The 71,013-nt window shown below is 38.3% G+C and overlaps 7 protein-coding genes across 7 annotated transcripts; 4 read left to right on the top strand and 3 right to left on the bottom strand.

Annotated features, from left to right (window-relative positions):
* The first annotated feature begins 3,149 nt into the window (after window positions 1-3,149).
* miox (myo-inositol oxygenase) lies at window positions 3,150-14,042 on the top strand. Its single transcript, XM_066723922.1, has 10 exons — window positions 3,150-3,276; window positions 4,229-4,312; window positions 4,438-4,518; window positions 5,049-5,211; window positions 10,550-10,617; window positions 11,890-11,999; window positions 12,318-12,385; window positions 12,671-12,720; window positions 12,834-12,946; window positions 13,656-14,042. The coding sequence occupies exons 1-10, from the start codon at window positions 3,259-3,261 to the stop codon at window positions 13,762-13,764; spliced, it is 864 nt and encodes a 287-aa protein (XP_066580019.1). The 5' UTR covers window positions 3,150-3,258; the 3' UTR covers window positions 13,765-14,042.
* A 1,375-nt stretch (window positions 14,043-15,417) lies between these two features.
* Window positions 15,418-30,569, bottom strand: lmf2a (lipase maturation factor 2a). The gene is made up of 14 exons (XM_066723921.1): window positions 30,364-30,569; window positions 27,288-27,541; window positions 26,551-26,579; window positions 25,153-25,346; window positions 24,846-25,024; window positions 24,356-24,494; window positions 23,244-23,378; window positions 22,977-23,082; window positions 20,732-20,828; window positions 19,865-20,047; window positions 19,234-19,402; window positions 18,881-18,983; window positions 18,682-18,790; window positions 15,418-18,370 (listed from the first exon to the last, which is right to left on the bottom strand). Exons 1-14 carry the CDS (start codon window positions 30,455-30,457, stop codon window positions 18,023-18,025), a joined length of 2,139 nt encoding a protein of 712 aa, XP_066580018.1. The 5' UTR covers window positions 30,458-30,569; the 3' UTR covers window positions 15,418-18,022.
* Window positions 30,570-30,834: 265 nt separating this feature from the next.
* LOC136771911 (sulfotransferase 6B1) lies at window positions 30,835-33,380 on the bottom strand. The gene is made up of 6 exons (XM_066724477.1): window positions 33,161-33,380; window positions 32,715-32,923; window positions 32,456-32,582; window positions 32,010-32,104; window positions 31,686-31,872; window positions 30,835-31,412 (listed from the first exon to the last, which is right to left on the bottom strand). Exons 1-6 carry the CDS (start codon window positions 33,297-33,299, stop codon window positions 31,291-31,293), a joined length of 879 nt encoding a protein of 292 aa, XP_066580574.1. The 5' UTR covers window positions 33,300-33,380; the 3' UTR covers window positions 30,835-31,290.
* A 4,106-nt stretch (window positions 33,381-37,486) lies between these two features.
* Window positions 37,487-41,475, top strand: LOC136771433 (sulfotransferase 6B1-like). Its single transcript, XM_066723750.1, has 4 exons — window positions 37,487-37,553; window positions 40,649-40,743; window positions 40,881-41,067; window positions 41,316-41,475. Exons 1-4 carry the CDS (start codon window positions 37,487-37,489, stop codon window positions 41,435-41,437), a joined length of 471 nt encoding a protein of 156 aa, XP_066579847.1. The 3' UTR covers window positions 41,438-41,475.
* Window positions 41,476-44,152: 2,677 nt separating this feature from the next.
* Window positions 44,153-46,498, bottom strand: LOC136771394 (sulfotransferase 6B1). Its single transcript, XM_066723682.1, has 6 exons — window positions 46,322-46,498; window positions 45,878-46,086; window positions 45,619-45,745; window positions 45,173-45,267; window positions 44,849-45,035; window positions 44,153-44,569 (listed from the first exon to the last, which is right to left on the bottom strand). The coding sequence occupies exons 1-6, from the start codon at window positions 46,458-46,460 to the stop codon at window positions 44,448-44,450; spliced, it is 879 nt and encodes a 292-aa protein (XP_066579779.1). The 5' UTR covers window positions 46,461-46,498; the 3' UTR covers window positions 44,153-44,447.
* A 7,919-nt stretch (window positions 46,499-54,417) lies between these two features.
* LOC136771939 (sulfotransferase 6B1) lies at window positions 54,418-56,853 on the top strand. Its single transcript, XM_066724523.1, has 6 exons — window positions 54,418-54,667; window positions 54,878-55,086; window positions 55,219-55,345; window positions 55,697-55,791; window positions 55,929-56,115; window positions 56,442-56,853. The coding sequence occupies exons 1-6, from the start codon at window positions 54,529-54,531 to the stop codon at window positions 56,561-56,563; spliced, it is 879 nt and encodes a 292-aa protein (XP_066580620.1). The 5' UTR covers window positions 54,418-54,528; the 3' UTR covers window positions 56,564-56,853.
* Window positions 56,854-60,967: 4,114 nt separating this feature from the next.
* On the top strand, window positions 60,968-65,225 carry LOC136771935 (sulfotransferase 6B1-like). The gene is made up of 7 exons (XM_066724519.1): window positions 60,968-61,046; window positions 62,634-62,925; window positions 63,136-63,344; window positions 63,477-63,603; window positions 63,955-64,049; window positions 64,187-64,373; window positions 64,700-65,225. Exons 2-7 carry the CDS (start codon window positions 62,787-62,789, stop codon window positions 64,819-64,821), a joined length of 879 nt encoding a protein of 292 aa, XP_066580616.1. The 5' UTR covers window positions 60,968-61,046; window positions 62,634-62,786; the 3' UTR covers window positions 64,822-65,225.
* Window positions 65,226-71,013: the final 5,788 nt, after the last annotated feature.

The following is a 71,013-nucleotide window of genomic DNA, read 5'->3' on the forward strand; positions in this document are numbered from 1 at the left end:
CTGTGCATTCTCTAAACGAGAGCCATGCCCTACCCGGACCTAAATGTATGCCTTTTCTATGAAATAGTGCCCTTCCAGGTCACATCTCCCGTCCTGGAGGACTGTAGTCCAATAAATGTTTGCAAGCCTTTCTGAATCATGTGCACTTAATAACTGCAAGATGTTCTTAAATGGATCCAGATATGCCAATAATGGGATGAATCAGGGGATCAAAGGAGATGTTACAAAAAAAGATCTGTGCATCATCTGGGTACAAATAGTATGAGAAACTATGAGGGAACCAGGGCAACCCCCATGCTCATTTTATTTATGTGGGGGTCCATATTTTATATTCAGTTTCAGATACAGGTAAACCTTGCTTTGCACAAGAGATAGGTTCCAGAACAATTTGTGCTAAATGGGTTAATACATACATTTAATTAATGGGGAGAGGTTTCATAAATGAGAAAATGAACATGACAATGAGTTAAATAAGAATATAAATGTGCTTTTAATCAGAAAATTGGTTTGATGAATTAACAATAATACAAAAATATTCATTTCAAACTCCTCATAATATCTTAAATTCAGGTCCTACTGCAGTAGTGCTAATTCCTGACCCTAAGCACCCCAAAACTTAAACTATAACACCAAGCCTTGTGCTCTTTCACTTTATTTTAGATTCTCCCTCAGAACTTTCACTCTCGGCACGTTTTGGGCTTATTTAACGTTTTCTTGTATTTTTTTTTTAATTAAATTAAACTAAATGGATCGACTTGTCAGCACTTGATTCAAGAAGAGGGGGAGTCACATTGTAGAATTAAAATACATTTGTTTTAGATTACTGAACATAACCGAACATTTGTTTTTAAAGGACTACAGGTATTACCTGCTTTGCACAACCCCACTATGCACGGATTCGGTGTATCACGGATGTATGAAATGTATATATATATATATATATATATATATATATATATATAAATAAAATAATCATAATAAGTTAGCAAAACTGGAATGCAACACACACATTGCACAGATACATGGCATAACAGTTTTAAAACAAACTTTTAGACCACATTCATTTTGTGTGCAACTGTCGGCCTCAAGTGGCAAATTGTAGTACTACATATTAATATAGCTTAAAAATACATCGTTTTCAAAGACGTTTTGATTTGCAGTTTAGAGAATTATTTCAGTAAAATCAATGACATGTTTCAAAAATGTAAAACATGCATCACCGTTGTGTATAAAACTATATAAAGCACTTTTCCCTACACACAATTGCAATTAGTTAATCATTGTGATTTTGATTTTAATGAGTAGTACATTTAGCAAACATCTTGAGAAAAAACATGATTTTTGCAGTTTTCCAGAATGCCATATTTAATCAATACATGAAATGCACATGATCCCCAGCACTTCAATAATAAAAAATGACCCAATGTAGACCCAATCGAGACACTGAAGGCACAGAGAAATGAGCTTTGAAAATCCCAGGAATTAAGTGAAGGGGGAAAAGTCATCAGTGGAGCAGGGGGTAAAGTCTGTTTTATGCACCCTCGAAGCACAATGGTTAATGTTTCAGTAACTGCACACTGCAGGATGTCTTGACATGGAATTCGCTAGGGTGCTGTGTGTGCCTCAGCACTGATGTCATCGACACCAACATCACGAGGGGGCTCCCTGCTGACAAACATGAAAGGAGAGACTCTACACAGAATACAGACCTTTTCTAGACAGTATGTGTGTATTCATAATAGGGAATTTTGTCAGATTCTTTCACAGCTCTGTTGTTCCGGATCACCATAATGCAAGATATACTTCTTTTAGAAATCATGTACTTATTCATGCGCAATGTTTCTGTATTAACGCTGACAGGAACTGTGTCTGCATAGAGAACATGCTATGGGCAGCGTGATTGGGGTGTTCTCGAGTACATTAATGACTGTATAGAGAGAAGAATTGTGAACCTGGTCCTGTCTCTTAAACGGACAGGTTTAAAAAGTGAATTACAGCCAGTGGCAGCACCATTGAGGGACACCGCAGCAACACATTTCTGGCACCACCTTTGTTTGCAGCAAAGGAAGGCAACCAAAATGTGGCAACAGGGAACCCTACTCTTGTAATGCACCCAATGTATTTGTTTTCACATTTAACACATTGGGCTACCACAAGATCAAATTTGGTTTCTGTGGCATTGATAATTTACTGGGGTTGAACTCAAGTGAAATGTTAGTACAGGAAGACAAACATGCATGTTTGTGGTCTGCTACAAAGCAAATATATGGAAATGATAGGAAGGAATGGCGACAAAGGTAAATACTGATCTGAATTCAGAGAAAGTCCAGACAGAATGAACCAATAACTGTGAGGGGAGTAGACAAGGCAAAAAATACAGAACGTTCCTCCCATATTTTGATAGGGCTGAAAAACAAATAAATGGAATGATTGTTACCTGCTGTTTAAACAATACACAAACTATCTCAGAACAAAAGTTACCAAGTTGTTTGCCAAAATGGTAAGTCTGAAGGTATGGACAACACAATAACAATATCATAACAGATATATTAAACAATCACTGAAACAAAAAAAAAAAACAAGCAAATCAGTATATCTACTAGTCCAAACAAAACCTTTTCTAGACAGTATGTGTGTATTCATAATAGGGAATTTTGTCAGATTCTTTCACAGCTCTGTTGTTCCGGATCACCATAATGCAAGATATACTTCTTTTTGAAATCATGTACAGATATAACAGATATATTAAACAATCACTGAAACAAAAAAAAAAAAACAAGCAAATCAGTATATCTACTAGTCCAAACAAAATTATTCATGTTGACAATTAGATTATCATAATTTGTTAAGGCGTATAAATTCAGGAATCTCACATTATTCAATATCTTTCATGTTTTCTTTGGTTTTGGTCGAATGGAAAAAACTGAGTCATTGTGAATCTGGGGGGACAAAGTCGGGTATTAAGTTTGGGTTCCTGCTCAAAGTTAAAGCATGATTTTATTAAATGAAAGTGGTAAGCACTTTTATTGGAGCTCGGCCAAGTGAACCATGACAACTGATGAGGAACAGCTTTACTTACCTAACAGATGGAAGTTAAAAAATGACCATGTACTCACTGCCATAGGTGCAACATGTGCCAGAGAGATTATCCTTTAAACCTGTCAATTATATATCCTTGTATAGGCCTGGTGCAGCACAACTGATATATATGAACACTTTTTTATAATTATTTAGTCAACTTGGAGAAACTGCAGCAAAATGAGGGTCATCGATACCGTAAGCCATTTATTCTGAATTGTTTGTATAATAAAATGATAGGACAGGGATATAATAAGTTAAAATGCAAGATAGGTTTGGGTTGATTCATGTTTAGTATGCCAGAAAGATTACCAGGGCATTGATTTTCCCCATTATGCACATTTATAGTTGTGTAGAATGCAGAGGCACAGAGGAACAGATGTTGAATTTGTGTTAACCATTTCTTCCCCATTGACAGAAACTATGCTTTAATCTCCGAGTGTTTTGTTCTACTGGTAAACTACTGATGAAACTATCTTGTGGTTATGCTGTGTTCTCATTTAGTCAAATCACACTGCCTGTATGTTTGCAATACTAATGAATGTTAATTTATTGGATTACTCAATCAACGAATCACTTATCTATAAATCAAATCAATAAACGATCAAAATACTTGAATTTAACATTCACTTTTGAATAAATATACTAAAATAAAATTGAACTAAAGTATCGTTAAGAGTACTAGTGTCGCCTTGAAACTAAAATTAAATCTAAATGTACTTTTTGTCTGTACATGTTTGTATATATTATACCACTGATTGCAATTTGGGAATTGTACTTCAATATCTGTGTGTTAGCACAGACATCACTTCTCATTATGAAGTTTCATATTGAATTTGCGAATACAGAGGTACCAACCATGGGGACCAATGAGATTTAATTTCAGTATAGATTTTCAAAATTGTATAAACCGGTGTCGGTTTATGGAATTTCCTCCCAATTTGTATTAATTGGTGTCAGTTTTTCGTTTTCAAATATAAATCAGTTGCAGTTTTTAAATTTCAAGTCAAAACTATTATTTTATTTGGCATTTCAATTCAATCTGTCAGTCATTGACAAAAGGCATTATTTACTTTTACATTGCATTGTTTTTACATTGTACTATATTGTATACAACTGTTTTCTGTTTTATTTGTTATTACTATGATAGGGACCTGATCCTTCAAAGGTATATCGACCAGAACATGAGGCAAATAAAACAACGGAAGAGAAAACTGGGTTCAGGAATTTTGAGGTAGGCCTACAGCTCCCAATTCTCAGTGCAAGCTCAGTGCACTGAAGATAAGTTGTATACCTGAGCTAATTTGCAAAGTGTGCCATCACTGTTAATATAACTGTACATCTTCTTTTGCCCTTCAGAGTGGGGATCTTATTGAGCGGGTGTATAACACCTACAAACTGATGCACACCAACCAGACCATGGACTTTGTGAAGCAAAAGGTATGCATGCTTTGTTTAGTATTCATTGCACAACAAAGTGGATGACTTGGGTTTATGCTGCCAATCCAATTTGTAAGATAATTATAAGACATTTTACGGTGTGTTTCTTTGGCAAACGTGAAGTGAATACAGCTTTAGATAAGCAACAAAAATGTGTAGATACTTGGATGTAGTCGCTGTGACTGACCCCACCTGTACTTGGGCCATTGGGGCGTGTCTTCTCCACGATCAAAGCAGCGGTCACTCGTTTCACAATCGGCTCTGCTTACAGCAGGGAGTGCAGGAAGTAGCGCCCCTGCTGGAGTATGAGTCTATAGCAGGGGAGTGCAGGACTTGGCCTCCCTGCTCGTGTCTCATGGTCACACACACTTTAACACCAGAAAAATAAATAAACTAAACTACAAACAGTCCACCAAACAGTCAATAAACTAATCTAATTCGTTCATAAGCTGCCATGTTTTTTAAAGGGACCCAGTCCCTTTTTCTCACATTGCACACTTAAATACCAAGAAGATGCACCTTCCCTGTAGCATGCCGAGTGGGCCGGGTGCAGCCACACCAAGATGACTGTCATGGAAAGTCTGGATGCTCTGGACAAACTGGTGGATGAGTCTGACCCCGACGTTGACTTCCCCAACTCGTTCCATGCTTTCCAGACGGCGGAGGGGATTCGCAAGGCACACCCTGACAAAGGTGAGGGTGTGAAAAGAATAAAAATACTGCATAGCTTTAACCAAACTGGAAGATACTACATTTTGTGATCATGCATTGACAGAGTGTATTCAGTCTAACTGGTCCATGACTGTAATGTGACAGATTTAATACCAAGTGGGAGGACTGGTCATTGAGAAAGATGTGTGTGAAGTGTAAATTAAGTTCCTGTTTTGTGCAAATGGAAAGTCCTTTTTTACTGAATGTTGAAATGATGGCATCTCAGAGGGTGAAGTAATAATGAAATAACTGTCTGTCCAGAAGCTGAAATGATTATCTTCTTTGGGCGCCGAAAGGTAATGCTCACACAGAGCAGTTTACAATAAAGAGATAGCTTATCGAGAATCAAAAGACAAAGACTAATCATGCAATATGATGCATCTGAAGGTACACTCAATAAAAAGGGATGTTGCTAGAGGAATTCAAAGCATCTTTCCTAAAGGTCAGTACAGATTGGCAGCTTCCAGTTGACATTCATTAGTGAGAAGTGTAACATGCAAGCAGAATAGTGGGAAACACCGTATTGCACAGATCTGACCAAACGCCTACATTGATCTTTTTCATTAAAGCAGAACAGGCACCCATTTTGAGAAATTGCTCCAGACTTCAAACAACATTGGAACCCTCAGATGTCTGTCATTTCAACATTTAACAGCATTTACAAACAAAACTTTAAAACACATTTCTCTGCACTGTTAAAAGCAACCTATTTTCTATTTCATTTAAACATGTTGAGATCTGGAGGGAAGGGTTGTTTTGCACGGTTTAAACCAAAAAGCAGACACTGAGTTGGAGATCACTTGCTTAAAGTAATCTAGACCAACACGGTAGTTTTCTCTGAAATACTTCCGGTACCACATGCCAGGCCAGGGAGACAGGCAGAGATTAGAAAGCTTGGTGTAGGGAAGAGGGGTTAAGGTTTATGGAGCATTGGTCTTTCTTCTGGGATAGATGGGGCCTGTACAAACCGAACGGTCTACATCTAAACAGAAGGGGAGCTAATGCATTGGGAGAGCGTATGTGCAGTGAAATTGAGAATCATTTAAACTAGGAACCAGGGGGGCAGGGAGCTCTGACAATAGGATATGTTCCACTAAGGAAAGAAAACCAAGGGAAACTGCCAGTAGGAAAGTCCTGAAATGTTTGTACCTCAATGCCAGGAGTATAAGGAACAAGATGTTAGACTTGGAAGCCACAGTGCTGGTGTGTGACTATGATGTTGTAGGAGTGACAGAAACATGGCTTAAAGAAAATGATGGGGATGAATACAAGTTGGAAGGATACACACAGTTTAGGAGAGACAGGCAAAATCGAAGAGGCGGTGGGGTAGCATTATATGTGAAAAATGACACTGAGGCAGAAGAACTCAAATTAGATCCCAGTAACGGAACAGAATCTTTGTGGGTGAAACTTTTTAACAAGAGATCTGGAGGATTAGTGGTAGGAGTGTGTTACAGACCACCAAACTCAGATATTCAGAAATATGTTGCATTGTACAGTGTAATGAGGACTGCATGTAGCAAGGATGTGGCTGTTATAATGGGGGATTTCAATTCCCCAAACTTAGACTGGGAAAGCCCAGTGGGGACTACGGAAGCAGAAATGGAAATGGTTGAGATGGTAAATGACTGCTTTCTAACTCAATTGTCAGGGAACCAACCAGAGAGAGCACATGTATTGACTTGATCTTTTCAAATGACCAAGATAGAGTCAGAGGGACACTAGTTAGAGAACCAATGGCAAATTGTGATCACAATATAGTTAGCTTTGAGGCATTCTTTCAAAAAACAAGGTCCAAGTCTAAAACAATGGTCTTCAATTTTAGAAAAGCAAACCTTGAAGGTATGAGATGGCACTTAGAAGAGGTAGACTGGAGCACACTGGATACAGAGTTAGTTGAAAATGGATGAGTATATTTTAAGAATATACTACTTGAGGCTCAGGAGCAATTTGTACGAAAACTTAGCAAATTGAGGAACAAAAAACACTGGCCAAAATGGTTTAATAGAAAATATAAAGAGGAAGAAAATGTTGTATAGCGCATACAAAAGGGATGGTGATGAAACAAAATACATAGAATATGTTGAGCTGTAAAGAGATCTTAAGAAAGGGATCAGGAAAGCAAAGAGGGAAATAGAAAGAAACATAGCTCTTGGAGCTAAAACCAATGCAAAAAGCTTTTTTCAATACTACAACAGCAAGAGGTCAATAGAGGAGGAGGTGAAACAGATAAAGGGCAAAAATGGAGGTATCTTGGAAAACGAACAAGATGTGGCAAATATTCTAAATTTCACAGAGGTTTTTACAAAAGAAAAAACAGATGACATGCCACAGGTTGACAATCAGTCCAGTCAAACCCTAAGAGAGATCAGGATAAATGAGGAGGAGGTACTAAAGGGACTAGCAGAATTAAAAACAAACAAATCACCTGGGCCAGATGGGATATTTCCAACACTACTTAAAAAAATGAGGGAAATTATTTATAGGCTGCTAACTCGATTATTCCAAATGACACTTAGAACAGGGGATGTGCCAACTGACTGGAAGACAGCAAATGTCATACCAATCCACAAGAAAGGGGACAAAACTGAGCCAGGAAATTACAGACCAATCAGTCTCACCTGCATCACCTGTAAAATGTAGGAAAAAATTATTAGACACAAAATAGAGGAGCATCTCAATGAAAACCATATTCTTGGAGATAGTGAACATGGGTTTAGATGAGGCAGATCATGTCTTACTAATTTATTAAAAAATGTTGAACATGCAACTGCAGCTGTAGATCATGTGAAAGCATATGATATGATATACTTAGATTTCCAAAAAGCTTTTGATAAGGTTCCACACCAAAGACTGATCCTCAAATTGGAAGCTGTAGGCATTCAAGGTAATGTAAGTAGATGGATTGTGAACTGGTTGATGTATAGGAAACAGAGGGTGTCGATTAGAGGAGTCGCTTCTAACTGGAGTGAGGTTGTTAGTGGAGTTCCACAGGGATCAGTACTAGGGCCTTTGCTTTTTCTAATCTATATTAATGATCTGGACTCTGGGATAGTTAGCAAACTTGTCAAATTTGCAGATGATACTAAAATACAGTGAGGGAAAAAAGTATTTGATCCCCTGCTGATTTTGTACGTTTGCCCACTGACAAAGAAATGATCAGTCTATAATTTTAATGGTAGGTATATTTTAACAGTGAGAGACAGAATAACAGCAAAACAATCCAGAAAAACACATTTCAAAAAAGTTATAAATTGATTTGCATGTTAATGAGGGAAATAAGTATTTGATCCCCTATCAATCAGCAAGATTTCTGGCTCCCAGGTGTCTTTTATACAGGTAACGAGCTGAGATTAGGAGCACTCTCTTAAAGGGAGTGCTCCTTATCTCAGCTTGTTACCTGTATAAAAGACACCTGTCACAGAAGCAATCAATCAATCAAATACCAAACTCTCCACCATGGCCAAGACCAAAGAGCTGTCCAAGGATGTCAGGGACAAGATTGTTGACCTACACAAGGCTGGAATGGGCTACAAGACCATCGCCAAGCAGCTTGATGAGAAGATGACAACAGTTGGTACGATTATTCGCAAATGAAAGAAACAAAAAATAACTGTCAGTCTCCCTCGGTCTGGGGCTCCATGCAAGATCTCACCTCGTGGAGTTTCAATGATCATGAGAACGGTGAGGAATCAGCCCAGAACTACACGGGAGGATCTTGTTAATGATCTCAAGGCAGCTGGGACCATAGTCACCAAGATAACAATTGGTAACACACTACGCCGTGAAGGACTGAAATCCTGCAGCGCCCGCAAGGTCCCCCTGCTCAAGAAAGCACATGTACAGGCCCATCTGAAGTTTGCCAATGAACATCTGAATGATTCAGAGGAGAACTGGGTGAAAGTGTTGTGGTCAGATGAGACCAAAATCAAGCTCTTTGGCATCAACTCAACTCGCCGTGTTTGGAGGAGGAGGAATGACCCCAAGAACACCATCCCCACCGTCAAACATGGAGGTTGAAACATTATGCTTTGGGGGTGTTTTTCTGCTAAGGGGACAGGACAACTGCACCGCATCAAAGGGACGATGGACGTGGCCATGTACCGTCAAACCTTGGGTGAGAACCTCCTTCTCTCAGCCAGGGCATTGAAAATGGGTCGTGGATGGGTATTCCAGCATGACAATGACCCAAAACACACAGCCAAGGCAACAAAGGAGTGGCTCAAGAAGAAGCACATTAAGGTCCTGGAGTGGCCTAGCCAGTCTCCAGACCTTAATCCCATAGAAAATCTGTGGACGGAGCTGAAGGTTCGAGTTGCCAAACGTCAGCCTCGAAACCTTAATGACTTGGAGAGGATCTGCAAAGAGGAGTGGGACAAAATCTCTCCTGAGATGTGTGCAAACCTGGTGGCCAACTACAAGAAACGTCTGACCTCTGTGATTGCCAACAAGGGTTTTGCCACCAAGTACTAAGTCGAAGGGGTCAAATACTTATTTCCCTCATTAACATGCAAATCAATGTATAACTTTTTTGAAATGCGTTTTTCTGGATTTTGTTGTTGTTATTCTGTCTCTCACTGTTAAAATACACCTACCATTAAAATTATAGACTGATCATTTCTTTGTCAGTGGGCAAACGTACAAAATCAACAGGGGATCAAATACTTTTTTCCCCCACTGTAGGTGGCTCAGCAGATACAATCTTGGCAGCACAGGCTATTCAGAGGGACTTAGATGATATTCAGTTGTGGGCCGACACCTGGCAGATGAAATTCAATGTGGACAAGTGTAAGGTAATACATGCAGGTAACAAAAATGTCCACTATAATTACACTATGGGAGGTACAGATCTAGATGAAGTAACGCATGAGAAAGACCTAGGAGTCTATGTGGACTCCTAACTTTCTCCATCCAAGCAATGTGGGGAAGCAATAAAAAAAGGCAAACAGAATGCTAGGGTATATTGTCAAAAGTGTAGAATTGAGAACAAGGGCAGTAATGTTCAGACTGTACAATGCACTAGTTGGAGCTCATCTGGATACTGTGGACAGTTCTGGGCTCCACACTTCAAGAAAGATATCACTGCTCTAGAGGCAGTTCAGAGGAGAGCAACCAGACTTATTCCAAGTCTGAAGGGAATGTCCTACTGAGAGACTGAGGGACCTGAACCTTTTCACCCTGGAACAGAGGAGACTACGTGGGGACTTGATCCAAGTCTTCAAAATTATGAAAGGCATCGACCACATCAAACCAGAGGAGCTTATATTAACCCATATCATTGTATGTGATGTTGTGCTTAATGCCTGTGATTTTGCCACAGATTGGTTCCAACTGGTGGGCCTCATACATGACATTGGGAAGATCATGGCTCTTTGGGGACAGCCGCAGGTCAGTGGACAGTAGAGTTCATTAGCAACCTCATAATGGAAACTATATCCCAGAGATCATTTCAATCTCGTGGTCACCATTGAGGGTCTGGACAGGAGTCTTGTTGTGTAAAAAACAAACAAAAATCAACAGCTTAAAAAAAAACTAAAAAGATAAGCTACATGCATGCAATCATTTATTTGTTCTTTTTGGATATGTATGTTTTTATTCAGGTATCATTCATAGCTGCAAACAAATGGAATGGTCCTATAAATCAGTTTCAAACACAACCTGCTATATAATAGTGCTTAAAAAACACTTTAAAAATGAATCAATATAATGTCTTGTAGTCCTTGTGCTTTTATACATCTAAGAGGACATCTTAACTGTATATCAAGCAGGTAATATGTAATAGGAGTTGCTCCAGCTTGATTCAGGGGGGTATACTGTTTCTCATTTACTAAAACACAATTCCTGGAAGCATTGCACAATTCTCAAACAGCCAAACGACTCATTCCTTTCACACAGCTTTCACGCATTTCCAGCACGAAGCTTCCATTTCAAAATGTATTCAACATCTTGCAAAACCAAACAAGTGCACCAAATCCTGAAATACACTTATATTTTGTGTTTACTCAACAGGAATCACACATGATCTGGACATTTGCTTACTTTTGTAAACTTTGTGAAAGTTGTGATCTTTTCTTTGTTGAGGTTTGCCATTTGTAAGAACAGTTTTGAAAACTGTGCTGACAGTTTCTGGAATATTACATTAGCAGTTGTGAAAAACAAACTGTAAGTCACACAATCAGTAGATTAGGCTTTATATTGACGCAGGAGGAAAAAACTAAAAATATCACAAGCACCAACATCAGGGGATGTCACCATCCCCATAAGCAACTGATGAAGCCAGTGAGGAAGGATATTAGCTGTACTAATTGTTTAGTATCATGAAATCTAGTTAGTGCTGGTCAGCTTTTCTGGTGATCCCTCAGACACAGCAGGCCATTATATTCCTGACTCATACAGCTGAGACAATGCTGTGTTTGATTTCTGCACCTCACCATTATTTATGATTTATAGGACTCAGGGAGTAATATTGGGTGCATATGAAATTAACTTAAACAGTTGTCATGGTAGAAAGTCACCTCTAGTTTAATTCAAACAGTCCATTTACTTTCAGAACATTTAAAAAAATACTTGCTCCAATGCCAAATCAACTGTGGTAGCGACGATGTCAATAACTGTGCTCATGGGGGGGACCTTGTTGATACAGATTCTTGACTTTTCCAGTGGGCAGTTGTTGGCGACACCTTCCCAGTTGGCTGCCATTTCCAGAATTCGATTGTTTTCAAGGACTCTACCTTTGCGGAAAATCCAGATAACAACAACCCATCCTACAAGTACAGTAATATTTCAGGCTTTGTTACAATGCTTAACTTTAAAACATCACAATGTTTACAAATGGGAGGATGCTATTTTGTTTTGCTTGTTTTTTTGACTACATTTAATTGTGGACATTAAAGCCAACAAAGCCTGTGAATGTGTCTATAGAAACTGGACTACTAAACATAATGTTAAATTAATTCTCTTACAAAACTCCTCATGAAGTGACCTAACCTGCAAGGGATTTCGCCCAGCAAGTCACTTCAGATATTACCTGAAGTCATTTTATCATTGCATTTATTTAAATCATGATTTTTATCATAATTTGTTCCTAGCACCAAATATGGGATATACAAGCCTAACTGTGGACTGGACAACGTGTACATGTCTTGGGGTCATGACGGTGAGTGTCTCATGTGTTCCATTCATGTATCAATTTTGTTTCTTTGAGTATGTCTCTTAGTTATATCTCCAGAGAAAAAGAAAGGTCCATATTCACCAGAATAACAACAATATTTTGCATTTAAATGTCTTAAATATACTTATGAATGGTAAATATGAACATACTCTTTTGAAATTGAAATTTTAAGCACTTCAGTCTCCTCAAAAAGACTTTCAGGTTTCAAAGATTCTACTCAGACAGATTTCAGCAAATGCTTAACTGATGTGTCCTTCACTTTCCTTTCAGAATATATTTACAGGGTGATGAAATTCAACAACTGCTCTATTCCAGAGGAGGTACGTCTACAAAAACATTTTGATACAGCTTCGGGCTGAAAAATAGTACCCACATCACATAAAGCATGTGTAAAAATAACTCAAATGAAAGGTTTTCACATGTTTCTTTCAAGGGCTTGTACATGATTCGGTTCCACTCATTCTATCCCTGGCACACCCATGGAGACTACACATATCTCTGCAATGACAAGGATCTGAAGATGTTACCTTGGGTGAAAGAGTTCAAGTGGGTAAAATGCATACTAATGTAAATGCTCTACACGGATTTAACATTTAAAAACGCCGAAGAGATACATTGTGTTTAGTCTGCATCAAAACCCTGCTGCAAATTAATTAAGACAGGGAAGACAGCAGCTTTGTTGTCAACTTTCAATGTCTTGTATAGTACTGCAAGGAAACGGCTGGTTGGGTTTAAATGCAATCATAAATTCCCTGTTGTAGTGCACACATATCACTCGCATTCCTCATAAGATCACAACATATCACTCAGGTGGCATGTCTTTAAAAGCAGGTCAATCGCTATCACACATTTGAGTGCTGTAAAGTTCGGGAGGAGGACCGACCCCAATCTCGCATCACTCTTGTTCCTAAGCATGACCAGTCAGGTTCTCCCCCATGCACACACACAAGCATACATGTCATGTGACAAGCTTCCCTTCCCCTGCGTCAGAAGCTTTGCTAAATCTAGAGCCACAACCACGCTCACTTCTATACAAAATACTGCCCCGAGAAATAGCACCTCTCTCCAGTCTCCTGCCGAAAACAGCTTTAAAGGTCTCACTAGATTTCACCACTCAAGACCTCATTTATCTGTAATAATTGTGCACTACACCCCAGCACAACAACAACAACAACAACATGGTAAGAAGAAAGGTTATACAGCCAATCAATCATGTTTTTTCAGCTAAAATAATTTTTTCATGGTGTCTTCACAGCAAATTTGACCTCTATACGAAGAGTACAGACCTACCTGATGTTGAGAATCTGAAGCCATACTATCAGCGTCTCATTGACAAGTACTGCCCGGGGAAGCTGTACTGGTGAGAAGATGCATCCGTTCCAGGTGTCTGTATGCGTGTGCTGTAAAGGAGATCCACTTCAATCATGTTGTATAGTAATGCTTTTGTCTCAATCTTCTCGCTGGGAAAACAAAGTATGTTTTTTGTAATTGTTCCTACATACATGTTAAATATGTCAAAATAGGATTCTACAATATTGTATCCCAGGAGTAACCCTTAACATTAGTTTATTACAACTAAAATGCAATTATATTAAAGATTTGGGTTTTCATGTAATAAATACGCTTCTGTAGCTGTAGATCAGATCAGAGCTCTTGTAGTCTTTACAGATGTGTGCTATTCAAAAGGTCTGCTTTCCTGTTTGCCCTGTCACACAGCCGTTATCAAACATTGCAATAAAATGCAGATAACATACGACAGGATTGGAAGCTGCAAACTTCAAATACCCGATTCAAAACAAATTGAAGACTTTCAGGAACTGATTTGCTAAGATTAATAATATAATTCCCATTATCTTATTAAATTATAAGAATGAATTAAATGGATGCTTCAGACATGATCTGGATTGGAGTTTATTCAGTAATTAAAAAAAATGGCATGAAAATAACTTCCAAAATATAAATATTAGCTGTAGCAACATTCAACTTCTCCGTTAGCCCCCAGCTCCATTCAACAGCTCTACAATAACTCAGCTACAACTACTCTGTACACAGGGCTGCAGCACTACTTATATAGCTAGCCTGAGGAACCACCCCTGAACTAAATCCTGCACATATGTCCACAACAAGAAAATTCTAGCTTTCCTAAATGTAATGGAGGCAAATCCAAACCCACATGCTAAATATGTATGAGCTCTGGAAGCTTCCATTTTCAAAAGGAATAGAACCTAATGACAAGCTAGACTTGCAAAGTACACATATAAACCAGACTACATTACTTTCTGCTTTATACAATTTTGTGGAGAAATAAGAGTGCAAGAGCTGATTATATAATTTAAACACACAATTAGGGTTATTTTGTTTTTAAATCACTATGAACTCTAGGCTAAACAATCATGTTCAGTCTAATTGAGATGTGACTCATTCAAGGAGTATTTATAGCCAGCATACCTACCGTCTTGCAGGTAAGAAAAAGATTCCTTCTACACCTCCTTCCAAAAGCATCTTGCACTTCAAACAAATCTCAGTAATACTTTTATAAATTGGGAGGTTGGTTTTATCAACACAAATATCTACTCCAGTGCTCATGAGCAATATAACACATAATGTAGTTAAATGGTCAAGAACATTCACTTAAATATTTGTACGGCCGTTAACATTTTAGTATATACTAATTTTTATATCTTTGTGATCTGTTAATTAGATCACAAGAAATAAGCGGAAGAACAAAGAAATGTACTGTGAAAAAAGCCAAAGGAAAGTTAATTAAAAAAATAATAATCTTTAGGTAACTTGAAATGTAGGTTCTGGCTTTAAATTGAAAGTTAAAAAAATAAAGCTGAGCTATATTATCTATGTACTCTGACTGTTACGAGCACTATTACAAAACTAAGACCATATACATAAACATAGGCTTTTCCTATGAAACTATTCTTTTCACAAGTAGCAATCTCATGATTTATCAGGCCACCACTGATTATCATTTACTGTAGGACGACAAAAAAGGCACAAAATACACATTAAAAATTAATTCAAAAGTTTATTTTATTTTATTATAAATACAATAGAGTTTTAAAACATTTTACTCTTTGCTTCTTTTACTTCCCTGGGTCTTTTACATTCTTTCAAAGATGAATAAGGCAGAAAAAAGGCTGTCTGCATTACGGATAGTGCACAGGTTGATTTTAAAATGAATCAGCGTACTCTGGTGCTCTGGTGACTAGATTAATACAGAACCCGTCATTCTCTCCTACCAGCTGGACAATACCCTAAAACAACTGACATACATGTATATAAATAAGTTGAAAATATTCAACACAATATACATTAGATTTCTGATGCTAAAAACTAAAAATCATGATGACAGTCACTAACTTTACACTTAGTGGGCCTGCTGGACCACTTCCTGAGATCAAGGGTATTAAAATTCTCTGTGCACATTCAATAATTAAACAGCTTTGCAAAACAGAAGGGGTAAAAACATCTTAGTGTCCAACATCAGAACGGCATGGTTTCTTTATCAATTAGCAATATGGTGGAAGGATGTCTGCGATTGCAAGGATTATGTTCAGAGACAAAATCATGTAACATTACACAGAGACCTTTCAACACTTGAGATTGAATGCAATAAAGTAAGGCGTGGTGAGTCAATATAAACAAACATTTCATAGCCATTAGTGTGGGATTTTTACTTTTACCAAGCTATCTGTATTATCTTGAAGTCAGATAGTAAAGTTGATTTCAAATGTAATTTACATATTAGAGATACATTAATAACAGCTTCCAAATGTAATGTCTACAATATTGTGTTTAATATGAACGACAACCACACTTATTCAGCTTGTATGAAGAAAACATTTCCCCCCACCTTACTTAAATTATTTTTCTTTGGAGATTTTCCACCCGTAACTCAAGTTCATACATGAACATGATTTTATTTTAATATATTTTTTAAATACGATTCACTAGGTAAATCATTTCTTGAAAGGTAGTGATAATTTATCTTGACCTTACTGAGCACAAATCACTCAATCATTTAAAATCTACACCCAACTCATTTACACCATCAGTTTTTTTTTCACACAACTACACAAAGGCTTCATCTCAAAAAGGCAGTCCATGGCTAAAGATCTATGATTTTGTGCTCTTGTGTAGTGCAATGGAAAGAATAACTTGCATCTGCCATAGAAAGAAGGAAAAGGTTACTGAATGTATTCCCATAACCAAAAGTTTGCAGCCAGGAGGCACTATTTCTTGCTGTGTTACACAACCATTTACAAAAGAGAGCTCTGGAAGCTTATATACAGAGGAAAAAAAATACATCAGGACTTTACATGGAGCAAGTACCACTTCCTGTCAGCAAAAGCAGTGAGTTCTGGGAATGCAAATGAAAAGGCCTGCAGAGCAGATAAGTATTAAAATAAGTATAGATTATCTTGAGGATTTACCAGCAAAATAATCCATGAAGTAATGCTGAAGTTAACCTACAGAGCAAGCATCAAAATAGATGGAACATGTAAAATGTATATATATAAAACTCTACTTTTGATTCCATACCTTCCCCCCCCAAAAATAAGATATTGAAGCCTATTGCTTAACATTTATGATACTTGCTAGTTGAAGATAAGGAAAAAGTAATGTGGTAAAAGCTACCCACAATTGGAATGTAATCCATTATCAGTAAAGTAGTGACATCCGATTAGGAACGCCACTAACAAATAAACATAAAACGAATGGTTTGAGTTAAAATCTGGGCTGAATTGCAAATACAGAAAGATAGAATGCAGAAATCCCACTGATATTTTAGTAAAAATAAATGCAAAATTGCCTGTTTAAACAAACTGCAGGATTGTAACATGGGGAAATATATGACGATACATTATTATTTGAGGGGACCAAATCGATTTGCCTTGAATGATTCTGAACTGAACCATTGCACTGTAGTCAATGTCTGAACCTCAAACACAATGGCATGGTTTTACCTGACAAGAAACCAAAATACAGGTCTAGAAAGAGCAAGAATGAATGGATGAAACCATATATAAAGTATTTTAAAAAGAGTGGGGAAAAAATGCCATTTCCATAGTAGTGGATGAACCCTGTAGTTCTAAAGCCAAATTAAGGAACCACTCAATTACCAGAATGCACCAACCCAACCTTATCCCTGAAGTTAAAAACACAATCCCAGATTCAATGAACTACGGTCACTCATTTGATATTACTTGCTGGTATCCACTTTGGTTTTAAGATATTGTAGTTCCAAGGATTCAGACACCAAAGAGCCACATTAGTTACACATAGAGAGTGATGCCTAACCAAGCACCTCTCACTATGGTTTTAGGATCTTTTGCATGTTCACAAACCGTGCCCCCCAATAATAATAAAAAAAAAATAAAAAAAAAAACACTGGTGCAATTCAAGCAGAGAGCAGCAACACTGGAAAAATCACTATAATCACTTCATAATATTTATTATATGTGGGAAACTAAAAACTATGCATTCCTTTGTATTGACCTAATTTGTGAAATGAAAAATTATAAAACGCATTGACATAACCCCTCTAATGGCACTTGGGAGATGCCTTCATGTCTTCTATTGCCAGAACACAGAGCAGTAGGCAACACTTTACTTTCTTCTCTTGGTGCTTTTCTCAGAATCCATGGGCTTTTCTTCAGTAATTTCCTTTTCCTCATTGGTTGAACCAGAAACATCTTTTTTCTTGCCGTGATCCTTCTTTTCGGCAGCCACCGGCACATCCTTAGCCTTTCGGGTTTTGTTTTCAGCTACAGCAGGCTTTGGTTTGCTGGCTCGGGGAGCCCTGCCAAACAGGCCTTTAAGGACACAGATGGCCAATCCAGTGACGAACAGAGACAGCAGGACCTGGGGACCAGTGAGGGGTCCAACATGCTCACGGATACACTTTAAGGTGGCCGGGACAAAGGCTTCTGTGCTACGTTTTGCAGGTCCTTTGTCCTTCAACAATAGAAATGGAGAGCAGCTTTTAGGCACAGATCTTAACATCCACAAATGCTCATCTACATTCTAATGTATCCCACAGTCTGAGGCAAATGGGATAAAAAGTCATTTACCTGAAGATATGTTTACGCTGCCATTATTAAATATAATAAATATTTGTCACTTTAATGTGATCAAATCCAAGGACAAAATGACCGACAGGTTTTTAGTGAAGCGCTTACTGCAGGTCAGACTGTAGAACTCATATGTTTGGCCCAACAGTACAGTAACAGATGAGAAAAGCACAATGAGTAATTCTGAGGTGTTACCTTGAGTCCATGTTGACTGAGCAAAGCTTCCAGATTGGGATCCCCCAGAAACACAGTGGGGTAAAATTCTTCAATGAACTGTCTCCGCCACCATTGTTTGGTTTGTGATCTTCCAATAATAAAAAAATAAAAAACAGTATGTAAGAATATTTTTTTGTACCAAGAAATCTCAACTATAAGAAATAGCTTAAATACTCACACATCATCGATGAACCAGTATTTGTAGAGTTGAGCTCGGATGAAGACAGGAGGATTTTGGCTAAATGGGTACTGAGACTCATCGGTCTGTATCAAACTGATCACTGTTAGGGAGAAGAAAGGAAGTTGTGTGATGTTAAAACGGAAGTTGGGTTTTTGTTCCTTCCATGTCCCCATGGTTTAGCCAATTTCAGCTCTCCTCTGAGGGTTGTCTATAGGCAGACATACGAAGGCTGTAGGCAATGGTAACACAGGAATGCTTTAATCGGCCAACACAGTCCAGGAACAGCTCTACCATTGACCTCACCAGATTTACTCCATAATAAAAACAAAGCATAAGGGTCATCTCCTCACCATCCTTCTTGCCCTGCAGCAGCCGATGGACCAGTCCAGTGAACCAGGGGCTGTGCGCCTGGGGGCCCAAAGCTGCAAACCACATCTGCCAGTCGAGGCGAGGCTGGTGTGGAGCCACTACAGGGGGAGGGCCACTGACGTTACCAGGCTTATACATAAACTCAATTTCCTGTAGGCAAGAATACAGAGGAAAAGTGATATTGTAAACAGGGCTGGGCTATGAAATACAATGTAATCATACAGCACAATTGTAAAACAGTTTTTAACAGGATTCAGACATTGAAAAAATGTGTCTAATTAGTTAACTGTACATCTTTGAATGTTGATCCATTACGTTATACATTTCGCACAACTGAATGTTATGTTTAATCTACTGCTTTCAGTGGTTTACACCAACAACAAACTTAAACTGGAACACTGCTTCACAATCCCAAGTAAAAATCAGAGATGGCACCAGAGATTATTAATTTTAAGTAATGACTCTCAAACTTTCCGTATTAAATTTACTTTCCTGCCATTTATCCAGATGTCTAACCAGTCCTAAAATGTGTTGCAAGTCTTAAAGAAGGTAAGTACTCCTAAAGAAAAACATAGCGCCCCTAATGACAGCCCGGAATAAAGCCGTTCTTACTGTCCACGTTTCCTTGTCAAAGCTGCCCTCTAGAACAACCTCAGGGCGACCTCCGACCCCAGTCATTCTCCTGAAAAGCCCATAGGAGTTCACCAGCTGGAAACGGTCAACATCATCATAAACCCTTTTGATACCCGGCCATATTTTGCTATTGGCATCATATTCGATGAATGTATAAGGAACCTGAAAATCAAACAGAACACGCTTACATTAGAAGCAAAGCAAAATCTGTGGAGAATATGTTCCACATTTTTCAAACACCTTCATTACAGAATCACTGAATCTTTAACACCAGAACAGAAATAGTTTCTCTTTACTTGTCTCACACCCAATGATACAAATAGAATAAAAAACATTGCACCAGCTCTCAACTGGAGATAAAATGCAATGCTCTGAAACACAAGTAAATTGAAACTGTATAAAACAAGATACATCTCACTAAAAGAGGGGTTGAAGAAAAATTATTGAAGATAAAGCAGAAGCTTAATTATGTTGTGTTGGAGTAACATCTATTAATCATTGGAATTACATTTATTTCAAAAGCCATTAACAAAATGTTCCAATGTTAAGTTGAAATGTGTACATCAGATTTGGGAAAAGAAAAGTGATCAACACCCTCCATCAATTTTTCACAATAGCTATAATAACTGTGGGTGATCTGTTGATTTTTATTTCAATTAAGCCCCTTTAAGAGAACAGAAAAAAAACTGTTAAATTAACGAAACTTGTGACATATTAAATGTGACATTTATAATGTTGGTGGAATTTGCCAAAACCGATTAATTTATAAAAATTTGATTCCGTTGCAGAATTGCAAAAAAAAAAAAAAAAAATTTCCATCCCAACATATAAACCGTGTTCCCTTACCAGGCTGATTGCAAACATGCCAGCTGCTGCCGAAGCAAATATTGCCCACTGGACTGTAGACCACAGCTTCCAGAAGAAGCCTCGCACACACGCACACCTGAGAGCAAAACAACAACTGTCACTTCCGGCAGTACAGGAGCTCTCCATTTCTGATTGATAACTCAGAAATGGTTTTCTTGAGCACCAACAGATTTCTAGTTCTAGGCCTAGACTACATCAAAACATTGCCCCACCCCGGATCATTAATTCCAATTCCAATATTGGGACAGCAGCTTTTATTTTATTATTAAACCAACCAAACTGGGTTCAAGATAAAATTACTTTATAATAGATCAAAGACGCTAATCTATTATAAGGTTAGATACAGTGGGGGGAAAAAAGTATTTGATCCCCTGCTGATTTTGTACATTTGCCACTGACAAAGAAATGATCAGTCTATAATTTTAATGGTAGGTGTATTTTAACAGTGAAAAATCCAGAAAAACGCATTTCAAAAAAGTTATACATTGATTTGCATGTTAATGAGGGACATAAGTATTTGACCCCTTCGACTTAGTACTTGGTGGCAAAACCCTTGTTGGCAATCACAGAGGTCAGACGTTTCTTGTAGTTGGCCACCAGGTTTGCACACATCTCAGGAGGGATTTTGGCCCACTCCTCTTTGCAGATCCTCTCCAAGTCATTAAGGTTTCGAGGCTGACGTTTGGCAACTCGAACCTTCAGCTCCCTCCACAGATTTTCTATGGGATTAAGGTCTGAAGACTGGCTAGGCCACTCCAGGACCTTAATGTGCTTCTTCTTGAGCCACTCCTTTGATGCCTTGGTTGTGTGTTTTGGGTCATTGTCATGCTGGAATACCCATCCAAGACCCATTTTCAATGCCCTGGCTGAGGGAAGGAGGTTCTCACCCAAGATTTGACGGTACATGGCCCCGTCCCTCGTCCCTTTGATGGGATGCAGTTGTCCTGTCCCCTTAGCAGAAAAACACGCCCAAAGCATAATGTTTCAACCTCCATGTTTGACGGTGGGGATGGTGTTCTTGGGGTCATTACTCCTCCTCCAAACACAGCGAGTTGAGATGATGCCAAAGAGCTCGATTTTGGTCTCATCTGACCACAACACTTTCACCCAGTTCTCCTCTGAATCATTCAGATGTTCATTGGCAAACTTCAGACGTGCCTGTACATGTGCTTTCTTGAGCAGGGGGACCTTGCGGGCGCTGCAGGATTTCGGTCCTTCACGGCATAGTGTGTTATCAATTGTTTTCTTGGCGACTATGGTCCCAGCTGCCTTGAGATCATTAACAAGATCCTCCCGTGTAGTTCTGGGCTGATTCCTCACCGTTCTCATGATCATTGAAACTCCACGAGGTGAGATCTTGCATGGAGCCCCAGACCGAGGGAGACTGACATTTATTTTGTGTTTCTTCCATTTGCGAATAATCGTACCAACTGTTGTCACCTTCTCACCAAGCTGCTTGGCGATGGTCTTGTAGCCCATTCCAGCCTTGTGTAGGTCTACAATCTTGTCCCTGACATCCTTGGACAGCTCTTTGGTCTTGGCCATGGTGGAGAGTTTGGAATCTGATTGATTGATTGCTTCTGTGGACAGGTGTCTTTTATACAGGTAACGAGCTGAGATCAGGAGCAGTCCCTTTAAGAGAGTGCCCCTAATCTCAGCTCGTTACCTGTATAAAAGACACCTGGGAGCCAAAAATCTTGCTGATTGATAGGGGATCAAATACTTATTTCCCTCATTAACATGCAAATCAATTTATAATTTTTTTGAAATGTGTTTTTCTGGATTTTTGTGCTATTATTCTGTCTCTCACTGTTAAAATACACCTACCATTAAAATTATAGACTGATCATTTCTTTGTCAGTGGGCAAACGTACAAAATCAGCAGGGGATCAAATACTTTTTTCCCCTCACTGTATACATATAAAGGCCAATCTACAGCTTCCCTTTTCCATGCCACGCCTGCAAAGTGTATAATTTAATCTTCCCATCTTTTATGTGGTCATCTTCTACGTATTTTTCATCTCTAGAGATCCCATTCGATAGCATTTTGTCCATCTTTGATCTGTTCTTGCACACATATGTATGCCTTTATGTTAGTATGATTATGTCCATCAAAATAACTCAGGAAATGTCACCACCTTCACAAAAACACATCACTGTACTGTCTGCACAACATAGTTGCCAACTCCTGAAGATGTTGTCTCTCACAATCAAGGGGACTTACTTGAACATGGCTGTGACTATTTCCCATGTAAGAGAGAGGACACCGATCCAAATGGTGGGACCGGTAATCATCTTAAGCCACTGGTTAAATTCATGATATGTGAATGCTGCAAGAAATAATGATACAACTGTTTTAATCTTTATATATTCATCACATTTGGCTTTAAAAAAAAAAAATTAAGTCATGTCAAATCATCTAGCAAATATACTACGACTGGAATCATTAACAGTGCAAAAAGTCAAACAAAACGCCTGAGACAATCCCTACCTGTTTTTGATGATATTGATTTAGTCTCCCAATTGATCTTAAGTTCAAAATACACCACAGTACAGTATATGATCCCTCCACAGAGTGCTAAATTAATTAGTCCTTCACCCCAAGAGGCAAGGGTCTGCATCCAGGCTGTAAAGGACAATGGGTGGGGGGGGGAGTGAAGAAACTAAAATTAATACATGCAAGATTTTACCTGTACCTTTGCTTTCAAAATCACAAGCAAAAAACAAAATATTTGCCCACACAGTTTAACACCAATAAATAGGCATTTCAATGAACTCCTATCAAAATGTATATTCTGGGTGCATTCCAAGAACAAATGCATAAGGAGAGGAGGAAAACAATCACAAAACACTTTCTAGAGCTTATTAGAATCAATTATGCATTTCATTTCGTATTTTTACCACAAAGCATGTAGACTTGCAGTTTCCTTGTGGTCGACTTTTGCAGGCGCACACAAATTAACACAAAACTCTGACCTCAAATGCTTTAAGTGGGCGAGTCTAGGAAAAACAACTCCACGTGCAAAACAATGTGACAATTAATACTTTGTTTCCACATGCTGAAGAGTCATATCTTCAAAAGAGACTATTCCAGAACAAACATTCAGGAAACGCGAGGATTGGTGTTTGTATTTTTCTGTTCACATCGAGAGAGCAGTTTTGGAAGATAAACTATTCACTTCAGAAGAAAATAATGAATGTAAAGTTCATATAGGCTGCACACATTGATAAACAAAGATCATATATCAGAGTTGGATAAAAGCTATCAATGACTTCTAAAAAGGGAGGTGAATGTTTGCTTAATAAATCTAGAACTAAACATGTGAAAGGAGAAAGCTTATTCATCCAGTACAAAGGCCTTAAGATTTGCAAGTACTGTAGCAATGCAAAGTAATGTCTTGCATAGTAAGAAATTTGTACATAATCTTTTTTTGGAAAATCATACCTAGTATTCTTATATTTATTAACCTTACTTGATGTGAATCATATTGAAAGCAGTTGAGATATAGATTTTTTCCCCCCCATGCTGATTTAAGAACATCCTCAGTTTTCTCACTGTGCACCCACTATAAACACAGATAGGGAAGAACACAAACCGCTTACATTTGGATTTCTTCTTCTTGCATTGTCCATGCCATACGTGAATGTGTTCATCATCAAGCAAGGAGAAACACAGCGCAATGGTGAGGAGATTGAAGAAGTTGTAATTCCCGGTTAGTAATATACATATCTGAAGCAGCACCTAGACAGTGAACAATAAAAAAGGCAAGATCAAACATGGGCCACAGAATATCAGGAAGTCTGTTCAGAAGAATAAAATCACTTATTAAATAGTGTTTGCTCTTCAGCTCGTGCATAATCTCATCGCAAAAAGTAAAACCTGAGCAACAGAATCATGAAACCAGAGAAGTCAACATTTCAAGCAGTGTAATTAAGGTCACTAAAACAAGAATTTGAAATATGTTGCACAAGTACAGACATCAGCGCCAACCCATTACAAGCAACTAAAGGAAATCTGTACAACAGTGAGAATAAAGGCAACCCACTTAAGACACAAACACTGCAACTGCACAACAAGGGGTTCATTACAGACCTGTAAGTAAAAGGACAAGATTCGCATGCTTCGGATGGGTAGAAAGAAGAGAAACGGCACCGCGATCTCGATGACGTACGTGCCGACCACACTGAGCTTCTGAAACCACACCGGGGCCTGGTGCGCGTACCAAGCCAGGGGAGTGGGGATGCACTGAGTTTCGTAGTGGTATGTCAGAGCTGAGGAACACGAGTGTGACGTATTAAACAACGAATAAATACATTTTAAAAAAAACTACAAGCTACTCCAAAGTGTCAGTTAGATGTTCTGCTTTCAAGGGGGCAGTTTCAATATGGATGAGAGGTACCTGTGAGACCCCACCACGTCGGGCAGCGACTGGTCAGCTTGACTACTCCAGAGGCAAACATGAGGCGGAAGAGCAGCCAGCGGAGCAACCAAAAGGTGATGCCGTCATGGTGTTTTAAGCCTTGCTTCCATCTGAACAGGTTCAAGGGGGCTACAAGGATCGTAAGAAAGCCCACCTCTAGCAGCAAGCTGTCCCTAAATAACAGAAAAAGTGAATACACAAATCAAATCTCAAAGGTCATAGGAAAGATCTTGGTAGTTCTAAAATCAGTTCAAGGAGATGCAGTAACAGGGATCACCTCAGGCTGAAGTGTTGGGACAGCACTGATCTTAAATCCTCCTACACTATAAACTCGACATACTCTAAACATTACCCACTGTCTGCAGTTTCTTCCCGATTTCACATGAGAAGCAGTAAGGCGGCAACAAACAAGCAAGCAAGCCAAGCATGTTAAAACAGAACTGAAACAAACTTCAGGAAAACTTGCACCACAGGCTATAAGGCAAAAAAGAAATCAGTCATGCATACCGATACAAATAAATGCTACTAATAAAGACACGGTCACGAGTTTCCTTGACTTTGTTTATTTTCTCAATTTGCTTATCCTGGGCAGGGTTGCGTCAAGGTTCATTGGTGCTATTCTTATTAAAAAAAAAAAACGACCGGGGGAAACAATAATAGGTGGAAGTGGAATGATCTACCCCCTTCAATTTATGCACACATGCAGTGAAAGCAACGTGCTAGTGAAATGTATTCTTGGGTGATTTGGATGTACATGATGTACCATCTATGAGTATCCAAATCATCTAACAAGTTGAGAGTGATGCAATGAACTCAGGAGTGAAACCATTAGCAACTTTCCCTACATTTTATAGCCAAATCAGTAACATAGAGGTCTCACTCACACACACAAAGCACCCAATTAAAAGAAACCAAAGCAGCTCTAACAATATGAAATGAGCCGAGCTTCTGCGCTATTCTGGGACTGGTTTGGTACTCTTTCTGGAAATTAATGAAAGCACCTCTGCCCTGAACAGTCCCAGCACAGACCTCACACAGCAGGAACAGAGAGGACAGGTTTGCACTGCTCTGAATCGGCAAGCGCTATCATTAGTGTTTAAAGAACTGGAGCATTTCCCTAGAGGCATTACTAATACACAAAGAAGTGTTTAAGAGATGTGAAAGGGCTTTTGACTTGCAAATAGACTATTGTATCAATGGAAAGTGCTATTCACTAAGCTGCCATACACTATTTATGACAAAGTGGATTACATTTTTTTTAATAAATTACTTTTAGTGCTAACTTTTCCATGTTTTTTTAAGCACTCTTTCCAAGCAGCACAATTGGTTGTTTTTTGACCCTTTTGAAATTTCAATAAGTAAAAGAACATCACTTACCACTGAAAGTAGAGGAAGACTTGACCAACCTAAAAATAAAAACATACATTATTCTACAGCTTCTGTAAATAAATGCTGAAATTAGACTACGTATGAATATATTTTTTGCACTCATTATGAAGTTTATAAATGAATTAGAAAATATAAGACACATTTCAGGACTGTTGTGGGGAGCTCAAACTAAGAAGTATGCATCTTAGGAGGACAAGACCAAATCAAAAGATTTGATTTTTGCGATTCGTGGGTAAAACTTAATTTTTTAGTCTAGCCCTTAGTCTGGTGACTGATTTTTTTTAATTTTATTTTTTAGTCTGCATTTCCTAACTGCTACTGAAGCTCTGGCTGATCTACTAGAGGCTAAGATGGGTGGGCTTTATAAGGAAGGAGGCGGTGAATTTTTGAACCCCAATCATTGTGACTTCAATATGTCAACAAAACCAGTAGAACAGGGCATGACAGACACTTTTCTGCTTTACTGGAAAGCATTACATTCATAAGGGATACCACAATTGCCCTTCTGCATTTCACAAGGTTAGCACCTTGGCATCAGGCGTGAAATGCTGGAGTGTTTAGTAGGTACCTTATGGCAGAGATTTAGGTTGTTTACTGCAACAAGCTACCTGACCTTCCATGAACACCCCCACACAGATTCATCCACTCCTCAAGGTGTCCACTGTCAGCTTTAAAGTGACAAAGCATTCAGGTTGAACAAGAAGCAGTGAATTAAGGCCACAAACCTGGTAAAGTGAAAGATAAAGAGCCCAGAGACAGAAGAAGATCAGACTGTCTCTCATAGGCTCCAACACCATTGCCCCAAAGGCCAGCAGAGTCCCCAGCAGGCAAATCAGCTCCATTCCTTGCTGAGTGTCCAAGCCCAGCATCGGGCCCAGCCATAGCAAGGTGGGCGAGTCTTTCAGCTGCTCCAGCATGGGCTTTCCAGTGTAGCGCATCAACCAGCGGGCAGGCAGGATACCTTCATTGCCATAGAGACCTAGTCAGAAACAGCAGGGGGACAAGGGAAAGCAATTAGATCGGCAGTGGGCAAAAATTAAATAACTGCACTGTATATAACATCCAATTTCCTTTTGCTGACTTAAGGAGACTTAGCAAGTACATGAACACAGTTCACTGCCTTCAACATTTGTTCAAATTCCAGTCTCTGGATCTCTGAAACACATTTAATAACAGTATGGTGTTCAGCAGCTAACTGATCATGGATAATAAATGCTACTTATCGAAACTAATTACATTTTTAAGGTGCTGTTCATTCATAATATAAGATAAATGATCAAAAAGCTATTTCAAGGTCTTTGCATGTTCACAATGTAGGCTATTTACTTTTCATTTAGTAGCATTCTTTCAGCAAAGACTACATAGTACATAGCTTAGGAGAATAAGAATTAAAATGCAAGAAATGTAATAGCAGAATTTGACCAGAATGGAGCATTTCTATGTTAAGTAAGATGTAATTGTACAGTCCAGTAATTTTGCACAAAGTGTTTTACGAGTATGTGAAATTATACAGATATGGCTCCATGCCTACACTTCCTGACCCAGACAGCTAGCACAAAAACAACAGTAGGCCTTTATGCCAGGGCTTAGGCCAGCTGCTCACAGAATTCCTGACTTTGTGCCTTAGGTGAGAGATCAAGACAATATAATTTGCTGTGTGAAGCATGAAGCAGACGACCAACATTTTCATGAACAGCAGCAGCGAAGTACAGAGAGAGCTGCATTGCCAGGGAAGGGTTCCTGTTGGGCCAGAAACTGCACATGTTTCAGGGCAGTTTGCCCCATCCAAGTTAGTTTTTCACTTTCCTGTCAACAAGGGCTAAGTTGGAACAAATAGTATAACCTTTTCCCACCTATCCCTACTTTCAGTTAAATGTAAGTCACTGACACTTTGCAGGAGAGCTTTACATGACCAAATAAGTAATAAAACAAGTAATATTTCTCACACCAGAGAGAAAAAAAGTTGGTGATCAGTATCAGTATTGCACAATAATGACATGAGGGGAAGAATGAGAGGATGTGAATTCTTGTCAGCACCTGTTGTTCCCATACCTTGAACTTACATGGAAACTGGTATATGTATGACCGGTTCCTCGCACAACGGCAGAAAGAGCCTCAAACTTGTGGAACCTGAAATGGCTCAAACCGCCATTCAAAAAGGTCTTACCAGGATTGCACTGCAAAAGCAGCAAAATGATTTAGCATATACAAAATGTGTACAGGTGAACAGAATGATACAGTAAGAAACATTTCAAAACCATCAGTGGTGCAACTGAGGTGAATGTATTAAACAGTTAGGTTGGAAGACAATGTAACCGGGAAAAACTACAGGTAAACACACAACACAAACAGGATCAAATCAGAAATAGGAAAATATAGATGGCAAGGTCCCCTACACACAAAATGCACATTTAACCAGATAGTTACCATGTTACTCCCATAAGCACTGACTATGCAAAACAGTTTATACTGTAGCCTGACAAAGCAAGTGCATTTCTTTAATATATGGTGCAAATAGAGCTTGCCCATAACCAAATATTATGTAGGTCACTTGAAAACATGTTTCTATTTCAATCCTCCATTTGACTTAAATCACTACTCTTACACAAACACAGGCATTTCCGTCTAAGTGTGCCCAACACATAAAAAGCAACAAAAAACATGTTTTACTGAAAACAACTGGAATTAAGCCTCGCCCTTTTTCTTTAAATGAAAGGTAAAAAACAAATACAGGATAAGGCAACCATCTCATTTTATTATCCAATCCTTTCTCAGTAACACTAGAAGCATTCAGCTGCAGACTGTATACCTCCAGTGCAGCAATTCTTCATATACACTCCCCTGTCCTTTGTTTAATTAGTCTTAGTTTAACTAGTCTGTGCAGTTCAATCAGATTAGGGCAGGAGGGTGCCAGCCTCCCATATGGTGCCTTGCAGTAGGTTAAATAGCAGCTGTGTTAGGATTTTGCAGAAAAGACTCTCAAACTCCAGGGACACTGTAATATGCATGTTTCAGAGCTTCCAGTGTGGAAGGAGGGCAAACACATTTGAGATGCATCTGTAGTTACACAAAAGTCAGTCATCAAAACCTAAAATACAAACGCACGCCAATTTTCTTCAGTTTATATGGACACATAGGCCGACTGTAACCAATCCCACCCTACACAAGGCACAGCAATGGGTTCAAGGGGGACTGCACTGAAACACCGCTACTGCTGCTGTGAGCGGCCACGCCGTCTTCACAAGCCATGATGTAAAACTCAAACCGATTCATTTGAAAGCTGGGAAACTTGGCCCTCTAGGCCAGGCAATTAGGCAGCCTATTTTGGATTGTGCCACAACCATTGCACTTTGAGTGAGAAGACTGTGACGTAAAAAAACGAGACAGGAGAATTAGTCGAGCTTTTGGGGAGATCTTGGCTATGTAAAATTAGCACAACAATGCTCTTAAGTTTGTTTCTGCAGGTTTGGAAACGCCCTCGGCTAGACAGTTGACACAGATCGTGTGACCACGTCCATAGCACGGCACACGCAATACACCAGCCCCTTCAGATCGAGCGATCAAGCTAGTCGTCCTAATACAAAAAGCCAAGCAGAAAACCCCCCAATCGACCAAAAGCGGGGACTGAAATCTGTATTTAAAGCAAGTAAGGTGTAAAAGCATGGTTGCAATCCCGATTTTAATTCGGTTACCATAAAGCATGGGTGAAATAAGGGCCATCGCCTTGCCAGCTGCACCTGCAAGCTTCAGGAAAGGGGGATCCAGCACAGCCCCCCAAAATCGTTAAGGCACATATCTTACCTGGTATCTGAATATACAGCGATGCAAATGCAAACATATAAATAACTGACATGCTCCAGAGAAATAAACGTCTTGGAAGCTGTATTTCACCCATTTTAGTGTTCAGGTTATAGACGCCTAATAATAACTTCGGATATTCAGGGGGAAACAGGAGACACGTCGCTTGAGCAGAAACTTCCCCAGCGTGGTGGAAATAAAAAGCTTTGTTCCCGTAGTGCGCATGCGCCTGCGCGGCGCTACGCAGAGAGGCGCCGGGGGGCGGGGCTTACTGAGCTGCAGAGGAATGCAGGCAGATTTGTGGGGGAAAGTAAAAGCTTTAAACTTTCAAAAGGCAGTCATGCATTGCAGAGAAGTGTATTTTCAAAATAGCAACAGATCACAATTCTTACATTTTCAGGATATATTATATATTAGAACCATAGTATAAAACATCACTATTTATATGTATTAAATAACGATAAATCATAGAAATCTGATCAAATGTAGTTTTTAATGATTAGGAATGGTCCATGTGACATAGTGTATAAGCATTAGGCTTCCATAAGCTGTTTAAAAATGTAGTCAAGAAGAACAGCCTATACATACATTAATTTGATTGACAGGAAAAAAAAAACGTTTAATTTAAATTCATTTTATTGTAGCAATAAAATGCAATTCATATAAAGTGCTTTAAGTAATTACAGTGTGATTCAGGATAAATAACATACATGTGTGATCGTTGTTAGATTTAGGAATAATAAAATCAAAATGTGCTTGACAGTAATACGTACTGAAAGAACAATGGGAACAGTGTGAAGAATGTGTCTTGCTGGCATAAAATAAAATCTCTTTCATTGCCTGACATTTGTGCTCCAGTTGCCCTTTCATTACAAAGGCACAAGGCTCCATGTTTACAAACAGCAAAGTGAGTGGATCTGTCCGTCTCCCTCACTGACACTCATATTGAACACGGCTTGCTAATACACTAGAGTTGATCTTCTCTTTAAACAGCACGTCAAACTGGGTGTTCTGCTTGGAGGTGAAATGGTTCTTCCAGTCACCAACGGCACCTGCACAGAGACAGAGATTGGATCCAATTAGGAATCAGACGTCCATTAAAACACTGTGGATTATCTAGACAACAACCTGACATTTTAAAAGTTACTTGTCTGCTATTTATCAAACAAGAGCTTGAATTACAGTCTGGAGGGATATAAATATATGACATTAATGAATTCTAATACCAATCTTAGTTTCCTAGTTTCAGTTTCAGGCACTTCATTCATCCTGATTATTTACTATGTCAGCCCTGCTGTGTCAGAGGATTGATTAGAGATCCTTACCTTTCCTAAAGATGAGCTTCCTGTCAGCTGTCAGTGCGCACACTGTGTGGTTTGAATTCACTTTCTCCTTCTCTGCTTTTTCCTTCATTTCACTGAAGGATGATTTCTTTGAGATGTCCTTGATCTGATCTTCCGTGACACTGATGTTCAGAAATGAACTGATCTCCTTGACATATGTGGGGAGATCCTGGAAACACAAATTTCTCAGTTTAGTTTGTGCTCTTTCATTCCTGGTTCAACTGAACGACATCTTTTGAATGATATTCACTGCTTATTCCAGCTTCTTCCACAACTGTGAAAGAAGAAATCTCATTTCAAACTCACCTTCTTCATGGACTCATAATACAAGAAGAGTGTGTTTTCATCATTTTCCTTCTTCTCCCAGCTGAGGACGTGATCAATCCAGGAACCGTAAACCACTGCAATGTAAAGAAAGACATATTAATTTTAAATATTATATATTCAAGTATTAAATAGAGGATATATAAGCAATACTTTCACATTGATTGCTCTCCAGGACTTAAAAAACATGTTCAACTCAACTACTTTCTTATCATTAGCTTCTTGTTTTCCTGTGTAAAACACCCCTCTTCCTCTAGAAACAAATTGTCCGCATTTAGGTGAATGAAGAGAACAGCAGAACGGGGGTTTATGGACGTGCTGTGTTTCAGAAGACACTGTGTGTCATTAGAGAGCACCAGTATAACAGGGTCTAGTTTCCTTTTTCAAAACAAAGTTTGTCTATATTAAAGATGTGTCCAAACATTTACCTTCGCCCTTCAGGAACATCTCCAGAAAGGTTGACCATTTGTCAATCTTGGGCAGGTGGGGATTCTGTTGATAGTAATGGAACATAGAGACTGCCGTGTCCTTGGGGTTTCTGATCACATAAATCATCTGTGAAGACAAAAAGAAAGCACAGATATTTACATTTTCATTTACTACATTTTATATTACTTCTTCTTACAAAATGCTTCATCAGCTGCCCTTAGGACATGTGGGAGAATACAGCAGGACTGGCCAACCTACCTTGCATTTCTTTGTTTTGAACTGCACGGGGACCATGTCACAGTTGAGGTGTGTTGGGATGAGCCTCTTGCTGGGGAGGTTTCTGAGCTCCTGGAATTTGGAGAGATCTCCGAACTCCAGAGACGATGTCAGAGTCACCTGGCTGGTCGTGTTGTTCTCAGTGTGGCAGTTGTACAGATTCCTCAGGATCTCGGCCAGCCAGTGTGTCCCTATGAAGAGAACAGAGCGTCAGCAATCAATCAGAAACAGGTCTAGTGCTCCAGTACTGTGGCTAAATCTAATGTCTCATGTAGTTCATGTGGTGCTTTTCCATTCGTCACGACTCTGATTAAAAGGATTAGATTTCATATAATTTTTAGTTTGTTTTTGGTGTGAAGCTGATTTAAAAGATGAAATTAGCTTATAAGAGTAATTATGAGTAGTATTGTAAATTGTAATGTTCTTACCTGATTTGGGATAAGACACTAGCAGCACATCATCTTCTCTGGCCTCAAAGTCATCCAGGGACTGTAGCAGCTCTGTGGAGGCTCTGGTGGAGAAAGGGATTCCTCTGAATCTGTGGACCAGCTCTGTCTGTTCTGGCATCTTGAGATGGATGTTTCCTCACAGTTAGTGTCCCTGGATGGACTGTGACTAGCTAGGTATTGATCTGGAGATCTTCCTGCCCTTATATATCCCTCAGTGAAGTGGAAAATGGAGCTGCGCATTATGACACATAACAACAGTGTCATATCGTCTCTGGAAAAGAGAAGGAAATGTTGCAAGATTTCTTGATTGTGAATAAATAATCTTTCCCAAGGTATTTCCCAAATCAGACTAATTATATATCTGCAATATATATAAGTGAAATAAATAGTCTGATTTTGGAAATCTTATATAATATAAAGTTTAAAGTATAAAATATATACAGGCAGCACTGTGGAGTATTGGTTAGGGCTCTGTACTCATAACTGGAACTGGTTGTGGGTTTGAATAACAAATGAGGTAGTGTTGTTGTACCCTTGAGCAAGGTACTTCATTTATATTGCTCTAGTAAAATGCCCAGCTGTATAAATGGGTACAGATGTAAGTCGCCCTGGACAAGAGCATCAAATTACAAAAATAATCTAAAGTTCTGAATAAATACAAGGAAAAAAAAATCACATAAATTCTGTTACAAACAATGAAAAAGAAGGAAAACTATGCATTTTGCCTGATACATCAATTTATAGTCCTTGCATTTGAAATATCTTAGTTTTCTTGTATTCAGTTTGGTCAACATAAATATTAGTAATCTAGTGAGTAAGGAGCTCCCCAAGATGTTTCCTCTTGTTTCAATGTACAGGATCTCTTTTACAAGTCACGCAAGCAACGATTCTGATTTCATCTTCCCATCATGTGTGTCATCTTCTAGGTCTTTTTGCATCTCTAAGGATCCATTCTATAGATTATTTTGCCCAACTTTGGTCTGTTCTTCCTTTGTGTCTGGACCTATTGCCATTTTAACATTTTCTGCTTTTATGATGTAACATACTTTTGATTGTTCCTGGATCTTTTTATTTTTTATTGTTCTGGCTCATAATGTTATTCCAGCATATATCCTTCCATTCCTTGTGTTTTGTTGTGATTTTTGCATTTAGTGGTTTTGAGGCCACAGGTGAGCACTGGTAGTATGCATTGGTCAAATATTTTTATTTTAAGGGAAATGGCTGGATTTCCTTTAAGTAGCATGTAATGTCTTCCAAATGTATACATTAATGTGCTTTTGCAATGATGACAATGTCACAAATCATATGGTGTTCATACAAGCTCTGTTTATCTTAATTCATTTTACTTCCCAGTCCAAAGTCTTGAACACTTCTTCATGTGTGCAGATATTGTGTCTCCTTGATGTGCTCTTTTGCAGGACATACTTTGTATACAATCTGATGTAGACTAATGGGCCTATAATTCTTTAAATCCCTGATAAATGGAACAATGCAACCTTCAGCCTCCTTCTTGAGAAAGGAGAAAAGGAGACAAACAATAGCAGAAGAACTATATATATGTTGTTTTTGCAGAGCTGTTAGTGGGGAAGAAATTTGTATTTCCCTGGTCGAGTGCAAAATACTTGGATTTCCATTTTTGTTAAAAATGTGTTATAGGTTTAAACCATTATTATCTACATGTATAAGGCATTTACAACCCATATGTGTATATATATATATATATATATATATATATATATATATATATATATATTTAAATAACAAATATCTTACGCAATAACATATCTCCTCCAAGATTGCAGACATCCGCAGGCTCTTCAATACTCCACCCTCATCTCTCATCACACACAAACCTCCCTCTGATCAAGCTTCCTTTTCTTCATTCTCACCTCTCAGATGCTGAAGTTTCTGCTCTCCTCCTACGTCACAAACCTACAACGTGTGCCTTGGACCCTCTCCCTTCTCGCCTCTTCCAAGCGACTGCTCCTGATCTTCTCACCTTCATCTCCTCCCTCCTCAACTCCTCACTCCTCTCTGGCTGTTTTCCCTCTGCATTTAAACAAGCCGCTGTCATCCCACTGCTCAAGAAACCAACCCTTGATGCCACCTGTCCTCAGAACTAACGCCCTGTCTCCCTACTCCCCCTTCCTCTCAAAGACTCTCGAGCGGGTGGTCCACCGTCAGCTCTCTAACTTTCTGTCCCAACACTCACTCCTGGATCCTCTGTAGTCCGGCTTCTGCACAGCTCACTCCACTGAGACGGCTCTCCTGGCAGTCACTGACTCCCTCAGCTGTGCTCGGGCGCCTCCCTCTCCTCAGTCCTCATCCTCCTTGACCTCTCCGCAGCATTTGACACCGTTGATCACTCCATCCTCCTCTCCTGCCTCGCTGACCTTGGAATCTCTGGGACTGCTCTCACCTGGTTCTCCTACCTCAGTGACCGTCCTACCAAGTGACATGGCGAGGCTCCTCATCCACCCCCCAACCTCTCCTCACAAGTGTTCCCCAACGCTCCGTCCTGGGCCCCCTCCTGTTCTCTCTCTACACTCGCTCCCTGGGCCCCCTCATCGCATCCCATAGTTTCTCCTACCACTCCTACGTTGATGATGCCCAGATCTTCCTGTCTGCTATTTCCGCCTGGATGCACTCGCACCACCTCAAGCTCAACCTCTCCAAATCGGATCTCATGTTTTTCCCCCACTCTTCCTCACCTTCTGCTGACCTCCCCATCTCGATCCCCTTGGAATCCACCACACTCTCTCCTTCTTCTTCCGCTAAAAATATAGGAGTCACCCTCAATCCTGCGCTCTCCTACACCCAGCACATCACCACGCTGACACACACCTGCAGATTCTTCCTGAGCAACATACGCCGGATCCATCCCTTCCTCACCGACTACTCGACTCAGCTACTCGTCCAGTCACTGGTCCTCTCCCGCCTGGACTACTGCAACTCCCTCCTGGCCGGCCTGCCTGCACTACCCGCTGCTCCAGCTCCTCCAGAACTCTGTGGCTCGTCTGATATTCTCTCTTCGCACACGCTACTTCCCACCGAAGTCAAAAGAGCCGAGTCCTTGACCTCATTCTGGCGCTTACTCAAGACGTATCTTTTCGGACAGTACTTGTAATATTAGTCCTCTATCCCTGCTAGATAGCACTTCACAGTTTTATTATGCTCCTTGCGCTTTTGATTGTTTTCCTCCTTGCTCCCTTTCCCGTAGCCCTTGACTGTGACCCTACATCTTGACAGCACTTAGCTTTCACCGTCCAGGGTGTAAGACCTCACTTACTGTACTTGTGTAAATTGTGAATTGGAATTTGTAAAATGTATTATTTTGAATTGCTATGTTTTAGTTAAATTGAATTTGTAATGATTGATGCCTTGTACTTAACTGTATTTTTGCACTTTGTTTTGCACTTATGTTGTAAGTCGCCCTGGATAAGGGCGTCTGCCAAGAAATAAAAATAATAATAATAACATTGTATCAGCCTTTCTCATTATAATCTTTGTGCAAAACATGCTTTCTTTGTTCCTGTCCGCCATCCTTGTATGACTTCCCCCCTGCTGTCCACCCCGCTTGCAGTCCTAGCCTCGTTTGGTCGCCCCCTGGTTCCCCCGCGGCCCTGATCTCTACCGTTTCCCTTGCAGAACCCTGCACTGCCGGCATTTCGTTTCCTGCAGATCCGTCTAACCCTTTCCTTCTACAGGTGTCCCTCTGCTGTGCAATGCCGCCAACTGGTCTCCGTGCTCTCCTAGGCAACCCTGTCACCACTTCATCCTCTTCTAATGCTGTCATTTCCTCCACTCCTTTGTTCTTGCTAGGACCCAAGGCTGCCCTCCGCCTGCCCGTCGGTCATGCTGCCTTTGTCCTGTAACTTGTCGTGCCCATGACATCTCTTCATTGTCCATGTCCCCGCCCCCCTACTTCCCGGATACTCTGTTGCTCACATCTCCGTGGCATGCCACGTGTGTCTCTGTATCGCTCCTTACTCTTCACTGGATCCCCGGGTTGCTGTCAACCCACCTCCTGTGCTCTCCTCAGCCACCCAGTCGTAGCCTCACCCCCTCCCTGCTTTTTGCTGAGACCAGCGGCCACCCCACTGATCCGTCCCACTGCCATTTAAATTCGCCTTTTGGGGTTCCAGCTCGAAAACATTAACCAGCACTATCAGCCGGCACACAAAGGAATACCAGATCATCTGATTGAGTCTCTTGGACATCGGTCATCCGGAGCTTACCAAAAATCACATCCTATCTGACACCCGGGAGTTTGAAATTGCCAACCTAGACTTTGCTCTTAAAAATATGCGCAGGCAGCCCAGGGAGCTGTCTCACACTTTTGGGGGTGACAGTCCGGACCCGGCTCTAGACCGTCATTCCCATAGCCAAGAGAATAAGCCAGATCAAATCAGATCACATTCCCTCGCCCAAAGCAAATTTGTGAAACTACTGAAAATCCATTCTGATTTCATGTTGTAACACAATGATATGTGGAAAAGTCCAAGGGGGGTGAATACTTTTGAGAGCCACTGTAGGTAGCTGGAGAAGTGAGGTTGAATCTGAAAAATCAGAAACGGACAGTGAATCAGTTAATGAGAAAGATGGTAGCAGCAGTCAGAACGTTTGGGTGGTTCCAGAGAGGTGCCCTATCACTATAAACTTTTTGTAGGTAATCTTTTTGCCACTAACTGTCTCACACATTGAGTGAGTTACTCTTCAGATAATGTCACGGGTGGCGGTGAAACCTGAACCCAGAAAAATATAGTCCCACTATGCCACCCAAGTTTATTAAAGCAAAATGGAGACTCGCAACCACCCAGTATTCCCTATGCAGGTTTGGCTAGATCTCAGTACATACACCACAGGCTTCAGGAAGTAGATGCAAAGAATGTTTATTGTATATAATAATGTAACAACAATACAATCTGTAACAGGGGGACAGGGCATGAAGTCTGTATATATATTGATACATATATTCAGGCTTTGGGATAGACCAAATGAAAACTTTGACAAACTTGCACATTGCAAATAACAATCTTGTACCTAATCATGGTTTAATGTATCGTAAGAAGCCACTTTCTATGACTTAATCTAAAAAATAATGTATATATAGGGTAAAAGTTTGTGCTTTGATTTGGTCTAGTGCCAAGAGTGTTTAAGTGTTTAAATAGTTTCCTCTAGTGAGGTCTGATATTACTGTATTTATGTTAAATCCAATAAATTGATAATTTGATTCAGTATTTCTTGAAAAAATTCTTGTCAACAGAACCTTTAAAAAGACAGAGGGCTAGACAGAATCAAATCTTTGACCATCCCATGAATCACAAATTAAGCTGTACCATATTAAGTTGTTATTTATAAATAGTAGGAAGTTGGTTTGTGTACATTGCGGTAGGTCAATGTTGATTTGGTCTAGCCCTAAATTGAGACATCAGACAATTTAAATTATATATTCTGGAATTAATGTTCAGGCAATTAACACATCCAGAGGTAGATTTTGAATTTGGGAAGTATTCCACCTATTCATAATCAGAATAAAATTTGTGATTAAGAGATTAAACAACACACTTAGGTAACATCTTTTGATCACTAATAGCATTTATTATAATCTAGAGGTGTGTATGGAATAATGTCTGTATAGAAATGTAGGTGATCCTCAGTGTGAGAATGAGCAATAATGTTACATGGCAACACCAATGAATTTCTGAAGCTCTTTTGGGTGTCATTTTGTTTAACTTTGATTCCAACGAAAGTCACCAATTAAGACCAGGGGAAACTCCAGTTAACTTGTAATAATTAGAGTAGACTGTTAATTTGATGCCATTGCTTGTTTATTGACACTCCATTCTATTTAAAGTTACAACACGGTCTGTATTGATCTTATTAGTTAAGAAAGAGAGGAAATGAGAACACAGTCTACAGAGAAGTGAGACAATAGTGAGCTATTGAGAAAGGAGCGCCGCTGTGACATGGCCATGGCTGTGGTCTGTGGGTAGAGATTCCTGATCATAATTTTCCAAAATGATATAGGATATCTGAAAGCAAAAGGATTAAGAGCAGGATTGTGCACTGAGTACAATTAATGGTTAATGAAACATACTGTATGCACAAATAAATAACAGTACTTAATAATAGAGATATTGAAAATGAAAAAAATTATAATAATTTCATGAAATATTAGTAGGACAGGCATGTAGTACTAAAGAAAGAGGACCAAGCAGGTTTCAATGTAAATTTATTTTCCTTGCTGGTAGTTCTTCATTCATACACTGACAATGTGCCTATTATTACTGTATTCTTTACAGTAAAATACTGCATGATGTTTTCATGGTACATTACTGTAAATTGCTCAGATTTCTACACTGTAAAGATTTGCTGTATATTCACCTGTATATTGCTGTATTCTTTACAGTAAACTATGTATTGACACTTTAACATTATGTTACTGTAAATTGCCTGGATTTCTAGGACACCCATTATCTAGTCCAGAAGTGAGCATTTAGGAGAAATGTTAAATATTTTTGAAATACAGAATGACAGTTGTTTTCTATGTTTATATAGTTGATGAATTGTGTCAAAACTCAGCTAAATATTGTATTGAAATAATTACAGGGTTTGCTGACAGATGTTTTAGTGATTTTACGTTATATAAAGTATCATGCAATATTTGACTTGGAAGTTCATTCACAAACATATGAATGTAGTTCACGGTATGGAGAAATGGCTAAATCACAAACTACATGTTAACATCTTCCATGGTGCCACAGGGTGGTGTAGTAACTCAGTACACATGACAGTCATCACTAATGTGGAAGCTTGTAATGTGGAAGCCAAGTTGGGCAAACACTAAATACTCTTGTGAAATAGGCTATTATAAACTAAACCCCAGCATGTACAAATAATGTGATATATTGTAACAATTGTAAGAGTCCCTGGATAAGGGTGTATGGTAAGAAATATTATAATAATACAATAACTTATTGGCAACCCTAACTGCCTGGGAAAATACTGTACATTTTCCTTTTGGAAGACTACCTAAGGAAACAATCTTACTTCACTTCACACAGAACTACAAGCATTTGTGAAATCAGTAACTTGTGAAATGTGAAAAAAAATAACAGTACATAATGTCCTCTGTTAATGTGTTAATGTTTAATATTTCATTGTGATTTCTCATTCAAATTGAACACAAATTGTTCTATGAAAATTAAACCCAAAATCTGAGAGAAAATCAACAATACATGATTAGTCAATAAAATGCTCATACAGTTTAGTGAGCCGTACAGCACCAGGGATATTTGTGATATTATACAGGAAAACAAGAAGCTAATGATAAGAAAGTAGCTGAGTTGAACATGTTTTTTAAGTCCTGGAGAGCAATCAATGTGAAAGTATTGCTTATATATCCTCTATTTAATACTTGAATATATAATATTTAAAATGAATATGTCTTTCTTTACATTGCAGTGGTTTACGGTTCCTGGATTGATCACGTCCTCAGCTGGGAGAAGAAGGAAAATGATGAAAACACACTCTTCTTGTATTATGAGTCCATGAAGAAGGTGAGTTTGAAATGAGATTTCTTCTTTCACAGTTGTGGAAGAAGCTGGAATAAGCAGTGAATATCATTCAACAGATGTCGTTCAGTTGAACCAGGAATGAAAGAGCACAAACTAAACTGTCAAATTTGTGTTTCCAGGATCTCCCCACATATGTCAAGGAGATCAGTTCATTTCTGAACATCAGTGTCACGGAAGATCAAATCAAGGACATCTCAAAGAAATCATCATTCAGTGAAATGAAGGAAAAAGCAGAGAAGGAGAAAGTGAATTCAAACCACACAGTGTGCGCACTGACAGCTGACAGGAAGCTCATCTTTAGGAAAGGTAAGGCATTGTTATTTAGAATTAATTACCTCCCTTAGAAATATCCAACTGAAACTAGGAAGCTAAGATTGAACATGGATTTAAGTTATTTAATATACTTCTATAGCTAGATAGTTTTATTACTGACTAAATTGTTTGATGAATAACAGACATGTGACATTGAAAATGTCAGGTTGTTGTCTAGATAATCCACAGTGTTTTAATGGACGTCTGATTCCTAATTGGATCCAATCTCTGTCTCTGTGCAGGTGCCGTTGGTGACTGGAAGAACCATTTCACCTCCAAGCAGAACGCCCAGTTTGACGTGCTGTTTAAAGAGAAGATCAACTCTAGTGTATTAGCAAGCCGTGTTCAATATGAGTGTCAGTGAGGGAGACGGACAGATCCACTCACTTAGTTGTCAGTTCGTATTTATTTTAATTTTCTTAATGATTGTCAAAACTGACTTTTAATTGAACAGAATCGATGTGTTAAATAAGTTGGGTTCTTGTGGGATTTGTACTTAATGTTAATATGTTATTTGTATTTTATTCATATGAATTGTTAGTATTAACAATAAAATATATTTTTCATATTTCATCCTCTTCTGTTTTAATTTCATGGCAGCAGCTTAAAATAATCATACAATGCGGTTTTATAAAATATACGCCAAAATATCTTATTCTATATTTGTCTACAGAAATATCGTCCCAAATTACTGCAATGTGTTGCAGATACCATTGAAAACAGAAAGGGGCCATCAGAGGCATTTTAAAGGTTTCATGGCATCTTCATGATTGTATAATTTCTGTTTACACTGCACTTACACATAATGCTATCAAGATTACCTTGATACAGTATCTCAAAATGCTTTTTTTTCTCACATTGAGAATGACTTAGCCTTGAAGTGCAATTTCATCATTAAAGTTAACATATTTTTAATTGAAAGTGCTGAAAAGAATCTACCCTATTGTGATCTGAAACAATGTCATACCAAATAAAATGCGATTAGTTTAAGAAAAATAGGGTTTCTAGAATTTGGCTTTCCAAATTCAATTTCCTTCCTCTTGCTCTTGCTCTTGCTCTTGCTCTTGCTCTTGCTCTTGCAATCCCTTCCGGAACTCGCTCTGTAGTCGTCTCTCCTGATCTCACTCTGCAATCCCTCTCTCCCCAACCTGGGAGCTTTTTATCTCCAGCCTAACAGGTGTTCCTCATTGTCAATTGTTGACTCTCGTAAAGCCTGGTGAATAAGCGGGTATTAGCCATGTGCATATTTAAATAATAAAACTCGTGCATTTCCCTGAAGTGGGGGGAAAAAATGTAAGTAAACAAAAGTGACTATAAAAGTGATTTTAATAGGAATAATGTGATAATATAGGAAAGATTTAAAGTGAATAAGTGAAAGAAATTAAAATAATAAAACACACAGAAAAAATACCAAAATAGACATGTGCATGTGCATTATTCTAATGTCCTGCGGGTGACATCTCCAATCAGTAGTAGGACTGGTTGTAGAATTGTTTAATATATATTTATGAATCACATATATATATATATATATATTCAAAAACCTACCTTCATTCTCCATATTTGTATGTGAAATTGTACGAATCTGAATGATGAATTTACATTAAGAAAGGCTAACTATTGACAAGATGAAAGTTAATGAACAAATTCACTCTCAACTGTACATTTGTACTTATCAAACTTTGTTAACGGACCTTTTTCTGTGAAAGCTTCCCTAAGTAATCAAATCTTAATGTATATTTCAACAACTGATTGTCTTGTGAAGCCACAAGCTGAAACAGCACCGGTACCAAGTATTAGATCAAAGCATAGCCACACAAATAATAATGACAACCAGCTACAGTAACATGATGTAATGTATTCATTACTAGTATAATATGCTTAATAATGTTTTACACAAGTTGCCACTCAGCTAAGGGATATATGCTGAGTCAAAGTTGTGGCACTACTGTATGTTGCTGGTGACAATTTATCTGTTATGTAATCTGTATTTGTGCAGCCGGGATGCTGTGATGCAATGGTCCTATAGGCCATCTGAGACACTCAGATCTCAATGACTTACACACCGACTAATGTGCAGATATTGAGATTATTGCTCAATTTAACTAATGTCAACTTCTGCTTTTCCCCATTTAGACAAAGTAGGAAAGCAGTGAAGAGGCTAACAAAAGAAATCAAGTGATGTTCAAACTCTCTTGGAGTATTGTGGTCACTTTTGGTCAACACACTACAATTTGAATTTTGCTGCTCTTGAAAACTACAAAGGAGTGACACCAGACAAGCTCCTGGTCTCATAGGAACTGCAAGTTCAGAATGAGATCCCGAAACCTAGACATCACCAACATTTCAAGCTATGCCCCATTCATCACTATTTTCTCTTTTTGTGATGCCATACTGTCTGACATGCACTTGCTTGTGGCTCACAGGGTCGGCAAATTCTTCTTCTGCTTTTCCACTCAGTATACTGTGGCAACATGGTGAATCAATAGCAGATAGAAGTTATGTTTATGTCTTAAACTATTAACACACAGTAATTCAGTGTCTAGGGCCTGTTGAATGACAGCTCATCTTTGCAGAGAAAGAGTCTGCTTATCGACCAGCTGTCTATATTGCAATGAGAGACCTCAACAGCACAAACTGGTGACAACTGGGAAATTCAGTCACCTGCCTATTACAACAATTGCATCATTGTAAAATGTTTAGCATTGATTAAGATTTGTGGAGGGAATGTCTGCTAAGAAAGTAGAAGCTTCAAACTTTCAAAATGCAGTAACACATTGCAGAGAACTATATTTTCAAAATAGTGAGAGATCACATAACAAACAATAAATTATTATGTCTTAAGGATATATATTACAACCATAATATAAAACATTACTATTTAAAGGTATTATACGAAAAATAACTAAAAATCACAGAAATCTGAGCAAATGTGTTTTTTAATGATTAGGAATGGTCCATGTGACATAGTGAATAAGCATTAGGCTTTCATAAGCTGTACAAAAATGCAGTCAAGAAGAACAGACTTGACATACATTCCTTTGATTGACAGAAAAAATATGTTTAATTGAAATTAATTTTATTGTAACAATAAAATGCAAGTCGTATCAAGTGCTATAAGTAATTACAGTGTGATTCAGGATAAATAACATACATGTGTGATCCTTGTTAGATTTAGGAATAATAAAATCAAAATGTGCTTGACAGTAATACGTACTGAAAGAACAATGGGAACAGTGTGAAGAATGTGTCTTGCTGGCATAAAATAAAATCTCTTTCATTGCCTGACATTTGTGCTCCAGTTGCCCTTTCATTACAAAGGCACAAGGCTCCATGTTTACAAACAGCAAAGTGAGTGGATCTGTCCGTCTCCCTCACTGACACTCATATTGAACACGGCTTGCTAATACACTAGAGTTGATCTTCTCTTTAAACAGCACGTCAAACTGGGTGTTCTGCTTGGAGGTGAAATGGTTCTTCCAGTCACCAACGGCACCTGCACAGAGACAGAGATTGGATCCAATTAGGAATCAGACGTCCATTAAAACACTGTGGATTATCTAGACAACAACCTGACATTTTAAAAGTTACTTGTCTGCTATTTATCAAACAAGAGCTTGAATTACAGTCTGGAGGGATATAAATATATGACATTAATGAATTCTAATACCAATCTTAGTTTCCTAGTTTCAGTTTCAGTTTCAGGCACTTCATTCATCCTGATTATTTACTATGTCAGCCCTGCTGTGTCAGAGGATTGATTAGAGATCCTTACCTTTCCTAAAGATGAGCTTCCTGTCAGCTGTCAGTGCGCACACTGTGTGGTTTGAATTCACTTTCTCCTTCTCTGCTTTTTCCTTCATTTCACTGAAGGATGATTTCTTTGAGATGTCCTTGATCTGATCTTCCGTGACACTGATGTTCAGAAATGAACTGATCTCCTTGACATATGTGGGGAGATCCTGGAAACACAAATTTCTCAGTTTAGTTTGTGCTCTTTCATTCCTGGTTCAACTGAACGACATCTGTTGAATGATATTCACTGCTTATTCCAGCTTCTTCCACAACTGTGAAAGAAGAAATCTCATTTCAAACTCACCTTCTTCATGGACTCATAATACAAGAAGAGTGTGTTTTCATCATTTTCCTTCTTCTCCCAGCTGAGGACGTGATCAATCCAGGAACCGTAAACCACTGCAATGTAAAGAAAGACATATTAATTTTAAATATTATATATTCAAGTATTAAATAGAGGATATATAAGCAATACTTTCACATTGATTGCTCTCCAGGACTTAAAAAACATGTTCAACTCAACTACTTTCTTATCATTAGCTTCTTGTTTTCCTGTGTAAAACACCCCTCTTCCTCTAAAAACAAATTGTCCGCATTCAGGTGAATGAAGAGAACAGCAGAACGGGGGTTAATGGACATGCTGTGTTTCAGAAGACACTGTGTGTCATTAGAGAGCACCAGTATAACAGGTTCTAGTTTCCTTTTTCAAAACAAAGTTTATCTATATTAAAGATGTGTCCAAACATTTACCTTGGCCTTTCAGGAACATCTCCAGAAAGGTTGACCATTTGTCAATCTTGGGCAGGTGGGGATTCTGTTGATAGTAATGGAACATAGAGACTGCCGTGTCCTTGGGGTTTCTGATCACATAAATCATCTATGAAGACAAAAAGAAAGCACAGATATATACATTTTCATTTACTACATTATATATGACTTCTTCTCACACAACACTTCATCAGCTGCCCTTAGGACATGTGGGAGAATACAGCAGGACTGGCCAACCTACCTTGCATTTCTTTGTTTTGAACTGCACGGGGACCATGTCACAGTTGAGGTGTGTTGGGATGAGCCTCTTGCTGGGGAGGTTTCTGAGCTCCTGGAATTTGGAGAGATCTCCGAACTCCAGAGACGATGTCAGAGTCACCTGGCTGGTCGTGTTGTTCTCAGTGTGGCAGTTGTACAGATTCCTCAGGATCTCGGCCAGCCAGTGTGTCCCTATGAAGAGAACAGAGCGTCAGCAATCAATCAGAAACAGGTCTAGTGCACCAGTACTGTGGCTAAAACTAATGTCTCATGTAGTTCATGTGCTACTTTACCAGGACTCAGGACTCTGGTTAAAATGACTAGATTTCATGTAATTATTTCTTATTTTTTGCTGTGAAGCTGATTTGAATGATAAAATACGCTTAAGAGTCATTCTGAGTAGTAATGTAAATTGTAATGTTCTTACCTGATTTGGGATAAGACACTAGCAGAACATCATCTTCTCTGGCCTCAAAGTCATCCAGGGACTGTAGCAGCTCTGTGGAGGCTCTCGTGGAGAAAGGGATTCCTCTGAATCTGTGGACCAGCTCTATCTGTTCTGGCATCTTGAGATGGATGTTTCCTCACAGTTAGTGTCTCTGGATGGACTGTGACTAGCTAGGTATTGATCTGGAGATCTTCCTGCCCTTATATATGTCTTAGTAAAGTGGAAAATGGAGCCCATGCATTATGACACACAAAAACATTGGAATAGAGAAGGAAATGTTGCAAGATTTCTTGATTGCGTAGTATTAATTTTATTGACATATTTCAAAAATCAGACTATGAGAGTTCAGAAGTTAGATTTCTGGACTTATATCTGATTTTGGAAATCTCTCCAAAAGCTTGATATGATACAATATATTAGTTATGAATACATACACAAATACAGATGTGCTCAAATTTGTTGGTACCCTTCTACAAGAAACATGGAATGCACAATTTCCTCTTAATTAACTTCAAACTGACAAAAGTAATTTGCATCCACCATTGTTTATTCCATATTGAACAGAAGTCAGACTTTGCTTTTGATTTTGATTTTCAACATAAATTTGTTAATAATAAAACAAACGAAAATGGCATGGACAAAAATGATGGGACCCTCAACCAAATATTTTGTTGAACAACCTTTAGAAGCAATCACTGCAATCAAACGTTTTCTGTAGCTCTCAATGAGACTTCTGCACCTGTTAACAGGTAGCGTGGCCCACTCTTCCTGAGCATAGATCTCCAGCTGTCTCTGGTTTGATGGGTGTCTTCTCCATACTGCAAGTTTCAGCTCTTTCCATAGATGTTCGATAGGATTCAGATCAGGACTCATAGAAGGCCACTTCAGAAGAGTCCAATGTTTTGTTCTTATCCATTCTTGGGTGCTTTTAGCTGTGTTTTATGGGTCATTATCCTGTTGGAGGACCCATGACCTGCGACTGAGACAGATCTTTCTGACACTGGGCAGTATGTTTTGCTCCAGAGTGCCTTGATAGTCTTGAGAGTTCATTATGCCCTGCACAAATTTAAAACATAAATGAGCCTCTCCATGTTTCACTGTAGGTATGGTGTTCTTTTCTTTGGAAGCTTCATTTTTTGTCTGCGAACATAGAGCTGATGTGACTTGCCAAAAAGCTCCAGTTTTGATTCATCTGTCCAAAGGACATTCTCCCATAAGGACTGTGGCTTTTTTTTTTTCAGGCTCATATTGTTATTCCAAGCATATTTCCTGCCATTCTTTGTGTTCTTTACATTTTCTGTATCATGTTTGCATTTTGTGGTTTTGAGGCCACAGGTGAGCACTGGTAGTATGTATTGGTCAAATACTTTTATTTTAATTGAAATGGCTAGATTTCCATTCAATAGCATGTAGTTTCTTCCAAATGTATCACATTCTTACTCTTCTTTTGATTTCTTCCATAAGATTTCCATCGTCACTGATCTGTTGTCTAAGGTAAATATAACTGTTGACTTTGACTTCATCGTTTGATCCCGTTCAATTTTCTTAGTTTTCACAAAGCTATTGAATATGACTTTGGTCATATTCGGTAAGTTGTCTTACTTACGAAATGCAGCCTTCTGCATGTGGTTGGCCTCACATTTAAAATTGTAGCATGACGTGATTGGTAATATCAACACATCTGACCAAACTGTCAAATTATTTATTTATTTATTTATTTATTTATTTATTAGCAGACACCCTTATCCAGGGTGACTTACAAAATATAAGCGCAATACAAAATGCAAAAATACAGTGCAGTTCAAGGCATACAACATTACAAATTCCAATTTACATAATACAGTGCAATTCAAAGCATAATACATTTTACAAATGAGTATACAAGAGTGGATTTCATTACACTAAATCTATTTTAACAATCAGATTATAAGCACAAATATGTATTTTTTCTCCACACAATACAGCAAGTGTCTGAGCCTTGGTAATAATATCCAACAATGTGTTTTGCTTATAGGTAGATGAGGAAGTGAGGATGAATCTGAAATGTCACAAACTGAGAGTGAATCAGTTAATGAGAAAGATGATTCAGGATGAGTAAAGCAGCAGTCAGGACGTTTGGGCGGTACCCAATCACTCCCATGAGGTCTTTGAGATGGATAATGTCAGGGCTGGATTAATACATTCTGAGCCTCTGCCCCAAATTCTGCCTCTGCTAGTTATATATATATATATATATATATATATATATATATATATATATACATATATGTGTGTGTGTGTATGCATCAGACCTGGGTCAAAAACATATTTTCTGTATTTCCAATTACTTCACATATTTTTCCAAAATTGTATTTAAAAAATATAAATTGTATCCTATTTCACAATTACTAGTTGAATGTATTTGAATGTATTTAGCAACTAGCAAGTATTCAAAAAGAGATGCAGAGACCAGGAGATAATTAAAGTGACCAATTATTACTTTTTGGAACGACTGAATATTTTTCTCCCGCTCTCCTTGTTGGGACTATGTTAGATATCTCACACTGTATCTTTAATCTTCTTATGTTGTGCTAATGTTGTGCTACATTTATGTTGGTGTGATGTACACATAAGATTCTATTTTCAAATACAACACATTAATTCAGAGTCAAATGAAAATGGAGAATATAAAATACTAGTGAAAATACATAATTGAAGCATTTGCAAATACATATCAATACTTTTAAAAAGCATTTTAAATTACAGTAAATTAGTAATTGTCAAAGAGGATACAATTTGTAATTTTTAAAATACAAAATTGAAATGGTATTTGATGTAAATACAAATAAAAATACAAAAATACAAATATGTGCCTAATGGTATTTGACCAAGGTCTGGTGTGTGCAAGCAAAGGTAAAGAATTGTGAATCAACTCAGTTTAGTGTGGTTTTATTAAACAGGAACAGCGTATTTGTATACAATCTCCCTCTCTCGCTACAGTCCAGCTTTCCACTATCTTGCCTCTCTCCCTCTACACCCAACAGGAAAACCACCCAAGGCTTATTAAACACAAACTACCACTTTCCCTTTACATCAAATATACAAGCAAAATCAATGTATGTAGCATATACTAACACAATGCATTGCTGCTATACATTATTCTAAAATATATTATCTGCTATACATAATTAAAAACTATACATAACATTCAAATGATTGCTTGGTAGGATTCAGTAGCCAATGGAAAATGAACAGCACTGTAGCTACATTAGCATTGCACAACAATTTTATTGAAATGTAAGCAGTTCAAGTCCAGTTCAGGTTACCAAGTTATATAGTGTGTTACTAAACCATTCAGACGGTCACAGATCACTCAGTTTCGATCAAATTTCTTTGCAAATAGGCTTGTTTTGTTCAGAACAACCAACCAATTAATCCAGTATATATTATTTGATATTCTATCAAATACAGAGAAGTTCAGATCCAATTATTTAAAATCGTTGTGTACATTGACATTTTGAGCTCTCTATGGGTGTGTGTCTACTGATGATCTTGTTTTGATAAGTAGACTGTCGGGTTCCAGAATATGTCATAATTGTCAAAATTTTCTGAGATTTTGTATTCCTACTCAGACCAAGTGGGTGGGGGGGTACTTGTTCTGAGTAGGATTGCAAAATCTCACAAAATATTGACAATTATGACATATTCTTACATGGGATACCAAACACTTGGCAAGAAATACAACAGTGAGGAGTACACATGGGATTAAAGAGAAGCACATGGATTTGGTGCCCTTTTAAGGGTACCAAGAGGGGTTGGCAGTTTAAGGGGTCACATTTTGTTAAACAAAATGATTCCATAATTTCTTTTTTATCTCCAATTGTTTATTTGTTCTATGCTTTCATTTCAGAGTACATTAAGACATTAAACTAAGCACATTTCAATAAAAACTGGGAAGATTGAGGTATTCTAAAACTTTTGACCGGTAGTGTAGATATGCTTTACCCATTGTATCAAGCGCCAGTTAACACAAATAAGTGCCTTGCCAAAGTAGCATTTACCAGGCAATGACATAACTAAGGCCAGTATCACTACTGATATGGAACTACAACTACAGGGGCATAGGATGTCTTAGGATACAATACTGGACCAACAACAATGCAATACTATGATCCATTTGTGGCATTCTTCTCAACCCAAAAATCATACAGTACATACCAGCAGTGAGGTTTGTCAAAATAAATGCATGTGCATCTTACATCCTTTTTCTTGATTTCTTTATTGTTACTTTAGATATTTGTTTTCTTCAGGAAATGAACCCCTAATGCAGAGTTTTGGTACAGTTTGAGACATACATTTAGAACATGTGACTGTTATATCAATGTTTTGCCCATGGTTTCTACTTTATTGTTTACAGACAGAAAGCCAAATGACACCTATAGCACATTTAGGGGGGCAAAATGTGTTTTGTTATGCACATGTTCCAACTCAAATACTGCCTTATAAGTATATTATACATGCATTCTACTTTTAGTGGAAGTTCTGAATCCATGACTACTAAAAACATTGTGGTTGATAGAAAAAGCATATTGTTTATAAGCTACAATGTAAAAGTCTGTTTCTCTCTTTTTCCTCTGTGCTCTTAGCTGTAGCTGTGGAGCAGAGTGTAACCTGACACCTGCCTGATCAGTTGAGAGTCTCAGGGCTTTCAGAGTGCCTTTGGATTGGCTAGATATTTGTGAAGTCACGATCTGTGGGTCAAAAAACGTACGATTTCTAGGGCTGCGGATAGACCATAGTAACGTCCTTTCTACTGTACAATACCGTCCGCATGTTCTGCAGTTGTGCATTGGATTACAGAAGCCAGGAAAGACGCGATGTAAACATTTTCCATTGGCCAGCAATTCCCAGACAGGGCAACAATGGTACTGTTGGGGTTGGGAGTTTGGCCAGTTTCCTCGGTTCTCTGTTCTAGAGCAACTGTTCTAGAGTCTTCCTGGGCATCTCCAGGTTCAGAGAGATCATTTCCAGCTGCATTGAATCCTCTGAATAGTGTGTTAGCTGGGCTATTGGAGCATTCTGATCCAAGTTGTTTTTGAAAATGGGGAAAGTAATAATAAACCAACATAATAAATATGAATCAGCCTTTGCAGGAAGGTTCTTGTAGTTTAACTTTAATTCCAATGGAAGTTACCCATTAAGACCACCAACTCACCAGACAAACCAGCTAATGAAAAGAGGATACAATCAGCCTTAAAGAAACCTATCATAAGGGGAATTTGCTAAAGGGGAACCTTCAGTTTGCTTGTAATAATTAGTAGAGTAGACTCTGGTATAATTAGTAAACACATTCAATGCATACAGTATACAGCAAATTTTTAGGTGAAAAATGTGTGTTGACAAATGCAAAATACTACATGCAGGGACCAGTAATGTACAAGGGCATCAATATAAAACAGGCAGTTCTCACTTTGGGAAGGATTCAGTAGTTCACGTTGGTCCCCAATTTTCCTCATTTAGGCAATAGTGATAAAACATGGCTAAAAAAAGGCCTCATATTTAAGGAAAAGTGTATAATTTAAATGAAGGGGGAAATGTTTATATAATGGATCTCCAATACTGCAGTTAGTATAAACCAGGAGTGCAAGGTGAGCTTAATGGTCCACTGTCTTTTGTAATCTTCCTTTTTGCTCTAAATATCTGTATTCATCCCTTATTATTGAACTAATTTGTTCATCTGTCAATTTGATGTCTGCCATTGCTTGTTTACTGACACTCCATTCTATTTAAAGTTACAACATGGTTTTTATTGATCTTATGAGTTAAGAAAGAAAGGAAATGAGAACACAGTCAACAGAGCCATGAGACAATAGTGAACTATTGAGAAAAGAGGGTCGCTGTGACGTGGCTGTGGGTAGAGATTCCTGTTTTTCTTTTAGTAACTTTCATAATTTTCCAATATGATTTAGGATATGTGAATTTAACAGGATTATCCCATGTTGAAATTGCATTTTAAATATGTGATTCTAATTAATTCTTTTTACAATAATAATTGGTGATAATACTATTTTAGAAGCAGAATAATCAGAATCCATGTTTATTCAGAACATTCAGTAATTAATAGCATGATTTGCACTGAGCACAACAAGTAGTTAATGAAATATACAGTATACACAAATAAATAACAATCCTTAATAGAGATATTGCAGCTGAGAGATTTGTAATAATTTCATGAAATATTAGTAGGACAGGCATGTAGTACTAAAGAAAGAGGACCAACCATGTTCCAATGTCAATTTATTTTCTTTGCTAGTTGTTCTTCACTCATACACTGTAAATGCGCCTATTATTACTGTATTATTAACAGTAAAATACTGCATGATGTTTTCATGGTACGTTACTGTAAATTGCTCAGATTTATACACCGTATATATTTGTTTATTCATTTGTATATTGCTGTATTCTTTACAATAAACTATGTATTGACACTTTAACAGTATGTTAATGTAAATTACTTGGATTTCAAGGACACCCATTATCCAGCACAGAAGTGAGCATTTAGGAGAAATGCGGACAGTTGTTTTCTATGCTTACATAGTTGATGAGTTGTGTCAAAACTCAGTTAAACATTGTATTGAAATAATTACAGTGTTGCTGATTGATGTTTTAGAGATTTTATATCAAGTATCATGCTGCATAGAACCAGAGATAATTCATGGTTTACAGAAATGTCTAAATCACAATATAGATGTTAACATCTTCCATGGTGCCACAGGGTGCTGTAGTAACTCAGTACACAAGACAGTCATTACTAATGTGGAAGCTTGTAGATGCAAGTCCTGCCCAGCCCAAGTTGGGCAAACACTAAATATTCTTTTGAAATAGGCTATTATAAAACTAAAACCCAGCTGTATAATTGGGTATGTAAAAATAATGTGCTATATTTTTATTTATTTATTTATGTATGTATGTATGTATGTATGTATGTATTAGCAGACGCCCTTGTCCAGGATGACTTACAAAACATAAGAGCAAAACAAAGTGCAATGAAATTCAGGAGGACTCTGGAGGAAGCGAGTGGAGAGGAGGCAGAGTTAGTCCTCTTGGCACCGGAAGAGGGGGGGGATGTTTGGAGAGACGAGGCTCTGTGTAACGGGGCTCATTTGTGCATAATGAGCCCGTTACAAAGTGAAGGAACCCCTCAGTAAAAGTAGTACAGTGTTAAGCCTCCCGTGGTAGGAGGAGCTCCGCCCCACGTTGGCCACATCCACAGGTAACTCAGTATGGTAACTAAATATTGTAACAATTGTAAGAATCCCTGGATAAGAGTGTATGCTTAGACATATTATAATAATTGGAAGTTGTAAAATGTATTTGAATTACTATGTTTAATCTAAATTGATTGTACTTAAATGTATTCTTGCACATTGTATTGCAATTATGTTGTAAGTCGCCCTGGATGAGGGCGTCTGCCAAGAAATAATAATAATAATAATAATAATAATAATAATAATAATAATAATAATAATAATAATAATAATAATAATAATGCAGTAACTTATAGTAACCCTAACTGCCTGAGAAGATACTGTACATTTACCTTTTGGAAGACTTCCAAAGGAAACAATCTTACTTCATTTCACACAGAACTACAAGCATTTGAGAAATCAGTAAATTGTGAAATGTGAAAAAATAACAGGACATAATGTACCCCCTTAATGTGTTAATGTTTAATATTTCGTTGTGATTTCTCTATCAAATCGAAAAAAACAAATAACAATTGTAGCTAATGAAAATTAAACAGAAATGCCAAACTAAGAGTGAATAGGTAAATGATTAGTCAATAAAATGCTCATACACTTTAATGAGTCTTATTGTTCCAGGGAAGAATATTATATATGTTTCATAAAAGTTAATTTGTGATATTATACAAAGGAGCATTTCTTATATATTTTCATTTACATTTGTATATCGTCATAAAACAATTGAATCCAGACCAAATGTCTCAGTATTTACACTCTTGCTAAATGCACCATTTCCTTCTGCTTCCTCAGAGACAATACGACACTCATTTGTGACGTCAGAATGCGCAGCTCCATTTTCCACTTCACTGAGGGATATATAAGGGCAGGAAGATCTCCAGATCAATACCTAGCTAGTCACAGTCCATCCAGAGACACTAACTGTGAGGAAACATCCATCTCAAGATGCCAGAACAGACAGAGCTGGTCCACAGATTCAGAGGAATCCCTTTCTCCACCAGAGCCTCCACAGAGCTGCTACAGTCCCTGGATGACTTTGAGGCCAGAGAAGATGATGTGCTGCTAGTGTCTTATCCCAAATCAGGTAAGAACATTACAATTTACAATGACTCTTTAAAGATAAATTCATCTTTTAAATCACAACAAATAATTATGTAAACTCTTGTCATTTTAATGATGAGTCCTGACGAATGGAAAAGCACCACATGAACTACATGAGACATTAGATTTAGCCACAGTACTGGAGCACTAGACCTGTTTCTGATTGATTGCTGATGCTCTGTTCTCTTCATAGGGACACACTGGCTGGCCGAGATCCTGAGGAATCTGTACAACTGCCACACTGAGAACAACACGACCAGCCAGGTGACTCTGACATCGTCTCTGGAGTTCGGAGATCTCTCCAAATTCCAGGAGCTCAGAAACCTCCCCAGCAAGAGGCTCATCCCAACACACCTCAACTGTGACATGGTCCCCGTGCAGTTCAAAACAAAGAAATGCAAGGTAGGTTGGCCAGTCCTGCTGTATTCTCCCACATGTCCTAAGGGCAGCTGATGAAGCGTTTTGTGAGAAGAAGTCATATAAAATGTAGTAAATGAAAATGTAAATATCTGTGCTTTCTTTTTGTCTTCACAGATGATTTATGTGATCAGAAACCCCAAGGACACGGCAGTCTCTATGTTCCATTACTATCAACAGAATCCCCACCTGCCCAAGATTGACAAATGGTCAACCTTTCTGGAGATGTTCCTGAAGGGCGAAGGTAAATGTTTGGACACATCTTTAATATAGACAAACTTTGTTTTGAAAAAGGAAACTAGACCCTGTTATACTGGTGCTCTCTAATGACACACAGTGTCTTCTGAAACACAGCACGTCCATTAACCCCCGTTCTGCTGTTCTCTTCATTCACCTGAATGCGGACAATTTGTTTTTAGAGGAAGAGGGGTGTTTTACACAGGAAAACAAGAAGCTAATGATAAGAAAGTAGTCCTGTTGAACATGTTTTTCATGACCTGTAGAGCAATCAATGTGAAAGTATTGCTTATATATCCTCTATTTAATACTTACCTATATAATATTTACAATTAGTTTGTCTTTCTATACATTGCAGTGGTTTATGGTTCCTGGATTGATCACGTCCTCAGCTGGGAGAAGAAGGAAAATGATGAAAACACACTCTTCTTGTATTATGAGTCCATGAAGAAGGTGAGTTTGAAATGAGATTTCTTCTTTCACAGTTGTGGATGAAGCTGGAATAAGCAGTGAATATCATTCAACAGATGACTTTCAGTTGAACCAGGAATGAAAGAGCACAAACTAAACTGTGAAATTTGTGTTTCCAGGATCTCCCCACGTATGTCAAGGAGATCAGTTCATTTCTGAACATCAGTGTCACGGAAGATCAAATCAAGGACATCTCAAAGAAATCATCATTCAGTGAAATGAAGGAAAAAGCAGAGAAGGAGAAAGTGAATTCAAACCACACAGTGTGCGCACTGACAGCTGACAGGAAGCTCATCTTTAGGAAAGGTAATGATCTCTAATCAATCCTCTGACACAGCAGGGCTGACATAGGAAATAATCAGGATGAATGAAGTGCCTTAATGGTAATAACATTGTTATTTAGATTTGATTACTTTCCTAAGAAAAATCCAACTGAAACTAGGAAGTTTAGATTGAACTTGGAATTCATTTATTTAATATACTTCTATCGCTCCATACTTTTATTACTGACTTATTTGTTTGATGAATAACAGACATGTGACTTTGAAAATGTCAGGTTGTTGTCTAGATAATCCACAGTGTTTTAATGGACATCTGATTCCTAATTGGATCCAATCTCTGTCTCTGTGCAGGTGCCGTTGGTGACTGGAAGAACCATTTCACCTCCAAGCAGAACACCCAGTTTGACGTGCTGTTTAAAGAGAAGATCAACTCTAGTGTATTAGCAAGCCGTGTTCAATATGAGTGTCAGTGAGGGAGACGGACAGATCCACTCACTTTGCTGTTCTTTCATTATTTATTATTGTCAAGCACATTTTTATTTTCTTATCGATTGTCAAAACTGACTTGGAAGACATTGTATTGGACAAAACGGATGTGTTATTAAGTTTACATTATTCATTCAACGTAAATCTTGTAATGGCTTCCAACACTTTATATGAACTGTATATTAATCTGATGTATATTAAACATTGAATGGGGTTTCATAAGTGACAGCATTTGTTAATGTATTTTTATATAATAAATCATGTGTACATATTTAAAGGCTGTGGGTTATTTTTGATTATGCATTTTGTATATTTATTGAAGTGTAGGTATATTGTTACTGTAGGTGAATATGTCAATTATTTATCTGAATTGTTAGTAATAACATACCTTCATTATAATTAATCATATCTTGTTTGAATTTCAATGTGTTGTTGCCACTGATGAACACAATGTCCATAATGTCAATGTGAAAAATGTGATGTTGAAATAATTCTAAATTAATTACAAATATCTGAAGTATAAGGCGCCAAATACAAACTGAAGAGAACTACAAGCTGATGTACACACATACACATTATACACATGAATAACCAGGAACAGAACTGTAAGTGTGTGTCTACTCTGATCTTTGAGATGTTTGGAAGAACACCAAAATGGTATTTCCTAGTGAATAAACAGGAAACCTCTGTGAAATGGAATGAGGGGATTTCTGGAAAAGATCAATATTATACTGGGAAATGCTGATAAATTATGATTTTTTTGGAAGGCATTTCATTTCAGTTTCTGAACGCTAAGGTACACAGCTGCTACAATAATCCTGAACAGGCTGCAATTTGATGGTTTTAAATGAAGACAGTCATAGGGCAGATTAAAAGAAGGCCTCTGGTCTGTGTTGATCACTTATAAGAATGCATTTACTGAATTATGAACGGCCCCTGGAAATGCCACTAGAGGACCATTCTGCTTGGAGAGGGATCTCAGACGCGGATGAATAATTGTGTTGAATGTCTCAGTACTGCGCACAATCATGTGTTCATTGATCTGAAGTGTATTGTGCTAGGTGTGTCTCAGCACTGTGCTGTAATCCCTGGAGTGTCCAGACAGTCCTGGAGAGTTGATCAGCCTGTTATTGATGAGGCAATAAAAACAATCACAAGACAGGGTGAGGTGTAAACTTTTTATTATGTGGTTTCCACCAGCTCTGGGTTTGCCTTTTGTGCAAAGTATCACTGATGCAGGAAGACCTCATTCAGTGTCATCTCCCACAAGGAGCCAAAGAAATATTGGAAGGCCACCTCCAGCTCATCCTCCTGGTCAGAGTCTTGCTGGTCCTCGTCATTCTCCGCCATTATTGTAGGGAGGAAAGGCTCGCACTGCTTCCTCCAAGCCTGGCTGTAGGCAGCAGGGGGATACTGGAGACCCTGGCAGTAACGGGTAAAGAGGTTGAGCAGGGGAGCCACAATGAGACAGTTGCTACCTTTTTGATGTTGACGATCTATTTAATCTTTTAATGATAGCTGGTTACATTATACAGGAGAACCCTATGACATTGTCCTTATAATAATCCTAAGCAATGTAATGCACTCAGTGACTCACGGTGCTACTGTCGTCCCCATGCTTCTCCAGGGCCCTGCAGCTCACGCTGTCCGCCCAGGTGTCACGGGCCGGGCGACATTTCTTAAGCTGGATGGGCTCCTGAATACTGTCCTCAACACTGCTGCTACTGCATCCTGGAATCACAGAGCATTTTCATTTACAAATGATCGGTTTTGTTAGTGTCGTACATTACAATAAACAATACAATCTGATTGTGAAATGACAGGTTAAGACTTGTAATATATGTATGGACACATTCATAACAAGAGAAACTCGCTCAACGGTGAAGGAAAGAGCATTTCTCTTACCTGGATTTCTGCCAGTGCAGCCAGAGAAGAGGTTTATGAAGGCCAGTAAGCCTGCTGCCCTGCGCTTCCTCTCCTTCTCTCCCATCATGACCGCATCTTCGCCAAAACCCAGCTGGGTGTTCTTTGCTGGCAGCGGCTTCTCATCCAGAGCTTTCTGGGTGTTTGATTTAAACTGGGCACGGTTTTTCTGACCCATTGCTGAACTCGATGTACAGAGATCGTTCAATAAATGTTCAGTAAATTGTAAATTTAATCCATAACTAATTAAGAAGTAAATAATTCAGTTAACAGTAAATTCTATCAGTAAATAATTAGGAAATAAATAATTCAGTAAATAGTAAATTCAATCAGTAAATACTAAGTAAAAAATTCAATAAGTAGTAAATTCAATTAGTAAATAATTATGAAGTAAATGATTCAATAAGTATTAAATAATTAGGAAGTAAATGATTCAATAAGTAGTAAATGATTAGGAAGTACATTATTCAACAAGTAGTAAATTCTATAAGTAAATAAATAGGAAGTAAATTATTCAACAAGTAGTAAATTCTATGAGTAAATAAATCGGAAGTAAATGATTCAACAAGTAGTAAATTCTATGACTATATAATAAAGAAGTAAATGATTCAACAAGTAGTAAATTCTATGAGTAAATAATTTGGAAGTAAATTATTCTATGAGTAGTAAATTCTATGACTAAATAATTAGGAAGTAAATGATTCAACAAGTAGTAAATTCTATGACTAAATAATAAGGAAGTAAATGATTGAACAAGTAGTAAATTCTATGACTAAATAATTAGGAAGTAAATTATTCAACAAGTAGTAAATTCTATGACTAAATAATTAGGAAGTAAATACTTATGTAAATAGTAAATAATTAGTATGTAAATAATTCAGTAGGTAGTAAATTGCTGTAGTAGTAGTAGTAAGTGCGTAAGTCGATAGCTGATGCCAGTGCAACTGTGGGCTTCTTACAGGCTGCACACAGTGACATCATAACACCTCAGAATTCTATTCTGACATCACAGCACATCATGTAATGTACATACACACATACATTTGAGTTTCATATGAGAAGTCAATTAAGTCAATATTATTTTTTTTAATTGACCTTTTTCTGCAGGAATAGCAACTATGTATGTGTAAAACAGCATCAATAACTTGTACTATGTGTTGATTTCAGAAATGAACATTTAAACAGCCTAACAATAAAACTACAGTAAGACAGCAACACCTCATATACAATTTGGTGACCGCCAGCTTAATGATGGATGTAACCCTGGCCTGCAGCAAAGTTTAGCCGTGCTGATATCATATGAACTGGTTTCATTCTTCACTGTTAGATCATATTTTCTTCACCTTCTTTACTTTGCTTCTAGACTTCGGCTCCCTTATTCTTCCAGTTCTTCTCTCATTTTAAGACAAATCTGTTTCAGACTTAGTTTTTCATTATAACATTTTGATCTCGTTCAAGTTCACATACACATTATAGCAGAAGTTATTGCAGGTGTACTGAAATGTGTGTGTCCCTTTGCTCCGCCAACATTGCAGTACACCAATCTAGGACATATAACAAGTCAAATACAATTAAAACAAAAACAAAAGTGCAAGAAAGGGCAAGAAAAGGAGGGGTGGGGAGAACTTGGCAGGCAGGCTAACGGTTCAGCAGTCTGATGACCTGGGGATAAAAGCTATTCTTCCATCTCTCTGTCCTGGCCATCAGGCATCTGAACCGTGTCTGCCTGCTGGATGGGGGTAGTGTAAACAACTGCTGGCTCGGGTGACTGGGGTCCGTGATGATTCTAGCAGCCTTCCTGAGACTACGTGTCTGGTTCATGTCCAGGAGGGCTGGCAGTGCGACCCCTATGGTGCGCTGTGCCGACCTCACCACTCTACTCAAGGCCCGGCGGTCAGGGGCATTACAGTTTCCATACGAGGTGATGATGCCCCCACAAGTATGCTTTCAATGGAGCTTCTATAAAAATGAGTTCAGGACCTCTGGGACAAGAATTCATACTCAGCTGTACATTTTCATAAATTGTATTGCTCTTGTTCAGTACCGTTGAAGTAACATGTTCATTATTTCTCTAGACACATATTGTAATTCATGGTGGGCAGCCTGGATTCAAGAGAAAACGTATCAAACTTTGTTAACGGACAATTTTCTCTAAACGGCAACAAAAGCAATTAATCAATTAAACCATTAATAACCCAATTACCAAATTAACCATGAAAATAGAAACAATAAGGAAGTAAAAAAACATACTTCGTAAATAAAACAATCATGAGTAATAAACACAGTGCAAACCACAATAATTACATGAAAAGAGTGATAATAAGTAAATAAATAATAAGTGATCAATTAACGCTAATGGCCAATTACGCCCCGCCCGTGACAAATACTCTTCTGGAAATTACTGGAACTCTTCTACTGCCCTACCCCTGCCTTTTTAACTTGCTTCCAAGACCTCTACTTTGCCATTTCTAGCCTTCAATTTCCTGATCATCCTGTCCTCTCCTGCAGACCTCTGGATTTACCCTGCAATTGATCTTCCCTCCTGACGTGAGTCCTCTCCCTGTGTGTTCCCAGTTCCCTTCAACCACTATTGAGGAGAAAGTCTCTGCTTCCTCTGGTGTTAATGGCTGTAGCAGATTGCTTATTTGATCAAGTCACTTTAAGCCCAGTTGCCTAAAGCAAGCACTCTTCCTTCTGCCGTGCACCTTTTCCACCACAATTAGTGAGTGAGTCTCCACTCCCTCTCATATTTGTGGGCTTAGTGGTTGTTGAGCATATTGGTCTGGCTAATGTGATTATGGTTGTGGTACGGATAGATTCATGTCTTGGTTCTCGTAAGTAGTTGTTGGTCGCTCACTGGAGTTTTCTTCATTTTATACGGCTGCCGGCTAAAATGCTGTCCTTTGGATTCATCTTTTGGATTCACTGTTTGGTTAATCTATTATTTTAACTCTAAGGAAATAAATTAGAGGTGGCATTAAAATACTCATACTCATATCATATCAGCTGCCAAATCTGAACTCTTCAGCTCGTTTTGACTCTACCACATATGCTCTGTGTCATGAGCTTGGGATCACTTGTCGAACACGATGCATTCATCGTAGTAATAAACAATATTTTTTGGTGTATAACTCTTTTGGTGTATTGCAGCACGGAGCTAACCTCTGCTTCCCGCAATCTCTTGTGGAAACAGACATTTCCAAAAATGTCACTAGTACTGGTGTTAATTTAATATAGTCTCCAGATTACTTTAATACTCTGTGTGGTCTTGGGTTTCTTCACCTGAATATCTGAAGCTTGCTTCCAAAAATGTACTTAACTAATATATAGTCACAACAGGCCAACTCGGACATTCTTGTTATTGCAGAGTCATGGTTAAAGAAATCTCTTTCCAATTTTGATGTGTCTCTGGATGGTTTTAATGTGAACAGAGCTGATTGAAGAGACAGATGTGCAGGTGTAGCGATCTGTGTTAAAAGTTGCTTTAGTGTGTCCTTGCTAGTTTCCTCCTCAGTTCTCAAAACAATATGAAAGTCTGGTCTTAAGAATCCAACCAGGCTTCTGACAATACAGTAGTATTTGGAGTTTATTGTCCACCCTCGGCTGTGCCTTGAACTGTAAATAATTTTTTGGATGTAATAGCCACTATTTAATTCAATTCAGAGGTTCTCATTGTGAGTGATGTAAACTTAAATTGGCTATCGCAAACCAGCTGAAGGAATTATGTGTTGATTTGAATTCAGAACACTTCATATCCAGGGAAAATATTTTGGAGTCTTTTCAGTCTGGTTTTAGACCTGGTCATAGAACTACACCATCACTTCAATACTGGTAATTTCTGCAGGTAGTTAATATTGGCCAATATTTCATGTCAAGTTGATGACATTATTTCAGATTTTCATGAAGACAAGGTCTAGAAATTATAGTCTTGAAGTGAGTGTGAGAAAACCGAGAACTGTGTTTCTATTGAGAAAGGGAAATTGTTCCGTGGCATGTCATTTCCTGACTTTATTCCTTACACATTACATCCAGTCCATGAGTGTAACTAGTATGGAGTTTGTTTTGGAAATCTCTCTCACAATGTTTCTTCATTTACACTCTTGCTAAATGCACCATTTCCTTCTGCTTTCTCAGAGACAATACGACACTCATTTGTGACGTCAGAATGCGCAGCTCCATTTTCCACTTCACTGAGGGATATATAAGGGCAGGAAGATCTCCAGATCACTACCTAGCTAGTCACAGACCATCCAGAGACACTAACTGTGAGGAAACATCCATCTCAAGATGCCAGAACAGACAGAGCTGGTCCACAGATTCAGAGGAATCCCTTTCTCCACCAGAGCCTCCACAGAGCTGCTACAGTCCCTGGATGACTTTGAGGCCAGAGAAGATGATGTGCTGCTAGTGTCTTATCCCAAATCAGGTAAGAACATTACAATTTACAATGACTCTTTAAAGATTATTTCATCTTTTAAATCACAACAAATAATTATGTAAACTCTTGTCATTTTAATGATGAGTCCTGACGAATGGAAAAGCACCACATGAACTACATGAGACATTAGATTTAGCCACAGAACTGGAGCACTAGACCTGTTTCTGATTGATTGCTGACGCTCTGTTCTCTTCATAGGGACACACTGGCTGACCGAGATCCTGAGGAATCTGTACAACTGCCACACTGAGAACAACACGACCAGCCAGGTGACTCTGACATCGTCTCTGGAGTTCGGAGATCTCTCCAAATTCCAGGAGCTCAGAAACCTCCCCAGCAAGAGGCTCATCCCAACACACCTCAACTGTGACATGGTCCCCGTGCAGTTCAAAACAAAGAAATGCAAGGTAGGTTGGCCAGTCCTGCTGTATTCTCCCACATGTCCTAAGGGCAGCTGATGAAGCGTTTTGTGAGAAGAAGTCATATAAAATGTAGTAAATGAAAATGTAAATATCTGTGCTTTCTTTTTGTCTTCACAGATGATTTATGTGATCAGAAACCCCAAGGACACGGCAGTCTCTATGTTCCATTACTATCAACAGAATCCCCACCTGCCCAAGATTGACAAATGGTCAACCTTTCTGGAGATGTTCCTGAAGGGCGAAGGTAAATGTTTGGACACATCTTTAATATAGACAAACTTTGTTATGAAAAAGGAAACTAGACCCTGTTATACTGGTGCTCTCTAATGACACACAGTGTCTTCTGAAACACAGCACGTCCATAAACCCCCGTTCTGCTGTTCTCTTCATTCACCTGAATGCGGACAATTTGTTTTTAGAGGAAGAGGGGTGTTTTACACAGGAAAACAAGAAGCTAATGATAAGAAAGTAGTCCAGTTGAACATGTTTTTCATGACCTGTAGAGCAATCAATGTGAAAGTATTGCTTATATATCCTCTATTTAATACTTACCTATATAATATTTACAATTAGTTTGTCTTTCTTTACATTGCAGTGGTTTATGGTTCCTGGATTGATCACGTCCTCAGCTGGGAGAAGAAGGAAAATGATGAAAACACACTCTACTTGTATTATGAGTCCATGAAGAAGGTGAGTTTGAAATGAGATTTCTTCTTTCACAGTTGTGGATGAAGCTGGAATAAGCAGTGAATATCATTCAACAGATGTCTTTCAGTTGAACCAGGAATGAAAGAGCACAAACTAAACTGTGAAATTTGTGTTTCCAGGATCTCCCCACATATGTCAAGAGGATCAGTTCATTTCTGAACATCAGTGTCACGGAAGATCAAATCAAGGACATCTCAAAGAAATCATCATTCAGTGAAATGAAGGAAAAAGCAGAGAAGGAGAAAGTGAATTCAAACCACACAGTGTGCGCACTGACAGCTGACAGGAAGCTCATCTTTAGGAAAGGTAAGGATCTCTAATCAATCCTCTGACACAGCAGGGCTGACATAGGAAATAATCAGGATTAATGAAGTGCCTTAATGGTAATAACATTGTTATTTAGATTTGATTACTTCCCTAAGAAAAATCCAACAGAAACTAGGAAGTTTAGATTGAACTCGGAATTCATTTATTTAATATACTTCTATCGCTCCATACTTTTATTACTGACTTATTTGTTTGATGAATAACAGACATGTGACTTTGAAAATGTCAGGTTGTTGTCTAGATAATCCACAGTGTTTTAATAGACGTCTGATTCCTAATTGGATCCAATCTCTGTCTCTGTGCAGGTGCCGTTGGTGACTGGAAGAACCATTTCACCTCCAAGCAGAACACCCAGTTTGACGTGCTGTTTAAAGAGAAGATCAACTCTAGTGTATTAGCAAGCTGTGTTCAATATGAGTGTCAGTGAGGGAGACGGACAGATCCACTCACTTTGCTGTTCTTTCATTATTTATTATTGTCAAGCACATTTTCATTTTCTGATCGATTGTCAAAACTGACTTTTTATCGTACAAAATTGATGTGTTAATTAAGTTAATCTTATTTATTCAACGTAAATCTTGATATCCCTTCAAACACTTTATATGAACTATACATTAATCTGTTACAATGAATGTTTTTTTCTCAGATTGGTGACTGTATTGTTAATGTGTTTTTGTATTGTGAATTATACATACTGTACATATTTAATGGCTGTGCATTTTTAATATTTATTGAAATGTAGATAGATTTGTACTGAAGGTTTCTATGTTTTTTGTATTTTATTCATCTGAATTATTAGTATGAACAAAATAATATATTTTTCATAATTCAGCTTCTTCTCTTGTGTTCATTTATTATCTGAAGCTTACACTATTCACACAATGCTGTTGTGTGAAATATACGCCACAATACATCTCATCCTATCTTGTTCTACAAATGAATTCTATATATAGGTTTGTCCCAAATAACTCATAATTGTCATTTCTTCACCCCACACGTCACCAATTCACCACCAGAGGTTGTCATGTCCCACATTCTAGCTCTAGTCTCTAACATTTCATTCCTCCACTCCATGTGCAATTCGTTCTCTCTCATTCGTCCAGCAGTGCCAGCCAGTGGCGTGTTTAGGAAGGGGGCACGGTTTTGAAAGAAATAAGTCCAGACGGAGATCCCTGCTAGGAATTCGACCCACGCACCTCCAAGCGCCTTAGTACTGCATTACCCACTAGACCATTTGGGCTCATATTTTAATGCAGAAGGCTTAATGTGCTGAGGGTTATGCCACCTGTAATGTACTTATATATCATACCAGTCACGACAGCAACAGGGAAGCAATCATTAAGTGTTCTAAAACTACTCTAGACACATTTGCGCACCACTGGGACTGAAGAAAGACTTTATGGGCTACCAGTGCACCTGTGTAAGGATTTCAAACTAATTGATGTTGATATTATTGATGAATTCGGACGTCACAACAGGAGACTTGCATTCACCTACAATCTCCTACATCAGTGGCAGAAACGGCTTATTTCCACTGAAGACGCATATTTGTAGCAGGTGCACTAATCGAATGTTGTACATGCTCACCCATTTCAATTACAGAGCTCCACCAAAATGCATCTCTGTCATTGGCAAAGCACCGGAAACTGCGTCCAGGTTGCCTGTATAATGTTGATTAATGTGTGATTTTTCACTGGATGTGTCCCATAGTGATATGTGGTAGTGAAGCAAAGATATGTTTGAGTCAAAATCTGCTTAATTTAATGGATTTCAGAGATTTTGAGCTACGTTTTTCGACAGACCAAATCATTGTTTTTGTTGAGTATTTAAATAATGATGTATAATACAATAATAATATTGAATGATGTTCAGCTCCTTTATGAAACAGCTGTGAGACAAAAATGAAAAACAAAGAGTTGGATAAAACTTTTTTACCTATGAATATCACAACATTTTCATGGCCAAAACACTGCATTTACATTGACAATTTAGTGTTTTCCTTATTTTGTCAAAACAAGCACACATACATAAATATGAAAATTAACTTTACACAATGTGTACAATGGTATGGAAATCAGTATGCACATATCTTAGCAGACTTACAGTGCATCCGGTAGGTATTCACAGCACTTCACTTTTTCCACATTTTGTTATGTTACAGCCTTATTCCAAAATGGATTAAATTCATTATTTTCCTCAGAATTCTACAAACATACCCCATTATACCCCATAATGACAACGTGAAAGAAGTTTGTTTGAATTCCTTGCAAATGTATTCACAGACTTTGCTCAATGCTTTGTTGAAGAACCTTTGGCATCAATTACAGCCTCAAGTCTTTTTGAGTATGATGCTACAAGCTTGGCACACCTACTTTTGGGCCGTTTGAAGGACCTCTCAAGCTCCATCAGGTTGGATGGGGAGCGTCGGTCACAGACATTTTCAGATCTCTCCAGAGATGTTCAATCGGGTTCAAGTCTGGGCTCTGGCTGGGCCACTCAAGGACATTCACAGAGTTGTCCTGTAGCCACTCCTTTATTATCTTGGCTGTGTGCTTAGGATCGTTGTCCTGTTGGAAGATGAACCTTCGCCCCAGGCTGAGGTCCAGAGCGCTCTGGAGCAGGTTTTCATCAAGGAGGTCTCTGTACATTGCTGCATTCATCTTTCTCTCGATCCTGACTAGTCTCCCAGTTCCTGCCGCTGAAAAACAGCTCTATGAAGAGTCCTGGTGGTTCCAAACTTCTTCCATTTACGGATGATGGAGGCCACTGTGCTCATTGGGACCTTCAATGCTGCAGACATTTTTCTGTACCCTTCCGCAGATCTGTGCCTCGATACAATCCTGTCTCGGAGGTCTACAGACAATTCCTTGGACTTCATGGCTTGGTTTGTGCTCTGACATGCACTGTTAACTGTGGGACCTTATATAGACAGCTGTGTGCCTTTCCATATCATGTCCAATCAACTGATTTTACCACAGGTGGACTCCAATCAAGTTGTAGAAACATCTCAAGGATGATCAGTGGAAACAGGATGCACCTGAGCTCAATTTTGAGTGTCATGGCAAAGGCTGTGAATACTTATGTACATGTGCTTTTTTGTTTTTTATTTTTAATAAATTTGCAAAGATTTCAAACAAACTTCTTTCAAGTTGTCATTATGGGGTATTGTTTGTAGAATTTTGAGGAAAATAATGAATGTAATCCATTTTGGAATAAGGCTGTAACATCACATAATGTGGAAAAAGTGAAGCGCTGTGAATACTTTCCGGATGAACTGTAGCAGTACAATTATAAAACATACAAAATAACCAGGCCTACAGAAGCATAAGACTGAAATAGAACTTCTTTTGCAAAGTGAAAGAGCTTTGAAATGTCGCTGTCTGTATTACAACTGCATCCATCAATGCTGAAAATGCACTTTTCTACACTACAGTACCCTATGTAATTGATTCAGAGACCTGATCAAGATTGAATTCCAAAGGGAAGTTAAAAGAGAGGTATTATCAGGTGCAAATCTGCTAATAAAATACATTATTATTATAATATATGAATATATGGATTATAGAAAATCATGTGTTTCAACAATCAACATGATTCACAATTACTAATTTTATTACAAAACCCAGATTTTCAGACAGATTATATTCAGTATAGCCTACCGCAGATAGAGTTTGAGGAGTTTACAACTGAAACACCTTATATATTTAATTCAAATATTTAGTAACATATAAGAATGGATATGCGGGAGAAATTCACATACGCAGAGAAATATACTTTTTAATTTGAAAAAGCCACACAAAAAGTGACTCTGGTGGTTCTAGTATTAACAGCGAAATGCATTACTAATAGGTCATTTCATATTCAGCTATTTCATAGTTCTTTTATTGAAGAACCAAAAAGTGCAAAAACAGTTTCTGAACAAAAATTTGTGATATACAAAACTGATCTGACAGTTTAGCTTAGTTTCTGATGTGATGGTTTGTAACCCTGTCTGGTGTCATAACGAACCCCTTATTCCTTCAGCAGTTTCATCAGTAGTTTCATTGATTGGATCAAGATTGCCCGGCAACCGTGGTTTTATAGTACAACATCTGGCCACCAGATGTCACTGTGGTGCGATGTTTAGAAAGCTTGAATCTCTTTCCGAATCAATCGTTTCAATTGTTTCCATCGCTCAAAAGCCCCATTTATGCCATCGTTAGCAAAAGGTCACACCCTTGTCTTGAGTCTGATTCTCACCTTTGTTCCTCTCACACCTGCTCACCTCCAGCTCCTACACACCCAACAGGCTAGGTGTTCTGGCTTCCTGTGTTCATGCAGGAGCCCGGCCTGTCAGGGCAGTCCTGCAGCTCAGGTGCTCAAGAGCTTATTCATCACCAGCGACTCTGGGTGAGGCAGTGCGCGTCTAGGCGGCCATTTTTATTTTCTATTAATCAAATTAATATATTTAAATAAACTCCATTCAATCCACATGGTTTTTTTTATGGGAATTGTATGTATCTCAATTATTTATTTCAATAAAAAATGTTAACCTTTGACAAAAGTTAAATAAGAATTACCCATCCAGCTGTACATTTTCAATAAAACGTGCATTCTGCTTGTTGGACTCTGTAGCGTTGTCGTAAAATATTATTATTCTGTAGACAAATGTTGTGATTTGAGGTGGCGGGCCTGGCTTCAGAAAAAACAACATAACACTTTGATAACGGATGTGATGAACGGGAGTCATCCCCCGACTGGTAATAATGCGCACATATTGCGCCATGTTCTTATTCATGAAACATGTCAACTGTTTGTTATTGCTAGCAAATTCACAATCCTCCTTTTCATTTTGGTACTGAAGAGCATAGACAAATGCTCATTTCCAGCATTGTTTACCCACTGTTTTCTTTGTCCCTTCCTATTTCACTAATGCGATCTACACCAGTGATCAATGTGTCTTCCCTTACGTCTCATTGCTGTGGGTGGTGATCCAACTTGATGAACTTGGGAACTGGCGGTCACTCAGGTTTGAGGATTAAAGAAAGTACACAAAGCTTTCCTATGCCTTTAGTTTTGAGATGCACACTGCAGGTTTATGCCTCTCTTACCAGTCTGGGGAGAAGCCGCAATTGCAGTCTATAGCCACAGAGCGGCGTCTCCGCACTATAATGAATGTTCCTGTTGTACTATGGCAGCGTTAAAGGGAAATGGGTTTATAATAATTACTATAGGTAAACCCTGATTTTAACCACTAAATTGTGACATCATGAAAGTTATTTAAATTACATCTGTATTTATATATTTAAATGTAATCTGTAGCTGTAGGAAAGTGTAGATTACTGTTCATTAATAGTTCACTCTGTATCCTATACTTTTGCTTTGATCCATCAAGGGAAGGGTGGGTATGTAAGGACCAAGGTTAAGATCAGACGGGAGGCATTTAGTAATGGAGACTCTCATATGAGTTATGATGAACTGTTTACGCCAATGGTTCTTTTTCAAATAGTAGAGCAGCTACCTTTTTTGCTTGAAATTAGTATTTGTTTTCATTTTTATTTATTTGTATTATTATTGTTTTGTTTGTACCTGATGCCTGGCTGGCTATACTCCAATAAACAGTTCCTGGTTCATGGATTCACTACCATCCTTGTCTTTTTGAATGGTGACTCTACCAACATGGCTGATCAACCACATTAAGTGAAGACATGATTGACATAATTGACTAAGGGACGTGTCTCATGTTCAGTTGGAAGGTGATTCTTCACAATGGACAATGGCATTTTTCTGTCAATGCTTCCCTAAGTAATCAGTTCTTAATCTATATTTCAACCATTTATTTTCCTGTAAAGCTACAAGGTGATGCAATACTAGACTAAGTATTAGATCAAAGCATAGCCACACAAATAATAATGAGAACCAGCTACATTAACATGATGAAATGTATTCATTACTAGTATAATATGGTTAACAATGTTTAACCCAACAGCTGACTCAGCTGACAGATAGATGCTGAAGCAAAGTGCAATGCTGTACATTACTACTGACAATGTTGTGATATAATGTGTTTGTGATGTAATATTGTTTGTGCAGCCAGGATGCTGTGATGCAATGTTCCTATAGGGGTTCTGCATCACAGCAGAGACACTCAGATATCAATGACTTCAGAACACATCGACTTATGTCCTGATATTGATATTATTGCTCAATTTATACAATGCCAAATTCTGCTTTTCCCATCTAGACAACCAGCTGTCTATTTTGGAATGTGAGACCTCAACTGGACAAACCGGTGAAAACTGGGCAATTCAGTCATCTGCCTACTACTATAATATTCCCATCTTTGTACAACTTTCAGCATTTAAAGCAAAGGTAATTTTAAACTTATGCAGTTACATAATTTTAGCTGTAATTCCTCATCTTCCCCCTTGTGTACACATATCTCTTATAATCCCTATATGTGTCTGTCCCTCGAGTCTTTTTCCAGAGGTGTTTGGTAAAGTGTCAATTCTAGCACTTAACACTTCATAAATTCACCGTTTGTTTTTGCTAAAACCTTCCATTCCCAAAGGATCTTAGCAGATACTTTACTCCTGATTATTTAACTATATCATCACCCCCATATGTTTTATGTAAATTT

Source organism: Amia ocellicauda, chromosome 15 (assembly GCF_036373705.1).
Source record: "Amia ocellicauda isolate fAmiCal2 chromosome 15, fAmiCal2.hap1, whole genome shotgun sequence".
Classification (NCBI taxonomy): domain Eukaryota; kingdom Metazoa; phylum Chordata; class Actinopteri; order Amiiformes; family Amiidae; genus Amia; species Amia ocellicauda.

Bases quoted from the DNA above. Each gene is read 5' to 3' on its own strand.
- miox (XM_066723922.1), top strand. The intron at 12,000-12,317 runs GTACAGTAATAT...ATTTGTTCCTAG, and splicing joins AACAACAACCCATCCTACAA to CACCAAATATGGGATATACA. The intron at 12,947-13,655 runs GTGGGTAAAATG...GTGTCTTCACAG, and splicing joins CCTTGGGTGAAAGAGTTCAA to CAAATTTGACCTCTATACGA.
- lmf2a (XM_066723921.1), bottom strand. From the start codon at position 30,457: ATGGGTGAAATACAGCTTCCAAGACGTTTATTTCTCTGGAGCATGTCA. The intron at 20,048-20,731 runs GTAAGGGAACAC...TTTGATTTTCAG, and splicing joins GCATGTTTGCAATCAGCCTG to GTTCCTTATACATTCATCGA. The intron at 18,371-18,681 runs GTAACACCTCAG...CTATTGTTGAAG, and splicing joins TCAGTCAACATGGACTCAAG to GACAAAGGACCTGCAAAACG.
- LOC136771911 (XM_066724477.1), bottom strand. From the start codon at position 33,299: ATGCCAGAACAGACAGAGCTGGTCCACAGATTCAGAGGAATCCCTTTC. The intron at 32,583-32,714 runs GTAGGTTGGCCA...TTGTCTTCACAG, and splicing joins TCAAAACAAAGAAATGCAAG to ATGATTTATGTGATCAGAAA. The intron at 32,105-32,455 runs GTAAATGTTTGG...TTTACATTGCAG, and splicing joins GATGTTCCTGAAGGGCGAAG to TGGTTTACGGTTCCTGGATT.
- LOC136771433 (XM_066723750.1), top strand. From the start codon at position 37,487: ATGCGCAGGCAGCCCAGGGAGCTGTCTCACACTTTTGGGGGTGACAGT. The intron at 40,744-40,880 runs GTGAGTTTGAAA...TTGTGTTTCCAG, and splicing joins ATTATGAGTCCATGAAGAAG to GATCTCCCCACATATGTCAA. The intron at 41,068-41,315 runs GTAAGGCATTGT...GTCTCTGTGCAG, and splicing joins GAAGCTCATCTTTAGGAAAG to GTGCCGTTGGTGACTGGAAG.
- LOC136771394 (XM_066723682.1), bottom strand. From the start codon at position 46,460: ATGCCAGAACAGATAGAGCTGGTCCACAGATTCAGAGGAATCCCTTTC. The intron at 46,087-46,321 runs GTAAGAACATTA...TTCTCTTCATAG, and splicing joins AGTGTCTTATCCCAAATCAG to GGACACACTGGCTGGCCGAG. The intron at 45,746-45,877 runs GTAGGTTGGCCA...TTGTCTTCATAG, and splicing joins TCAAAACAAAGAAATGCAAG to ATGATTTATGTGATCAGAAA.
- LOC136771939 (XM_066724523.1), top strand. From the start codon at position 54,529: ATGCCAGAACAGACAGAGCTGGTCCACAGATTCAGAGGAATCCCTTTC. The intron at 55,087-55,218 runs GTAGGTTGGCCA...TTGTCTTCACAG, and splicing joins TCAAAACAAAGAAATGCAAG to ATGATTTATGTGATCAGAAA. The intron at 55,346-55,696 runs GTAAATGTTTGG...TATACATTGCAG, and splicing joins GATGTTCCTGAAGGGCGAAG to TGGTTTATGGTTCCTGGATT.
- LOC136771935 (XM_066724519.1), top strand. From the start codon at position 62,787: ATGCCAGAACAGACAGAGCTGGTCCACAGATTCAGAGGAATCCCTTTC. The intron at 63,604-63,954 runs GTAAATGTTTGG...TTTACATTGCAG, and splicing joins GATGTTCCTGAAGGGCGAAG to TGGTTTATGGTTCCTGGATT. The intron at 64,050-64,186 runs GTGAGTTTGAAA...TTGTGTTTCCAG, and splicing joins ATTATGAGTCCATGAAGAAG to GATCTCCCCACATATGTCAA.